The sequence below is a fragment of the Boleophthalmus pectinirostris genome, unplaced genomic scaffold, assembly GCF_026225935.1.
Source record: "Boleophthalmus pectinirostris isolate CB_2022bp ecotype Guang Dong unplaced genomic scaffold, ASM2622593v1 HiC_scaffold_1, whole genome shotgun sequence".
Lineage (NCBI taxonomy): Eukaryota > Metazoa > Chordata > Actinopteri > Gobiiformes > Gobiidae > Boleophthalmus > Boleophthalmus pectinirostris.
Window position 1 is genome coordinate 27,693,348 of NW_026570970.1, and position 60,948 is coordinate 27,754,295.

Below are 60,948 nucleotides of genomic sequence, written 5' to 3' on the forward strand. Positions count from 1 at the left end.
ACATGTGTGGAGTTTTATTTTCAGTATATCTTGAAAGTACTATATAGTTTACTAGCTTATTAGTAGTAATACTGATGGTATCTAAAATGTCTAAAAAAAAAAATAGCATTATTAGCATTTTGGTAGTGAATTACCTACTTTCCGGTGCACAGAGCTACATCAGCATTTTCAGGAATCCAGACAGTGCCGGATCAGATCAGTACTCAGATGAATTCTTGGGAACTGGCGGCACCAGATCGTTCCATTTCTGGAGCCGTTTTCAATCGGATTAGTGTGGACGAACACTGCATCTGCAACAAAAACGACTCGAATGCATACTAGTGTGGACGGGGCCTTAGTTCAAACGAAATTAAATGAACAGCTAAAAAATTGAAGACAGAACATTAAAGCTCCAAAAATACATTCTTGTGTCCGTTTACTCTCTGACCGGAGTATTGTTTGGATCAAGTGTCCCAGTATACATGTAGAGTCCGCCTAGAAATCTCCAATAGTTAATGAGAAATGACACTATCAAAACGTGAAATTGGGAACATTCTGGCTCAATCCTCTACAGCGTAAAGCACAATCTATGTATTGGCACTACAGTTTGTACAATTACCACATTGTTTTTGCACTGTCACAAGCTCAAATTCAAAGTAAAACACAAACCATTTTCATCTTGTTTTTTTGGAAAATACTCTATCCCACTGTTGTTGTTGTCTTACCAGATCAGCACTACGCACAGTACCTGAACAAGCTGCACAAACCCAAATTGACTACCTCAGTTGCCAGGGCCGATCCCAGTGGAAATATGCTTCATGCTATCCATCCTTCACTTGCAGATTTGCCAGCACCACTCCTCTCTCCTCATCTCTCCTCCTCATCCTCTTCTTCTTTGCTAGTGATTTCCATTTAGATGGGCAGGTCTCTGTTTGAGGAAAAAAGAAAAAAATAAGTGAATTAGCTATGTGCAGAGTGTCTTAGCGCTCACTGAACTATATGGCCATGTGAAAGACAGCCCTGATAAGTTGCATCAATCCAGAGCACACACCATTTACATATATTTAACAGAGAGGAAAGCCTGGCCTTTACAGCTTACGTCTTACTAGGTGACATCTGTGCTGAGTGAAGACAGAAGAGCCCCAAGCTAACTCTCCTCTCACCGGCCAGAAATGGGATCATTCAAAAGTTTAGCACTCAGGATGAAGTTTCCCTGCAAGATTTACAAGTTTAATACAAAGTGCTTTATTCAGATAAGAGTGAAAGAACAGCAATTTCAAACTTTTTTTTTTTTTTAAATAATACAACACTATTTGGCAGTTTGGATAAAATATGATGGAATATTGTACAGAGGAGAAGTTTCAGAATATACATTGTTAATATGTACTGTATTTTTCGGACTATAAGCCACTCCGAAGTATAAGTCGCACCAGCCAAAAAATAACAGACACTAGAAAAAACATATATAAGTATCACCGGATGGACTATAAGACATTTCATCTTGAAAGGCAATTTACAGTAATAATAATAAAGAACAACAGGCTGAATAGGCGTCTGGTGTGTTAACGTAACATATGAACAGTTATTCAGATAATTATAGCATAAACAACATAACATAAGTTTACCAAACTCACGATCTCACTCCAAATCACTAAATCCTTTGAATTTATTTTTATGTCACTTCTGAGCAACTCCCATAAAACTATAACAAATTATTATAGATCTATGGCAACTCTGCGACCTCCAGCGGTAAACAGTTCTAACAGTTCCAATTAGAATTATTCCAGCCTTTCTGAATCTCGACAGGATGGTTTCAGTTGTCACTGAAGTCCAGGCTTTGTCGATCCATCCAATGACTTCCAGGAAAGTTGCATGGAGCACCCTCCCGGTTGCCGTGAAGTTGTGTTCTCCATCCCCGCTTTCCACAAGTCCCTCTCAAGTTTCTTGCTCACTCCAAACTTTCTTTCTGCTGCTCGATTACCGTTTTCGGTTGCATATTTCACTATTTGCAGCAGGACAGCGGCTTTTTCTGCAGAAGACATGCACAGTACAATGAAGTGACAGTGGTACAGGAGTAAACTGAGTAACAGATACTGACACACAAGCCTAGAGCACCATCTCGCAGCTGTCAATGTGGAAAATTTTAATATACAAGTCGCACCAGAGTATAAGTTGCAGGACCACCCAAACTATGAAAAAAAGTGTGACTTATAGTCCGAAAAATACGGTATGTTTTTTTCTTCACTTATATCAGTTGTTATGTATTCTCATTATAATCATTGGAGGGGCAGCTTTGTTGGTAGAGAATTCACTAACTCAGTGGTTGCCGGTAAGATTCAAACTCCAACCATATTGCATGTTGCATATGCATATTACTGTTGTGTCCTTGGGCAAAACATTTTAACCAGCCATATTGTATGTGTAGATAAAGAGCTTTGACTATTCAGTGAAAATGCACCATATAAATTTAACTACTTGAAAATCTCAGAAACCGCTTAGTTAAAACATATTTGGCAGGCAGTACTTGCTTGTCTAATGCCATATATTTGGAACATTGCAGGCAAAGCAATAATACCACCATGGAGATAAGCAAGTAGCAGAACCCCCTGACACCCCAGTACACCACTGTAATAGTGTGGACTACATAGATGGCGGGTGTGATGCAGGTAACACAAGGTGAGTCTAAATCTGCATTCAGCTCTGTGCAGGAAGTGAGCTGGGGCACTTTTTATTGTGTTGTCATTATTTACACAGAGCGCTCAGTCCAGGTTAGATATGTAGGCTGCACAAATCACTGCCACCCATATGTACAGAATATTAATAGCCCCGCCACCCATAAATATGCTATAGACACTGGCGATGGAGACCACAGCTATATTGTACTGGAATGATATACCCAGGGGCAGATGAAAAGGTATAGTTGATTTTAAATTCTGTACCGTTTGAGATTTTAAATGATGCAGTACTGGAATGTTAATAAGATGAGAAAGGGGCATATGATTTGGTAATGCTGATGTAAAAGTAATAATATAATGGAATTTCACCAGAATAAACACATTGAATAGTTGCAAAATATTAAAGTCTAATCTATGTGCAACATTCTAGACAAAGCATTAGCATCTCCATTGAGGCAAAGTGGTGGACCCTCCACCGGAGAAGTTTATATAAACAACCTTAATGTGTCATTTGATTATGTAGAAGAAAATGTATTATAAAAATACAGTATGTTTCTGTTTGCACTGGTTTTATGAATCACCTTTCAAAACACCCAAAGGACTTTGCATTGCGTTATTTATTCACTCCATACTTGGTGTTGGTGTAAGTTATTGTAGGCCCAGCTGCCTTGGGGCAGACTGATAGCAGCTTTTTGTTTTGCTTCTGCTGTCCCACTGTGCACCTGGTATTACCACCGGTCTCCAATGCAAGTACTAACTGGCCCAATCCTGCTTAGCATCTGAGATCTGACCACATGAGTCTTTGACAGGTATGGTCACAGTTATGTGCCTAGCAGTAAAAACCTAAAAGTTGCCTTGCTCACGACCACAGCATCTTGGCACAGAAAGCTAATTGTACAATTGGGTAATTGGCCTAAGAACAACGTTTAAATGCATGGGACTTTTTCCTGGCTAATGATGCAAGAATCTACATCTGCAGCAGTGGGGCCATAAAGCACAGGATGAACAGAGTGCAGTGTTTGAATTGAAGTGAAAATACTTTTTAGGCACAAGTCCATAAACTGCAGATTTATGCAGATCTGAAACTTTATTTTTTACATTAAAACAATAATTGGGAGAGTGTTGCTTTAAAACAAAAAGACATTTTAAAAAACAAAAAAATAACCTTCATTTATTGTAGATGAAGGTATGAAATCCTCCCAGGCCTTTTATAATAAAAACACGTGACTTCTAAGAATACAATAAGACAGAACCCAAAAAGATTAAACTAACCTGTAGAATAACAACCAATATTCTATTAATTTATTCTAGAGTTCACACAATATTAAACTCCACGTGTGACTCAATTCAAACAGAAGCACCAAAGTAAGTTGAATAAAACTTGTGGCCATACATTACCTACAGAGAGCAGAGCCGAGCTGCTGAAGGTCATAGTGAACTCCAGAGTACATATTACCGCACTGGGCTCTCTGCTAATGGACTTACAGTAATAAATATTGACACAGTTGAATGATTGCGTTAGATCCGGAGTCTCATGGTGGACTGTGTGCTTGGTCAAGTTCATTTCTCCTGTTTCCCCTTCTCCACTTTCACACTCCATTACAGGACCTATCGGGGAGAGTGTTAGCTATGGCAAATCAATAAGCCCCTCCCCTTCGCGATACCTGCTGTGGTCGACCCCACATCCACTCGACTGCAATACATGTTAGTCATCACATTAGGTCTTATAACTGTGCTGGACACTTAAAGCAAAACAATGGGAAAGCCAATTCTCTGATGGGGGCAGTTCAGCGGTATCAGCAGCATGGGAGGTTTCTGGAAGCATGTTAGCGAAGCATGTTTTAAATGAGAAAGCATATGACATTACTTTTGTATGGATCATGGATTTTTTATCAATTAGTAAAACTTGAGTAAGTGTACTTTTTGTTATGTAAGTGTCTGTTGAGGAGCAAATTGATTTTACTGTGCCAAACAAACGTACTCAAATGTGACTAATAAGAATTCATGTTTTGTTTTTTTTGTGTTTTGACAGAACCATTAATGCTCTAAATATATTATTATTATATTACTATTGTATATTGTCTCATCTAATAAATCTCAGTGGGTATTTCAGTGCACCATTAGTTTCAGTCCAGGCACAGACAGTTAAATAATATGTGCAATGTAGATCAATTTATCAATTTTTCTCATTGGAATTACTGTAATTGATGTGATGGAAACCTCAAGAAATTAAATGTTTAAATACATATATTAATATATTATGTCACTTTAGGCTTTAAGTTAAATGAACACATATTTCAAGTCAAATTTTAATGATTTCTTTGGATTAACATCAAAATTTAAACATAGAAAAGGATAACATAATCATTATTGGGGGAAAAAAAAGTATTTATATAGCACATTTTACCAATACAAAGTCTCCAAAGTGCTGCACAGAGTAGGCACAAAATAAATTATCTCACTGCATAAAATATAGCATAAAAAATATCAAAAATAAATAATGAAAAACAGAAATTGAAATAAAAAATCTGTAAAAGTCAGTCAAAGGACCACAAAATTCTCATGCTCTTTTAAAGCCAGTGAGGAGAGATGTGTTTTTAACCAACACTTAAAAGCATCAACACAAGGGCCAGTCTTAATGTGATGGGAGGAGAGTGTTCCAAAAGGGTCGACCACAGCTTTTGAGTGTTGTTTTTAGGACGACAAGTTGGAGCTGGCCCTCAGACCTCAGAGGGCAGTTGGAGAAGTGAAGATTTTTAGATAGTATACTTGCATAATATACACATGTAACAATAACTAAGAAAACATATATAGCATCCAAATATTCTAATAATATTGAAAAACAGCATACATGCACTGAGTATACATATTCAGAATACTAATTTTGATTAACTGTATTCAGGTACAGTTACTTTTTCATTTGTTGGTATTAATAAAACAGTTACCATTCTAAAATCTAAGACATACAGGACTGTACTTCGTCACATACTTTAGGCTTCAAACCACACAATATTAGTGAGAGAAACAGAAAACTTAACATATGCATTCAGGATGTAACACTAACCGAAATATCATGATATTGTATCGTTAAAGTTCTCACAATAATATTGCGGACCATTAGAATATATCGAATTACAAGTCTCTTTGCTTAAAGTAAGAGTTGTGGTGCAGCGATAGCTAAAAAAGACAGCGGGAACTTCATAGACCATGATCCTTTGCTCCATTTCAGCGTAGACTACAAGAAGAAATAACAGTTCTAAGCACTTTTAAGTCTTAGTTCTCTGGATTGGGTTGGAGAGGAAAAAGTAGATTATTAGCCTCCACAAAATATCGTGATAAATATAGTACCTTGAGATGTGCATTGTGAAAATATTGTGAAAACCAAGAGATTTAGATATTGTTACATCCCTAATCGTGAGTCTCCCCACCATATCTTGAGCTTTCCCACGATATCACAATAAATATCATACTGTGAGGTTCACACTAGGGGTGTAAGAAAAAATCAATTCAGTGATATATCGTGATACTTCATCGCACAATTCTCGAATCACTTCAAAATGGATCTGAATCGATTTTTAAAAAATAATATTTTTCACCAAAATTCATTCGTTATATTCATTGTTCTCATGATTTTAGAAAGTTTCATACAATTGTGTTCTCGTGAAGGTGCAGTTGACTGTATTATTAGAAGTAATTATTGATAAATCGCAATATATCATCCATTGTTTTAGTATCGGGATATATCGTGATATAAGAACAAAAAATGTGGCTGTTTGCTGCAGGTGTTCCAATCAGTAGGAGCAGGTAGAGGGTGCTCTTGGAAAAAAGGATCAAAACTAAAACACAGTGTATTCCAGGCACTCCAAAAAAGTAGAAAAAGTAAAAAAAAAATCGTACAAGGAAAAATATAGTTAAAAGGCCAACATGTTTCGACCTTAACTGGTCTTCATCGGGGCTTAATTAAGCCTCGTGCGATTTTTTTACTTTTTCTACTTTTCTGGAGTGCCTTGAATCCATTGTGTTTTAGTTTATATCGTGATATACTGAATCGTGACATGCGAATTATATATGTATTGTATCATCAGACTCAAGGCAATGCACACCCCTAGTTCATACCATGACAATATCGTATCGTGAGACTTGGATATCGTAACACCTGTGATATGCATGTGTAATTTTTCCTTCTCTAGTCGTGATAGTGATGCATAACAAACAGTGAAACAAAATATAAAGCCGTATTAAGTATAAAGTATTCAGAATACAGTACTCTAATTGGCCCATATATCAAAATACATTTTTAAATACATTAATTAAAGTAGTCAGTATTCTGTAACTAAATACAGTTTCAAATATTCTTCCCATCACTTGCCACTATATATCATTGCAGCGGTGTTACTTTCTTAATAGTCTTAAAGATAATCCTTGCCTTTTAACATGAAATCCACAGTACGCCCATATAGTACCATTTAACAAGCACATTATCACATCACAAATAACAGCCCTTTAGTGCAATTAGCAGCAGAAAGCTTAACTCTAGTCTCAACGCGACAGTCCAATATAGCTCCATAACATTTATAGCTCATAACATCAAAGCATGAGGCTTCATTGATTAAGCCTGAGTAATGGACAAGGCTATGAACGCATTGTAAAACAGTACTATGATGCCGTGTCTCTAATTACCAGATGGCTTTAATTAAACCTCAGAGTCTTATTCTTTGACGGATCGCGGAGACGAAGAGTGAGTCGCTGTCTTAAAATGGCGGACTTTTAGCTCGCGTCAGCACTCTGGCTAATAGGAACGTAGGTTAGGGGCACTTAACGGGACTCATATGTTGGACGCATTGGGCACCCTGAGAGAGAGCATTCGTCACCGCCGCCATTACGCTGTGTCATGGAGCAGTTACAATGTGGGATAAATCAATACGCTCTCCTACGGCGGCTAATTGCAATTCATTTCTCAAATTAAGGATCACTTTATTGCACATTACCGATGGGCCATAATTCGCACGTAACATATGCACCGGTCGTAAATGCCTAAGAGGCGTCCACACTGTACCAAAGTGAATGTACTCACTTAAAGGTGTACGGCCATAAGTGAGGATGTTATGGGGAAGTGGGATTACCTTTGGATTTGGAACGGATTATTATATTGTCTTTGATCTTCTTTAGTTGATATGTTGTGTAATTTCAGCTAATTATGGAAAATGTTTCGGAAGCTTCTCTGCATTTTGAAAGTCCTTCACTAAACATTTTCATTCCAGAAGTCAAATTACTCGGTGAGGCACTAGAGCACACCATTTTTTTTTTTTTTTTTTTTTTTTTTTTTAAGATACTATATAGGCTGTTGGTCAGGTTGGTCTTGGTTGGTTTTGTAGATAGTTTAGGGCAGACATGGGGCCAAGTCATCGTTTTGCAAGTCTCAAGTAAGTCCGAGTCAAGTCCCAAGTCAAATACAGGCAAGTCCAAGTCGAGTCTTGAGTCACTGATCTGTAAGTCTAAGTCGTCTGCTTTGAGCCTCAAGTCATTTCAAATCTTCAAACCAAAGTGACTTTTATGATAAATTGTACTTAAAAAGTCATAGTATATTTATATATGAGTGTTTATAGAGTATGTAAGAGTTGTAGAAATTCCTTTTTAAATGTCTTGGAGTGAAACATTACAGTTAGAATAGATAGAATTCAGATTTTAAAGTGCTTCTCAAGTCTTCTCAAGTCACAGGCCTCAAGTCCAAATTAAGTCCCAAGTCTTGGTCCATTTTATCAAATCAAGTCTCAAGTCCTAAAAATAATGACTCAAGTCTGACTCGAGTCCAAGTCACGACTTGCAAGACCCCATCTCTGGTTTAGGGTAACAGGGGACTATGGACTAAATCTGATGCATTTTGATAAGTGTAAATAATGTAGATAAATGCCCATATTACACTTAGGGGTGTCAAATTATCGCGTTAATTGCGATTAATTAATTACAGTCATATTTAGCGCGTTATGTTTTTTAATCGCGTTAATCTCATTTTTAATCTCTAACTTTAGTGTTTCTGTATGTGAGTTGCTTTATTATAAAACCTGTTTTTATGTGTTGTTGGGACAACAACACACACACACGCACAAACAAAAAACACATTTATACATTTTTTTATTTCGGCAATTCCACTCATTGTCGGAAACCCGCACAAAACACGCGCAGTAAGAGCGACGTTTACGGCGTCAGTTGCACATATACGAGGTCGAAGAGCCAGTAGAACAGAGTCAGCAGTGCACAGGTAAAAACACATTCGTGTCTTGGAAATTATTCTCCCGATGTGAAATATAAAAGAAAATAACAAATATAATATCGCCTACAACTTAAATGTCACTGGTGAAAACAACCTGCATAGACTCATGATGTCTGCACTACTGTCCTATAGTGACCTGCCACATGAGGGGACACGCACACAAACACACACAAACACACACAAACACAAACACACACCTTCATCATCGTCATTACCCTGAGAACGCGCGGACCACGTTTCCTTCCGTAGACACTGCGCGGACACCGACGTGCTCCTGTGAAGCCGCGTGTGGATCGTGTTTTCTCGCGTACGCGGCGTAAACCGCGCTTCCTCTTGTGCGCCTCTAATCCAGAACTAACACCAAGACTAAAACCAGGACTAATTCAGTCCAGGACTAAACCAGGACTAAACCAGGTCTAAACCAGGACTAAACCAGAACTAAAACCAGAACTAAACCAGAACTAACACCAGGACTAAAACCAGGATTAATCCATTCCAGGACTAAACTAGGACTAAAGTAGGACTAAAGCAGGTCTAAACCAGGACTAAAACCAGGACTAAAACCAGTGATCTCATATATAAAGCATTTCTCTATCAATAATATTTTTAATATGGTTAAGGAAAGACTGGACTTTTTATTGTCTTTAAGTAGACAAAAGTTATTATGTTCAGATTTCCTCGTCTTTGCTACTTTACAGCAAACAGTTTCTTATTCATGGAGACTTGGGCTCAACAGCCAATTTGGAGAGATTTGTTAAACAATAAATGACTTTATAAAGTCACTTTTTAAAATCTATATCAGTCTTTTGATCTGCCACAATAATATAATAATGAATTTAAATGAAAATACCTCAAATTGAAGGCTTTTCTCAGCAATTTTTAGGTGAGATTAAAATTAGATTAATTAGATTAATTAATTACAGATCATAATTAATTAATCTCTCAATTTTTTTAATCGCATGACAGCACTAATTACACTATTTGCTGATCTGTGTTCTAATATGTTTTGTTCATCACAACTACACCTGGAGTTGTGTTTTGTTTCATTCACACTCTTTTAACACATAAATCCTGCATATTCAGGTTGAGATCTTTCTCTCAAACAGAAAACACTATGCTCCACTTTGTAATGTCTTCTGGTAATACAGGAAGTGCTCCGCTGTCTTTTTAAACTTCATGCACCTTCACTGGAATCATTTGGATAATTACAGCCCTAGAATTGCCAATCTCCACTAAGCAAAAGCGAAAAGGTAGCTGTTAACATGAAAACTACCACTTCATGACATCACAAGGTGGAACAGAGCATTTTGAGCATTGGAGATGTAGACAGAGTAATAATAAAGAGCTAGTCAAACATGTGTGAATGAAACAAAACACAACTCCAGGTTTGTAGCGTGGCTCACAAAGGACAATTTTGCGTAGTACAGGACCTTTAATTAATGTCCCTTCCAAATAAACAAATAAATAAATACCCAATGGACCAACACAATTAATTACATGTGTATATTGCTAATTTGGCCACCAGCAGTTTTTCAAATGAGGGAAGGAAAAAGGGGAAAGGAACAAAGTCATCTCAATATGCGATAGTCGTAGAATGAGAATCTAAAATCCAAATTGTTCGGGCATTAGAAGCAGCTCTATCGCACAAAGACGTTGAAGGCATCCAGTTATTATAGCTTTATTTACATAGATTTACACATTTTAATTTGTGTTTCAGACTGTGACAAAATGAACACACGGCTGTGCTTGCTTATTACACCCACTAACAAGAGTACATTATGCCTCCTTGATTTAATCTTCATCATTATAATGTCCTCCGAGAAAAGGCCTTTCTTCCTCAAGGTCTAGGTGCTAATGTGTTATTATTTATATATTTAGTAACCTTTAAAATGATGTCAGCTTTGTCACCGCGCGGCATAAAACCACAGCTGGTCTGGTGTAACCTTTAGAAAATTGCAGACTTAGGAGTAAAATCATTCACACGGCGGAGCACGGTGTGGCTATTATAACACATTTGTGCACCAGGACATGGGGTCACAGCTCCAAATGCAACAGAGCAAAATGTACAGTCCTTTATACAAGCCATTCACAAACGCAAGCGAGGAGAGGCGTAGTAATCTGTCATCCCCCAAACAAATAGTGCTGTGTTTTTGTTTTCCCCTGCACACCTTTCTGATTCTCAAGTGGTTTAAAGGTCCTGTATTACACAAAATGGATTCTCATGAGCTGTAGGTTATATTATAATGTTGTGTTAATATAATATAATGTTCCTGATTCCAAAAACATACTTGAAAGTTTTTTTTATTCCACACACACATTAGTGTTAAGCTCAAAATGCTCTGTTCAACCTTGTGATGTCATATAGTGGTAGTTGTTTAGATGTTTACAGCTGCCTTTTACCTTTTGTTCAGCAGAGGTGGGCAATTCCAGCTCTGACATTATTCAAATGATTATTTATTGAAGCTATGTGTTATGGGGAAAACTAGTTGTGTGGCTTAAAAGTGTTGTGACCGCCAGGGGTCATCGGGAAGAATGCACAATGAGAGATGATTTTGAAGTTTTATGACTTTTATTAAAAACGTTGAACTGGTATGGGAGTGTGTATGTGTGTGTGGTCCTGAAACAAACAAACAGAAGGAAAAAGTATAAATTATAATATACTCTATAAAATAGCTAAACAAACACGTCGGAAACAAGCGTTAATAGCTCTGTAATAATAGTGGGCCGCTAGCTAGCACTTAGCATCTAGCACTTAGCATTTCCTTGAAACATATAATTGGCCCTTGAACACATTTTCTATGATCATCTACTGCTAAGAACTTCAAAACACTCTGAAAACAGCTTGATGTATATGTGATTTTCTTTAAACCATTACTCACTTCTTTTATACGCACATGAGACTTCGCGCCCACGAGCTTCGCACGACGCACTGAAAACAACTAAAACACGTAGCACTGTCAACCAAACTTAAAACACGATAACATCTGATTGGTTACAATATCTGTCAATCAAACATCCAGCAGAAATATATTATGTCCTTCGACACAGTATGTATGGAGTTTAGAAATACTGTAGAGCTTTTAGCGTGTTACCCACTCTCATGCAAGAATATCAGTTAGGGATGTAACAGTAACCAAAATATCGTGGTATCGTATCATCACAAGTCTCACAATAATATCGTGGACCATCACAATATATCGAATTACAACGCTCTTTGCTTAAATTAAGCATTACAGTGCAGCAATAGCTTAAAAAAAGACAGAGGGAACTACATAGACCATGATTCTTTGCTCCATTTCAGTGTAGACTACAAGAAGAAATAACAGTTCTAAGCACTTTTAAGTATTAGTTCTTTGGATTGGATTAAGTCTTTTAAGAGGAAAAAGTAGCATATTAACAGTTTCATTGGCCTCCACAAAATATCGCAATAAATATCGTACCGTGAGATGTATATCGTGAAAATATTGTACTGAGAGATTTGGATATTGTCACATCCCTAATCGTGAGCTTTTCCATGATATCGCAATAAATATCGTACCGTTAGATTCATACCATGATGATATCATATTGTGAGACTTGAAAATCTTGGAAACTTGGAAAATTACACCCCTAATATCATTACTTTCATTATTGCTGGGTTTTATGTCACCATATTCTATAGTTCAGTAATATTTAATACCACAGGGGTCACTAAAATTGATATTGTTAAAATGCAGATTTTGTTCTAATACAGTGAGCTCTTTGGTCTAGTCACTAATAAAAAATGATCAGGTTCAACATTTGTGAATTAACCTTATGGATATATCATTACAAAGTACAATGTAATCAATAGGGAAATCTGGCTCTTGCCCCCCTTTCTGAAAGTATGACATCATCACATTGTAGAATCTAAAAATCACCAATAGAGTGGGTCGGTGGGGTCCTTCAGTTCTGTAGTTTTGAAGAATAAGTCAACAGATCTGCCTATTAAGCTGTTTTAGATCAACATTGCAGTTTACAATGAAGAAAGTAAAATATGTGTGGCACTTACATGGTGTATGGTAATAATGTGGTAATAAGTGTGTGATTACAGTGTCTATAGAATTACTTTAGTAATGATGATAATTATGATAACAGTGAAATCAAACACTGTGGTTTAAATTTCTTCCACATTAAATTAAATTCCACAATAGTAGTAATAATTAAAGAGACAAGGTTATTTTACAAAAAAATGGTTCCATTCTTGTTTATTTACTCTCAAACTTGTCTTCCACAAGGGCACTGAGAAAAAAAGATCTAAGAAGTTTGCCTGAACAACTGATCGTCAGCATATTCATTAAAAATGAAATGCTGTACTGTATTTTGATTGAGACACTTGGCCAAAAAGTATTGGTCTATGAAATATATTAATTGCTTATTTTGAATCCAATGAAGCTGTTTTCATAATTAAGTGGTTGGAAAAATAACAACGGAACAATATCCAATCATTTTAGAGGTTGTGTCAACAATTTAGCAGATGTCTCTTTTTTGCTTTTACTTTTGACCACTGGAGATTTTCTTTGCTCTAATTTGAATGTCTATTGAACATTTTTGGCAAAATAGATGTATTCCCCCTTTCACAGTGCGTTGCCAGATTGAACAAAGTTTGGCAAGGGTATTCATCTAAAACACTTTACCTCAATCTAACCTTGGATGCTTTTAAAGAATAACAGCAAAGAGGGAAAAAAAATGGGATGGAATAATCTGCCAATATCGCCGCATTAAAAAAAATAGAATTCTCCAAGGTAAAAGCGATTGAAATGATCTCGCCATCAGGCACCCTCTTGAGTGTTGTAAACCTCAAATTTCATATTCATCAAATAATACAATGAGTCATAATAGCTCAAGTATTGCTCACTGATCAGGAAATGGGTTCAATCATATAATTTTACCTTATTAGCAGCCACTTTCAATCAGCACACATCAACACTTAATAACTCTCAGTTTAACTCTATGGGCCGCTACAGGAAAGAGTTTTGCACCAAGAAGCATTTTCCATTTCAATGAATTACAAGATACTTTTAGTATCAGTTCAGGTTATGTGAGTACACGAAGCATTGACTACCGAAGGAAGGTTGCTATGCGAGTGAAGTTAAAATGCAATCAATGTAAAGTCAGACATTCATGTATTTCATATTACAGGTCCTATATTACACAAATTGACTCTTGAGAGCTGGAAGCCATGTTATAATGTTGTTAAATCCTCAAAAACATACATGGAGTTATGTTTTGTTTCATTCACACGTTTGAGTAATTATTTATTATTAGTCTGTCTACATCTCCAAAGCTCAAAATGCTCTGTTGCACCTTGTGATGTCATGTAGTGGTAGTTTTCAAGTTAACGGCTTCTATTTATATCTCTATATTTCTATATTTTATTTGTACTTGTACCTAGACATTTGTATAACTATGCCTTATTTGACTAGGCAGGCTAGCGCCACCTAGTGCCTCCACTCAGTTTCATTTTTCTCCAGCGACTAGGTCATGAATCAGAATGCACTAGACGATTCGCAAAAACCCTGGAAGTGTAAGTCCGGGCACCAGCCAATCAGCGAAGAGCCGTACATTCTGTGTTGGCAACGATTCCTGAGATTGAGGATTTAAAACTAGAACAAAGAGAATGTAAGAAGAATGCTTCTTCCTACAGGATTTGGGAAAAGCTTAATATACCAGTTAGCCCCGTTAGCGGCGCATTACATACATCACGACCAAATAGCAGTGATTGGTTAAATTAAAAAAGTACCTGTCTGTCGTCAAGTGAATGAATCCTAATGCTGCGAGGTCAGATGGTTTCCATGAAGTGAAACTGGCTAATGAATCAGGCTATTATTTGAAACATTTTTTTTTTTCTATTTTTGCTACTTATTTTGCATTTACTATTACCATTTATATATATTTTTTGTCTTTTCATTTTTAGTCTATTTTTAGTATTTTGTTATAATATTATTCACAACGTTATAATGTTTGTTATAATGTGATATAACTTATAACTTATGCCCAAGTTTACCTTTATTTCAGTAGAGATTGGCAGTTCCAGGGCTGATAGCATCAAAATGATTCTGCTGAAGGTGTACGAAGTCTAAAAACACAGTGGAGCACTTCCTGTATTACCACATGACACAATGTGCCACTGAGTGTTTTCTGTTTTAGAGAAGATCACAGCCTAAATATGCAGGGTTTGTGTGTTAAACATGCGAATGAAACAAAACACAACTCCAGGTCTGTTTGCGATGAGGAAACAAGATTATACAGAACAACAGATAAGAGCATAATCTGGGCCCTTTAATACTTCAAGGTCTAGTCCGGTTTAGCATAATGTGCATGTATACTTCTTCTGTTAAAATGTAAATAGAATGAATGAAATATTAAAATGAAAATGGAATACTAATCACCCTTAAAACATCTCATTGCCTCTCTGTTTTCTTTTTATTTTTCACTTGTGGATGTGAAAATCATTATGAAAACTAGGCATATGTGAACAAATTGAAACATTTTCTTACATGTCTTGTGGGCATAACTAATTAAAAGTACTTCATAAATGATAATGACATTGCATTTACAACTTAATGATATACCAAGCGTCTCTGAGTGTCCAGAAAAGCGCTATATGAAACTGATGCGTTATTATTATTATTATTAAATGTTACGTAAAATGAGGAATAATTTTTCACATTCTGGAACAAGTGGAGTAAAACTCGACAAACATGAAGCTTAAAGGTGCTGTAAATGCAAAATTGACTCTTGGGAACTTTTAGCCATGTTGTAACTGGAATTGTGTTAGTCTGTCTACATCTCCGAAGCTCAAAATGCTCTGTTACACCTTGTGATGTCATGAAGCAGTAGTTTTTTATTTAACATCTACATTTTACCTTATTTTAGTTTTGAGGAGATTCGAAATTCCAGGACTAAACTTAACCAAATGATTCTAATGAGAAACACGACAGATCACTTCCTGTATTACCACATGACATCACAAGGTGGAGTATTTTCTGTTTAAGAGAAGAACTCAGCCTAAGTATGCAGCGCTTGCCTATAAAACGTGTGAATGAAGCAAAACACAACTCCAGGTATGTTTTGGTGGTGTAACAACATTATAAAACAAACCAAAAAATAGCATAAGGGCCCTTTAACACGATATCTCCAACTCAAACCTGTATTCTGTCCACAACTCCTACTAAGGCCAGAGTACAGCTCCTGAGGTGGTGAATCTCTCTGCTCCTTTTTGGACTCTAGCCAAAATCTGCACTGTCCACCAGCTGTTACACTCTGTACTAGCTGTTTATGTTTGGATCTAACTTCATAATCACTAACAGAAAATGTACCCGACACACAAACTTAAAACCAGACTTTAGAAAATAACTAACTGACCTCCTGAAACCTCCTCTGACTTACATTATGCAACAATATTTGGGTTATTATTTCAATGGATTATGTAAGATGTGGGATTTATAATAGTACCTATACAGATATTCAAAATATTGTTCACTCTCCATACTTGTAGTATTTATTTGAGTATTTCTTACTTTGTTTAATTTCTTGTTAAATCGAAGTTTCTGAAGTTTCTGATTCAAGGCTAAGAGAGACGCTGCAGACAGGGTGCAAATTTTGTCAAACAAAAAATGCTTGATGATTTTTCATTTTTTGCTTTATCAAGGATATTCTGCATTCATAAAAGTACCGTAAAATACCAAATAATAGGCGTTTTCAATTAACCGCCAGGTCCCCTTTAAATGCCGGGTGCCAGTGTGTATTTTGATAAATAACTGCCAGTTCCAAATAAACGCCGAGTCTGCCTGCTCCCCACTTGCTGCATCTGTCATTTGTTTTAACTTGCTCAAGAAATGTCTGCACGTTGAGGGAGGTTTTAATTAGTTTCTGTAATTCAGGAGTCGCTTTCAAATGTGGGGAAACTACTCGCTCCTTAGATATTTTGTTGTAGCATTTCAAATTAAGTAGCCTACATCTGCAAAGAAAGTAGCATATGCTGACACCCCCAGTAGTCGTTGTGGCTGCTGCCGAGGAGACTGCTCAAACTCCCATTTCCCGTTTTTTGTGCTTTATTTAACCAAGATACCATGATTAGTGCAGCGACACCACAGGGAGCATGATGTTTACAGCCTGCAGTTTGACTTCAGTTCAGTCCTGCCTTTAACAGACTGGTTGTGTGACTGAATGGACAGGCTATATTCACCATCACATTCACTGAAAAAGTCGCAGAACAGATGACGTTGCTGTGAAATCCCTGTTTCGAAGTGACATAAAAAAGAAAGATGGCCCAACGTAGCGGGCAGGAAATGGAAGCAGTTTTTAAGAGTTTTAGTAATATTATTTCAGTTTGGCAACTCGGAGGAAGCAACTATGTCATCGTAGCTGCTGTGGCGTAAGAGGAAAGTTGTGGTAGTGGGGCGAGGAAAGGCAGGGGACGAGGCGGATCGAAATGCTGACAAGGTACGTAAAGTAGTCGCCAAGCCATTGTATAACAACTGTAAATTATAGTCATACTGGTTAAGAGAATTTGAGTACCATATTTTCCCAGTTTTGCTGAGAAAGATTATTGTGAGGACGGAATTAATCACCTGCCCCAAATTGCCGCCTGATCTCAAATAAATGACTGGTCTGTTAAGTGACTGAAACAAATAAACGCCTCGACTATTATTTGGTATTACAGTAAAAGTCATTGCATGATTTTGTAACTCTGAGCTGTCACTGATTTGCCTGGAATGTTCTGCAGTATGGCATTATAATGATCTTTCCCCTTGGAGGCAGGGAGGCGGCCACTAAGCTAAGTTACAAGTCAGAACTGCGGAGAGGCGACCCCACTCATGAGAACAATACATGTATTTTAAGATATTTTTTAACAGCCTGTGGTAAAATGTAGACACATTTAATGCCATACTGAAAAGATCATCATGGTGACAGGCAAAAAGGCTGACACCTCCACCAAAAAAGTTACACAGTGCACCTTTAATTTCCTATACCTCTCCACATTTTCATTATGGCCTGTCCAGTTTCTCTCATCAGTCCCTGCCTGACCACTCACTCATGCAGTGTTATCAGTGACTCTCCCTGGCGACCTCTCTTCTCTCTCTCCCTCTTTCTCTCGTTCTGTCTCTCTCCCCCTTTATCTCTCGTCCTCTGTCTCTCCCTCTTTCTCTCACACTCTCTCTCTCTCTCTCCTCTTGGCTGCTCCGTTGGCCTTATCATCCCTTTTTATCTCCCCTTCACTTACCTGGTCAAAATCTTTCTCCATGCAGCCTTTATTGGAAGATTTCTCACACTTTTTGTCCATGGCCTCTCCTGGCTTACCCCGCTCACCTACACAAGATTAGCCCTCTGTATTGCCAGCTACTTTCACATGATTTTTCCCATGATTCCTCTTGACTGTGTATTTTATATTTTTCTGAGATAACACTGTTTGGTTTCATGATAAGCCAAAACTGCCTTAGGGCCGTAAACTACCAAGAGTGAGGTTGGTAATCTCACCTCTCCTACCGCTATGAATCATGCACTCGAACCTCACAGTCAAACGTGGGAGTGTCTTGCTCAGTGACACAACAACAGCCACGTATTCTCAGTTATTTCTGTATTTATAAGCTACAATGGCTTTTTTGCAAATAAAAAATGTGTCGTATTACTCAGTTCTGTTTAGTCCACCCAAGACACAGTTACAGGGAATTACAAACTATAAACAAAATACCAAAGTCATCAATCTGCCGCTATTTAATCCCCTGTACTTTAATACTCATTCTGTTTTGACTTGACCTTAACATTGTGATCAATACATTTTTCTTGCTTGCCACATGAATACTCTTAACCTTATCTGTCTGGTTACCACGGTTACCCCCGTACACCAGAGAGCGAGACAAGTGAGATCTGGAGCGCGCTGTATATTATCTCATTTCAGCCCGAAGCCACTGTCTTTGAACTTGCTCAAGCCCTGAAGGCACACAAGAGTAGATCAGTAGACAAGTAATTTTAAAGGTGCACTATGCAACTTTTCTCCTTGGGGGTTGACCACCTTCTTGTCTGCATAGAAATGTTACTGCTTTGCCTGAAATCTTCCATATTAAACCAAACTCATCTAGAAGAAAAGGTGTATACATTCAGCATTACAGTTCAGTTTAAAGTGTATTTTTAACACAATTATCTACTGACTGAAAATGACTTCTGGATAAGAATTAGAATATCTCCATTTCAAAAACAAACTTTTGTTTTTAATGGATCACTCCTGAACAAACTTTTTTTCTTTTTTTTTTCTTAAACATAATTTGAAAAGCATGCAGTCGAATTGTGAGCAGGGTCAGCTGTCTACAGATCTCACCTGTACATTGGCTTGGAACATGGCGATAGACAAGATTAGTACTGTGAAACATTTTATCTCCAATGGGATAACCAGGTGACAGATCCTACATCAGAAATATTACCTAGTATACTTTAAACCATATTATGCAAAAATGACTTTTTGAACAATATGGTCACGTTACACTGACCAGGCTGGGGCCACCTAGTGCCTATGTTCAATTTAATTTCTCTCCAGCGACTAGGTCAGGAATCAGAATACACTAGACGGTTTGCAAGAACCCTGGAAGTTGTAGACTGTGCACCGACCAATCAGCGAAGAGCTGTGAAGCCATGATGTCAAACTCAAGCGTCTGTCTGGGTCCCTTTTGTGGTACAGCACAACAGTAAACAAAGCAGTCGAGATGGATGTAGACGAAGACAGACATTCTGTGCTGGCAACGATTCCCGAGATCGAGGATTTAAAGAGAATGTTTGGGGAATTTTATCAAGGGGATTTGGCACATCACATATGTCACAACCAAATAGCAGCGATTGGTTAAATAAAAAAGGACCTGTCTACCGTCAAGTGAATGAATCCTAATGATGCGAGGTCAGGTGATTTCCAAGAAGTAAAACCGGCTGATGAATCAGGCTAATGTTACACAATGTAACCATGTTGTATTATTGTCCCATGTCAAAAACATATATGGAGTTGTATTTTTACATCACACTTATTTTATTAATGCATTAATCCAATGGTGCCTTCTCTGAGAACTTAAAAATGTTCAGTTCGCATTTTGATAGTTTTGTTATGCCATAAGTAAAAATCTGGACTTTTTTAAGCCCAACCATAAACCCATTAGCAGCAGATAAGGACCTCATTTGTTTACTTTCACATTGTTCATTAGCCGATGAAGCTCCAGTGTCTAAATGCCTCACTGGAAAAGAGGGTGAAGTTTATGAAAGTATATTTAGCAATTTTAAGTTTTATTTCAAGTTAGAAAATGTGAAATACTTATCCCAATGTGACGAAAAGCAGATTCAAAAGGGAATTAAAACAACAACCACAAAGTCTCAATTACCTCTTGGCAACATTACATATACGTTGAAGCTACACACAGCTTGAAAAGAGAAAAGTTATCTGGTAGTCTCAATCTTGATGGACTGTTGGAGATATTGATTTTAAGCCGCTAAGACTCAATGAGAAATGTCTACTGTTAAAATCTGACCACAAACCCCTACTGCTTGACATTTACATGGTCAGTAACTCTTTGAAACCTTCCCCATAGAGAAGCTACCGATCAATAGAACAGACTTTGAAGGATATGTCAAACTACTGTCTTTCGGATGCACAAAAGTTAATTACATTTAGCAACAAGCCGGAGAACGGTGCATGGGGAAAACTTTCAAGTAGAAATTGTTTGTTCAAGGCTGTGTATTTCATTGTTGTATAATTCAGAGTAACAACTCAGACCAGAAATCTATCTATATCCATCTAGGGACACGAAATGCAAGCAAAAATACAACCAGAATGTCAAGCAATGACCCTGTATGGTTGTATGGACTTGATAAATAACACAATACAAACTTTTTTTTTCATCATAATTATCAGAATGCAATTTAAAGCCACAGTATGTCACGTTTTGGTCAAAAACAGACTGCAATTAAAGGTCCTGTATTACAAAATTGATTCTTGTGAGCTTTGTGATGTCATGTAGTGGTATTTTTCAAGTTAGCAGCTACTTTTTAACTTTAGTTCAATAGAGATTGGCTATTCCAGGGCTGAATTTATCCAAATGATTCAAGTGAAGGTGTGTGGAGTTTAAAAACACAGTTTGTTTTCGCAGACTGTTTTCTGTTTGAGAGAACAGCAGGGTTTGTGTGTGTTGTGGCAAATATTATATATCTTTTGATGATATATAATTTAATCCATTTGCGAAGCTCAATGAGTTTTTGGAATACAGACAAAGGTTTATTCTTGGTACAGCAGATATGGACCGAGCCTAGACCTGCCCTGGCCACAGACAAACAGCCTCTCCTCACCAGCAGAATGTCCCTACTCCATTTGACCCTGATTGTTACAAAGCACCAGGTTTATATAGGCTGAGAGGACTTGAGGATATACATTTCAAACTGAGAAGGTGACGACTCCTACTGAGGTGTGGCCAGATGTGCTTGGGCTGATCCATATTCACGTGCATTTGTCACTTCCTCGCAAGATCAGCAAGCAAAAGGGAACAGAAGTGTTTACATTGAAGGGTCTTTCTAACACTGTCTTTAACTACCAAACCAAATGTGTTTCTAAAAGATAAACAAATCACTATTTTAATGTAATCAATCATAATCAATATTTTCCTGTGGGGGTCTGGTCTTGGGTATAAATCACATTCATTCACACAAAGACAGACTGAGAGAAATCTTTCCACAATATAAATTTCCATCACCGTGTGTCAAACGTGTGAATGAAATGAAACAAAACACAACACACGACAGGTCTGTTTTTGATGAGGAAACAACATTATAACATAGATCAGAAAATAGTGCATCCTTATTATGAGATGGCTTGCACCTCCATAAACCTGACTCTTATTTGGCCTAAAGATTTTGAATGATAAGTAATAATTGGGATTATTAAAATTATGAAATAGAGACAACACATGCCTTTTTAGGTGTATAATAATTGTATAAAGAAACTCAACAGGATTTCCATACAGTAAATGAAGAATAAAATAAAAACTTAACCTTGGTAGATGATAATGATTCTAATTGTAGTAACATATAATAATGCATATCTAAAGTGTGGTAATCATAAACATAAGAAGTAAAGACTCCAAATGTCCGCAGATCCGGTCGTGTCGATGCCCCCGCCGTCGACATGTCTCCCAGATACTGGCTACTGTTCAAAACTGGCCCCAATATTATCGTCTTTGCGGGTGAATGGGCAGAAGTCCTCAAATTAACAGGAAGTTGAAACAGAAATGTAGAAATGAAGTATTATCCTACTATTACAACTTCAGTGTGAAAGTTACATTCAAGTTTACACTGGAGATCCTTTATGACCCGCTTCTGTTCTCTATAAATCCCTATTTTTGGACATGCCCTGTAGTTGCTTTGCACATGTCCGAAGAGAAAGTTCAAGTTGTTTTGGCTGGTTTTAAAATGTAAGCGACTTTTACATATATTCTATAGCTCAACTACTTAGATATTCATTCAGTTTTTTTTCCCTGATAAATGCATGGCTACAGGCAGATTTTAAGGAGACCAAGCACAGAGTTGAACCAGCATACAGAGCATGCACTGTATAATACATATGTGAACATGTAAATGGAATAACACTACCTGACCAGAAATTATAACAGAGTGAATTAAATAACAGTGTGAATAACTTTTAGTGCAGAGAAGTAGTGCAGGATTCACTTAAGAAACGTTTTTGTCCGAGGTGCATTTACTCTGCTTGGAATGTAATGTTTCAAAGTATGGTATTAAGTATGCAAATAAGTTCAGATGTACTGGCAAAAACATGTCTTGGCACCTGTTTGTCTCTATGGAGATAGATCAGACCCGTGCCAGGCACTGGAGCATCTCCAAGACTCCAAGTTATGTAGTACGGTAAGAATGTAAGTGTTTCAAGAGATTTCATTAACAGTCAGAACATCAGTAATTGAAGAAAAGCAGGATATTATGGAACATTCAAGCTAAGAAGTAAACTTTGAAGACTAGCAGGTGAACAAACTCTCCACCAGAAAAGTTTAATAGTGCACCTTTAAGTAGAAAATCACAATTCTTTTACTCTAGCACAAACTCTGAGTACTTCTCCAACTCTCCAATACTGCACTACATCATTGAACCGAATTATGTGTCATTGCTATATTTATCTAACATAGTGAAGTGACAAAATCACTTTAGGTTTGTGGTTAAATGACTTTTATCTGCACATCAGTGACACCTGTGCTCCGGGTAAATAATATGAGTTTGGCCGCGCGTCAGTCCACTGCAGACGGGCTAAATCAGAGCTACAAACACCAGCCATCACCGCTCTGTCACGCTCCATAAGCCTGATGCATCCTCCATTTTCCTGTCAAAGTCCAGAGGGATTTACAGGTGAGGACCTCATTCAAAATGTCTTTGAGCCGTGCAGACCGGACACACTTTGCACACTATATTTATGTTAGCATGCCCCATTTCTGAAAAACACATTCTACAAGCTGGACAATATTCATATATATGTCATTTTCAATAGCAATTGCATTTTATAGAGCAGATTTTTTTTTATGAAAAAGGTTCTAGTTCAAGTGGACTTCTGTTCGTACTGAATTATAGTGATATTTGAATATATAATCGTCATCATCATCATCATTATTGCATTTATATAGCGCCTTTCAAGATACCCAAAGACTTTTACAGTTCATTATTCATTCACTCAACACTCGGTAAGCTGCTACTGTAGTCATAGCTGCCCCGGGACAGACTGACAGAAGTGAGGCTGCCAATCTGCGCCATGGGCCCCTCCGACACATTTTGGTGGAGGATGCACCTCCTGCTTGTCTCCATGGAGTTGTTATTGTTTTGCCTGGATTTGTCTGTAGTGTGGGATTATAGTTGTATATCTCCGTGGAGACAATACGGTGACACCACCGGGACAAGTTACAGGTCCAATCTGTGGAAAGGTGACCCCATTCGTAGTATGGCTGTATTACCTAAAAATAAATACACCTGTAGCTGAATAAATGCAAACAGTTTAATGTTATACTGTGGAACATTCCAGGTAAAGCCATAAAATTTCAATGAAGCCAATAGGTGACACCCCAGACTCCATTTTAACTCATGTTTTTCATCTCTAGGAGTCATTCAATCAGATGTACAAGCTTTCACAACTGTCTTCTCACAGTGTAGTGGAGCAGCAGCTCTACTCTAAGCTCCTACAAATTTTCAAAGCTTTTCTCAGTTTTTTGGCATGTAGCAATGATAATCCTATCTCACCTGACCAATCCATGGCTTTCTGAGTGATGACCATCATTGCCATAACATTTCAAAACTAAATATTCTTATTCAGTATCTTTTGAATGGTGAAAAGTGCTAAAAATATCACCCATAAACAGTGGGCTGAACTAGTGAATTGCTAACCAAAGATTAAACTGAAACTGAAAAGAAAAAAAAATATATATATATATGTATTATTTTAAAAAAAACATATTTTCCAACATGATTGCATTATTTTTATTGGGAGTTGGACTCACAAAATCTACTCTGAGTGTGGACCGTGCTCCAGTCTGTAACATCAATAATGTATGCCTCTCGGACTGCTATTAAAATGACAAGAAGTGAGTGTGACAGGCAGCCAAGTACCTCAAAAACTTTAATGATCTGTTGTTCACTAGGCCATACACACATTCAGTCTGTACACATATACAGTGCAAGTGTGCTAATTATTAAACATATAAAATCTCTTCTCCCATCTGTTCTCATCATAAAAACATTCAACTGTCGACTAATAGGTCCCAGCAGTCAGCTATCAATCACAGTGGAGGGATTACACAAGATTTAGAGCTGATTTCCATACGCTGGGTGGCCATACTGCGCCTGTGATACGGACAAAACAAGGCTTTCCTGGGGCCACAAGGGGGATTTATGCAGAGCCAAACACCAGTTATCTGTGCACTCGGGTTTAAAAGTGAACCTAGAAAGTTAGAGCAGAGTTTGAAAATATCTGTGTAACTTGGTAGTAATTCACTGGTAGCACTTGGTTGCACTGCATTGGTTTATTCAGTGAGTCTTACAGAGGATTACTTGTACTGTATTTTTTGGACTATAAGGCGCACTTAAAATCTCAAAAATCGACCGTGTGCCTTATGTATTAATTCTGGTTGTGCTTACTGACCTCGATCCGTTATATGTGGTACACAGCGCTCAAAAATCTGTTGAAATGCTTTAGTACGTGTGAGGGAGTTGGCCCGACGTGGTCAAAGTAGGAGACAGACGACAACAAAAAAGTGTTTTTGACTAGACAAATTTACTTTAAAACAGACTTCTAAAGTTAAAGAAAAAGAAATGACAAACAAACAGAAAATAAGTAACTCAAATCAAATGCACCAAACAATCTGCACAGAAGTCTTCCTCAGTTGATGACACTTGCTTTTCTTTTATACCCCACACAGCAGGAAATGCCTCCCCCAAGTGAGTATCATTTCCAGGTCACTCTTCAAAGCAAAGTGAGTATTTCTTTTCAAGTCCCAAGTCCCCTTTTAAAATCAAAATGCTTAACATAAACTAAACAGTGTGTTGAAAATATATACAATCTATAAAAAACAAACACACAAAAACATGAAACAGAACTTAAGCCAGTTCTCCCCTCCACATGGTTCAGCCCACGACCTCCTCCAAGCTTTTAAAAATGTCTGACATGAAGCACGCCACCTCTTGTCTGGACCATGTGGAGCTGCGTGAGGAATGGAAACTGAAATGAATTAACAAATAAAGTATATTTACTTGAACAATGTCTAATGTGATAAATTAACCAAAACTAAGAATTATATGTAACTGTAATTGTAGTACATTGCTAAATTAATAAAATGTAAAATTACACTAATGTGAGTTTAAAACCAGGACAAAGGCCCACTTTGTCTCAGTACGACACAGAAAGAACAAATATTCCACTGAGTTGTGTCCTTTATTACTTATTACTCAAAGTATATTTGAGTCCTCCTCATAGGAAATAAAACAAAGTTAAATTATCCACCCACATTCACGTTCATAATGCACATTCACCAAGACAGGGAGGCAACTCCGGGTGAATTACACCACTATCTAACAATGGATCGGATGGGCTAAGGGATCAGTCTCATGTGTTATCCGTTTGTTTCCCTTAATGAGCCTTATAATCTGGTACGATTTATGTATGAAAATAGACAAGAGAATTCAACATTATTGATATTGCTCCTTATAATCTGGTGCACTTTATAATCCCCAAAATGCAGTATTTAAAACACAAAAATACATTCATGTATGTTGCAATTTTCAACCTTAAAACATAAAATAAATGTCTGGACTTTCAAAACAAACACATGAACCTCACGCATTACTTTTTAATTATTTATTTATTTTTTTAATCAGAGAAATGCAGACAAAATTGGTCATTTTCCTATATAAAATACATGTAAAATCAATGTTATGTCAAGTCAGATCCATTTTTATTACATCAGTGCCGTGTGTAAGTCTTACAGTACAATGTGTCCAGAATTGGAAAAGAAATGCACATGACATTTTTTAAACATATATTTTTGTATTTTATGTTATTTTACCAAAAGTATGAAATTTATAACTTGCTTTGAACTTCTGGGCCACTGTACATAACCTGAAAAAGGATTCAGTCAATAGTGTTTTTTTTCTGATCCTGAGATGCTTAAAATATTTTTTCTTCCCTCTCTCAGGACTTTTTTTGCAACTTTCTACTCACTAATGACTAGACATAGTGGTTCCCGGTAACTTTTCTTCCACCTTCCTTCTTTCCTTTTTCAGTTTAAAACAATTGCATACACCATGAATAGCGAGTGCTCTTAACTCAGTAATTATAGTTTCAAAGATTTAAAAATACATCGAGCCACGCTGATTTCTGAGGCGATGCTTTCAGTCACATGGTCAAGTAAGACGATACTCTAACTATAGCACTTTTCAGGGACATGTTACAATTCTTTAGACAATAATAAACTGTGGCAAAGGGTTGTATGAGGCCAAGACAGGATTAGTAAGCGGTCAATAAACAAGTCTGCCTCTCATAAGGAAGCACAATGAGATCCACGGTTGCATCGATTTAGTCATTTATATCATAATTGTTTTCACTTCTACCCTGCAGTTTCTTTGTCAAGTGTCTCTTGGACCTGGTCATTTCTGTGCCATTATCTGTTAACATTTTGTCTTTCTTGTCCTCTCTCTGTTGTATAACTTCCCCAATAGAGTATAATATGATGAAAACTGATGGTACTTATTTCAGTATTTTATTCAATAGACATACTAGTTTTTAAAGGTGCATTGTGCATTTAAAGGTGCAACTTTTCTGGTGAAGGGCCCATCAAATACTTTTCTCCATAGATGTTATTGCTTTGTCTGGAATGATTCACAGTACAGCATTAAATCTTTCCATCTTCATGAGATCAAACCAGGTTAGATCTGTAGAAAGGCAACTTTATTCACAATCAGAATGCCCATTTTTGAGCAATAAAATAATCTGCAGTTGAATAAATGTAAGGTAGAGCTGTTTAATGTCATACTGTGGAACATTCCACCCAGAGCAATGACTTATCCATAGAAACAAGCAGCTGAACAAAACATGGCTGCAAATATTTCTTGGTGTAAAAGAAAATTTTGTGATTTAACTATAGAAATCTGACATTTACTTTCCTACCTTTTTGTACTTTGGAATACTGTTGAAGTCACAAGCAGAATTGAGACTAAACTTGAACTAAACCTAACCTAGAACTTAACAGACCAAGACTAAACCAGGACTAGAAAAGGACCAAATCAAGTCTACAGGACTAAAAGTAGAAGAGGTTTTTCCCTGGTAGCACAGCAGGATTAACCTGGGGTCAAACCAGGAAAAGTGTAAACGCACGCTTATTGCTTTTTGAGTTTTCCTTTGTTACAAATCAATCTCCACAGACAATTCAGCACTGCAACAACAACAGCTACACACAATAAAGTCACCACTATCAGAAACACTATCACATCTATGCAGTGATATTGGAGAAAGGAGAGTTTGTATGATTCGCTTCTCAAATGTTTCGCTCCTTTGTGCTTCATGACAAACTCAACCCAGAAAACTGCAGTGTCCAGTGGATTCAGTGGAGTATCTCTGTGTATTTTGGAGAGGATCTTCATCTTCTCTCTGTAGGAGGGGTTGTATAAAACCTCTTGGAGAGCTTGGAGGAAGTTGTCTCTATTCAACGTTGCGATGTCCAAAACTTTAGCCACCCCTCTCACTTCCATTCTCCCAAAATTGTCCCGTTGATCATGCATAAGAGGTAAACCAACAAGAGGAACGCCATGGTAAATCGCTTCTTGGATTCCGTTCGTTCCTCCGTGCCCCACAAACACTTTTGTTTTCGGATGTCCAAGAAGATCGCTCTGAGGAAGCCAGTCCGAAAGCAAAGTATTATTACCAAGATTGACAGGTCTCTTGCCTTTATGCCTCCAGATAACTTTTTGTGGTAGCTTTGAAAATGCAGCAGCAATTTCTTCAACAACATGATCAGGAAGTTGAGCTACCAAAGTTCCTAAAGACATAATGACAACTCCATGTTCCCCCGAGCTTTGCACAAAGTCTTCCAGGTTGTGAGGTAGAGGTTTGGGGGGTTTGCATGGGTATCCAGCGATGTAAACAATATTAGGCATTGTGGGACGGGGGAATTCAAAGGTAAAGTCTATCCTCATGAGCCAAATATCGGCAGCTTGGACCAACTCTGAGTATTGTATATCAGATCCAAAGTAGTGCTGGACTATGGGATTATAATTTGAGTCAAGGACATTTAAAATTTGTAAATTAATCAGGAAATATTGCAACATATTTTTGACTCTTTCTGAAAAGGTCATTTTATCAGTAAATATGGATGGCATCGGTATATAGGATAAAAGGGAAGGTGCAATTAAAGAATGCCCATCTCCTGCCATAGTCCACCTGGCCACTAGCACCAGAGGTAACTCCAAGCGGTGGGCCATAAGAACCCCAGACAGAACTGCCGGATCGGTCAAAACTAGATCAAATTTCGCCTCTCTCAGTTCCTGCATAAAAGTATTATTCTCAAACATTTCCCTAACCACATTTACTACACTTTGATGTTTTTGGTAAAAGTAATTTAAAACCTCAGATACTCTGTTGATGTATTCCCATACAGAAAATGGTTCGAGGCTCATCTTAGTCATTTTAGCAGCAAAATCGGTCATGATCTTCTCATTGGAGCTCATTGCCGGTATGTTAATAGTTGTATAATTCGGTGATTCCTTGATGAACCAGCTGTCTACTGGGCGAAGCACGGTGATGTTGTGGCCTTTAGAGGAAAGTGCTTCAACAAGGACTTTCATTTGGATCCAGTGGCTTCCATCCACTGGGAAAACTAGGACTTTTCCTCCAGAAACCACAGAAGAGCAGAGGAGAGTGAGCACAGCTGGGAGAAGATGGAGTGACATGTTTCATAGAGATTCTGTGGAAGGAAGAAAAAAAGATACTAGTAAGTGTCCTTTTAAAAGTGATCTATTGGGCTAAAGTCTGATTGATAAACATGTTTTATCAGTCATGGAAACAAATCAGTGCTCATGGAGTTAAACATGTTTTACTGTATTATTTGATTATATTATCTGTGACAGTCCTATGCAAATAACCAACAAGTACATTACATTTTGGATTAATTACATATGCAGTTTTCCACACAAAAATATGTGCAAGAATCTGTATACATTTTGAACTTTTTCTGAGCAAAAAACTACCCACTGCCTATGTTTCATAAGATTAGAGTAGAGTATAGAAGAGGGAGAAAGTGAAAAATAGAGAAGCATAAAACATTTATTTCCTCTGATAACTAACCAATCAAACTCCTTTTGGCACGTGCATGAGCAAGCTTGAATCTGCGTGTTTGCAAAGCACACGATGTCTGCCTTAAGTTAATAAAGTACTGCAAGAATATCTCAACTAAACAAAACTACTCCTGTTTTAAACGGTCCTACCTGTTCTCTTCTCAGAGGCCTTGTGTCCTTAGCTCTTTTCTTTCCTTATAAAGTTCATAAGTTAGTGTTGAAGGAAGTTGAATGCAACAGTCCAGAGTCCTGTTATATAATTGGGAGAGGGGCTCCATTATATTGCTGCTGCAGTGCACCATGGGAACTTTTGTAACAGATTTTGGATGCCTAAACACTTTCCCCTGAGGCCCATATTTGGTCGGTACCAATAAATAATTAAATATAAAAAAATCAAACATTTCTTTCCTCAGATTAATTAACCGGTCTAAACAACACTAGTCCAGTTTAAAATGGTCCTACCTGTTCTGCTCTCAAAGTCCTTGTGTCTTCAGCTCATTTTATTCTTTATAAATGGTCATATTTTTCTATAGCACTTTTCTACCTTCAAGGCACTCAAAGCACTTTACAACAAGGAACCACTCACCCATTCACACACACATTCACACATTCACACACCAGTGTACGCAGACACTGTGGGCAAGGTGGGTTAAGTGTCTTTCCCAAGGACACAATGACAGCATTCATCTGTGGGAGCTGGAATCACATCAGCCAACCTGTGGCTCAGTGGATCTGACCACTCAACCTGTGATGTTTTATGTCGAGAACCAGATTCAAACCACCAACCTTCAGATCAGTGGGTAAATGCTCTACCAAGTGAGCTACTGCCGCCCGTTACTGTTGAATGAAGACACTTTATTACGGCAACACTCCATAGTGCTGTTACAAATGTGAGGGAGGGGGTACATTATACTGCTGCTGCAGTGCATCATGGGAATGTCCATAATAGGATTTAGAAGCCAAAAAACTTTCCCCTGAGGTCTACAGTTGATCTGTACTGTATGGACTAGATTCTGTTTCTCAATAATATTTGATCTTTAAATGAACTTTGCTCTGCACAGGTCACTCTGCACCATCAGTGAGGACTGTAAACAAAGAAATCATTAGTCCAATCCACTGATCACATTGTGTGATGAGAAAACTTTGGCCCATGACTGCAAAGTTTATTGTTCAGGTATTATATTCAGTCTTCTCTTACATCCTTGTGTTGTATTATATGTTTGTCCTTTTTGTAGGGTGATCCTAACTCCTGGTTGATAAAAAGCATACACAAACTAAAAACTCAAGTTCATGCAGCGGTGACAATATTACACACGCAGAAACGATTGGACCTTAAAGAAGACTTTCTTTGTTTTTGTTTTTTTGTTTGTTTTGTTTTTTTGTACTTAAACCTGTATTAATTAATCAATCAATATACTACTTCAAGCAAGGCTATGAAGAGGGGAAAACAAAATCAAACTTTTAAAGCTCAATTTGATGTAGCATAATAACATACAACAAAACATACTTGGAGTTTTGTTTCATTCACATGTTTAACACACAATTCCTGCATATTTAGGCTTTGTTCTTTTCTCACACGGAAAGCATTGTTTCACCTTGTGATGTAATGTGGTAATACAATAAGTGCTCCACTGTGTTTTTAAACTCTACACACCTTCACTGGTATCATTTGAATAATTTCAGCACTGAAATTATTTTACTTTTAGTTCAATCTCTACCAAACTAAAGGTAACTTGAAAACTACAACCATATGACAACGTAACGTGCAAGAGAGCATTATGAGCTTGTAGGCAGACAATAACACTAAGGCTTACTCAAACATGTGTGAATGAAATAAAGCACAACTCCAGGTGTATTTTTGATGATGTATCAGCATTATAACATGGTTTAAAGCTCACAAGAAATCATTTTGTGTAATAAAGGACCTTTAGGAATGATCAAATTCTTGAATATCTTGAATTATTCGTTGAGGCTTCAGTGTGAATTTCCAACTGCATGGGGTCTTTATTGACTAATCAACAGCAGTCTAAAGGGGCTCTAGTATTTGATGAAGTACTGTGGAAGAAATCAGACACACCTGGGCCCTCTGCTCTTCAGACATGACTCAAGTCGAAGCCTTTTTGTACATTTCAAACAGTGCACCGCGGGAGGCTCAGAAGTGAATGACGCTTCTCTGTTAAATCCCTATACAATACACTAAAGCACAGGTACAGATCCCAGGTGAGTCCCGTTGACTGTGTGAAGCTAATAGAGAATGAACTGAGAGAAATAAAATGTGTTGACAAAAGCCCTGTCTGATACATATGGATTAAAGATGAGATAGATAGTGCTGTAGTCCCAAAATACTCTTGCAACTTTTATCACATTTAACAGGAGTGCACTGGGCCACAGTTTGCCTAATCAATTTTAGCATTTTTAAAAATAAACCATTGGCAAAATCCATCATCTTGCTGAAATGCAAACAATAAGAGCTGAATACTATTACCACGGTCAGTGAGAATTCCAATGGCCAACTGTTCTATGTAATGAAAAATTAATGCACAGCGGTTAGCCATTTGTAGGCCAGCAACAGCTAAATCACATTCCACATGGTGTTCTACGACTCCATGTTGTGTGTTAAAACTGCATAATGCGTAGCTCCTCATTGTTTAATGCGCCTTGGGACACTCAAAGATGCTTTACAGTGCATTGTTAATTCGCTGTTATTTCTGTAGCCACAGCTGCCCCGGTGGTGGACTGAGGGTAGAAGTGAGGCTGCCAGTCTGCACCATCAGCCATTTTCACCACCACCAACCACTCAAATACACATCGCATTCATACTAGACAAACTGGGTGTTTGGGCTAAAGACACAATGACAGTATAAGATGGTTCAGTGGAAAATCATTTGTATTTCTGTTATTAGGTTCTTTTTTCAGACCGAGTTTGTTTTCCTACCTGACAGTTTCGAGTGCTCACGAGCGGTCTTCCTCAGAGTGATCACGTGATGTTGCTGTGACGTGTCTGCTCAGCTGATTTAAACAAGTTTTGGCTCTGTCTTCCTACCAGTGGAGGCAGGACGACGGCTCCATCTGCAGTTCGACTTCCTCAGGACAGTATCCGAGGTGTGTGAGAATAAAAAAGCCCCCTCGTCCCGGTTTATCGTCCCGTGGGCACGTTTCTGCTATTCAATTGCCTCTTTAGTCCAGCGACGGTGTTTGTTTTAGTCTGTCCCAATGATGTTTGCTCCGTCCCGGTCCATAATGTGGTTCTCTCTTTTACAGTGGTTACAAATGGCCGGTTTGAGTTGTTCTTGTTCTGCTTTGTGTTTCGTCTTCACTGTTTCCTTCTCACATTCTGTTCTATGTTCCTTTTTCATGTATTGAACGCCCTCCTTGTTTCCCCGATGTGTGTTTTATTGCAGGATATGCAGGGTATTTCATATGTGATGTTACATTTATGCTCCGGTGGTATTTTATCTTTTTGGTGGAGGAGTAGTTGCCTGAGTTTCCTGTACAGTTTCACTGGTTTGTTAATATTGTGTTTTCTCATTGCCCTCTGCACTTTTTCTATTATGTCCCTGATGTGTGGTAATGTTCTCATGCCTGTGCTCTTTTTTTCAGTTTTATTTTTGTTTTTCTGGTTCTGTTTTTCTTTCTCTCTAACCTGTTGTTTTCCTTTGTTTATTGCCCATCTTGGGTATTGGCATTGCTTCAGAGTATTGTGAATGTGTCTGTCTTTGTCTTTGTCAGCTGACCGGACACATCACAGGATCATCACGTGACCACTTGGAGGAAGATTGTAAGTGAGCAGTCGAAACTGTCAGGTATGAAAACAAACTCTTGGTCTGAAAAAACAATCTAATAACAGAAATTATTGGAAGGTCAAATGAACCTCATTGGGCCAATCCTTTGTAATGGCCAAACAGAACAGGAAAACAAACTAAACAACAACAAACTATACACTGCCGCCTTATTTCTTCTCTCTTAAAATTAACTTGCTTAATTTTATTTAAAAAGACATCTAGACATCTAATACAAAATATGTTATATTTTCTTATAGGGCCAGCGGCTTAACACTGAGTCTTTTTCTCTGGTTAATTACTTGAGTGTCCAAAACATTTGCAGAGCTGCTTTAATTGGAGACCGTCAAGCCTTTTTGGCTAATGATGCATAGTTTGTGCCTAGTCCACTGTAAAACATCCTACAGAAATGCCCCGAAGCTCACTGCATGACGCCATTTTGTTTGGCAGAGAAACTTTTCAGTAGTTTGTGATTTTTGTTCTTGTTCTGCATGAACCATACATTTGAAGAGTGAGAACAAATGAGATCTGTTTGTTTAAATAATGCTGCACAAATGTAGTATGCTCAAACCTATTTTTTAGTATGTGTTTTGGGAAGATTAAAATGTTTTATGGTGTAAAAAAAAGTACATGCATACATACATAACATACATACATACAACTGGATGTAGCTTTAATTACTTGACCAGCAAGTCCCTTTTACGTTGGAACAGGACAATAGAAAATCATCCGTCCTAATTTAATCCAACCACAGCCGCTAATTTGTAGCATCAAATGTGTTCATCAAAGGCAGAAGACATCTCCTCTCTCAACATTCAGAACAAAATAGTGAACTTCTTTTACCTGAGATAAATAATAGTTTGTGCTTCGATAGTTGATTCTCTAAAAATCAGTCACGTTTGTTTTGGATGCTTCTTTCTAATGGCTTGAGCCACCTGTCAGTCACGCCCTGTGAAATCGGGGAGACGGCTCCAGATCCACTCATCTTTGTAAAGTATTGTCAAAGCGTGGGGTTCTGGCAGGGCAACAGACTCAACTGTGTTTACGACAAATATGCATTTCATCCACAAACCCAGTGCGGGCATAATAGTCACAAGAAGATAGCCATTTACACTTGTTCTCATATAATTGGAGCAAACTGTGAGTATAAATCAAATTCAAATGGAGAGTCAGGTTTTTACACTCCAAACCCTTTCTCCACAATAAATGTAAAATCAGTCTCAAAAGCTACACCCTCTCTGCTCACATACTGTAGTTAGACTTTCCTGGCTAATCACCTGTGAAAAGCACCGAGCGTATCCTCCACGTATATGGCATTTACCGGAAGGAAAAAGCTGAAAATGTAAATTGGCTTGAACCTGGAGTGAATTTTGCACAACGTTGAAGGATAAGTACTACTTTTGGGAGAACAATAGTTGGGATGCGTGGGTGTCTCTTCATGTTGAGGCTGCAACAATCGCAAGCAAATGAGGTGAGCAGGGACTTTACCTTGTGTTTGTGCTCTTCTGAACCCGACCTCCTTTCACGCTCCTCTCCCCACGTATGATTAGCAACATTATTTCTCGGAAAATGTGAACCTAGAATTATAGTTTTTGTGTTTGAAGTACCAACTGCAAGGTAGAAGGTCTGTAATTCCTTTTCTGGCGGAGGTTTGGCCACCTGCTTGTCCGTGGAGATGCTATTTTTTCACATGGATTACAAGTCCGACCTGTGGAGAGGTGACCCTGCTCCTGAGAGGGGGTCTTTTTAGCCATTTAAAAACACCTGTAGATAGTAAAATGCCATATTTGGGAACATTTCAGTGAAAGCTCTATCATATCCATGGAGACAAACAGATGGATCTCGATAATAATAATGCATTGAATTTATATAGTGCTTTTCAACGTACCCAAAGCTCTTTACGTCCCATCATTCATTCACTCCATCAATCACACACCAGATTCATAATAGGCAATGTGAGTGAAGAGTCTTGCCTAAAGACACAACACCAGTTTGCATTACAGCCACTGCTACCCCACTGTGGCGCTTTGTATTCCCAGTGGTCTCCCATCCACGTACTAACCAGACTATAACAGCGGTATTATGCAACGTGAACATGAAACTATGGCTCAACATAACGCATGGACTTCAAACATGCGGCAGCCGTAAGTCGGTATGATTGATTTGTGAATGAAACATGAGCCTATTCTCCTCATGAAATATTAATGGACAGAGTAACGTTTTAACATTCGATTTATGGGCTGCTTTGTTAGATTTAAGTAAGTCTCATTTTTTAACATTAATTTATAAGAGCAATATCCAGAATTAAAATTAGTTTGGGCCCAATTAAAATGTAAAAATGGCTCTGGTTTGGAGTGGCTTTGATCAAGATGGATATTTGCTGTAATTGTGATGAATTCGTGTACCATTTGTTCATTAGTTTTGTTCAAAAATAAGAAGAAAAAAAAATGAAAAAATGGATAACGATTAGTTTTTTCAGTTTGCGATTTTATGTTTAAATGGATAATGGAAAAAAACGGATAATGGCTATTTCTTTTCTTTGCTTCCGTGACTTTGAAGTACTGCGCTTTCGTCTAACATTTTCAGGCTCATGTTAACAAAATAAATGCTATTTCCCAAAACAAATTAATAACAAATTATATAAAAAGTGTATATGTCATCATGCTAATGCTTTGACTGACAGTTTGAAACAAAAAAAAAATCCTCCATACAACGCGCTTGTCTAACATTTTAGGCTCATGTTAACAAAATAATGTATTGTGTATGTATTGCATGACAGTAGAGGAGAGCAGTTTCCAGTTCTGCGTCTGATACATGTATGGGGTAAAAAAGCTTTCAGAAAAATTTGTGTGCATAGAATAGAAATCTGTGCATATCTGGCTGTAGTTGAGCTTAAAATAAATATTCGTAAACTCTCAAATGAGTCCAATCGTGCAAAAGAAGTATTGCGTGTATTTTATCCATCAGAATACGAATTGAAAAGTTACGACATCAAGAATTACAATCACGAAATGAAAAATTTATGATTACACTTTCTTCAGTACGAACATAAATTCACAGACGCGACTTTACTGTCAAAAATACATCATCACTTCACAGGCATTATTTATTGAGCAGAAAAAAACATCAATCGAGATGCCGGACTTTTGCGCCACATACGGACTAAACGAGGACTGAACCAGAACTGAACCAGGAAGATTAAACCAGGACTGAACCAGGACTAAAACAGGACTAAAGCAGGAGGTGCGCCCGCGTAGACTGTCGGGTGACCGCGGGCGAAAGGACCTGTGCAGAGCTTCGCGCCCTATGGGGCTAAGCGCAGCCGTCGTTCCGATCGCTCTTTGCAGACACCCTGCTCCATGGGCTCAGGGTTCTCCTTCTCTCTCAAGTCCAACGTTAGTCCTGGTTTAGACCTGGTTTAGACCTGCTTTTGTCCTGGTTTAGTCCTGGTTTAGACCTGGTTTAGTCCTGGTTTAGACCTGCTTTTGTCCTGGTTTATTCCTGGTTTAGACCTAGTTTAGTCCTGGTTTAGACCTGGTTTATTCCTGGTTTAGACCTAGTTTAGTCCTGGTTCAGTTCTTATTTAGTCCTAGTTTAGACCTGGTTTCGTTCTGGTGTAGTCCTGTTTTAGTCCTGGTTTAGTCCTCCTGTTTTACTCCTGGTTCAGTCCGGCATCACAGTTTAAGTCACGCAAATGGGAAACGTCTATTATCCGTTTTTTCCATTACTCATTTAAACACAAAATCGAAAGCAGAAAAAACAAATCATTATCCATTTTTTCATTTTGGTTATGGAGACAAATAATAAAGAAAATAGTTGTTTTTTTGTTTTCTTATTTTTGGTTTTATTTTGAAAAACAAATGAACGAATGATTCTCAGATTGCGATGGAATGTGATTTAATATTAAGCAGATTCCTCTCCCTCACAAAAACAAACAGTTTTGTCGAGGGTTTTTCATGTCTTTTCGATGCTGTCTGAATCCCCCGAGTCGCTGGTGCATAAACGGCAAAAGAAAGCTGAGCGCTGCAAACAGGCCTCTCCCCTCTCTCCCCTCTCTCTCTCTTCTCCTCCCTCTCTCTCTTCTCTCTCCTCCCCCCATCACCAACACCAGGCGCAGTTACAGTCATTATATTCACTCCGGGGAGACTCGTTAAAAACATTGCGGAGATACGAACTTTCATTCCATTTGCAGCGTATCAGTCGGTTTGTTTCAGCCAAAGTGTTATGATGTAGCTGTGGTATTCCCATGGGAGACTGTGAGAGTGCCAGCCGCCATCGCCTGCTTATAACCATCTCCTAAACCTCATACTGTACATGGGAGACGCACACCTCCAGCGACGACCTGCTAAACAAAGTGACAGTCATTAGCTATAAATCTTTAATGAGCAACATGGCTGTGGCTTGTAGCATCGCAATAGTTCCAATTTATTTTATCCATTCATCTTCCGCTCATCGTCATCCCGTAACAAGACGAAGTCTAACTAAACAATGGGCCTTAGGTGGATGCAGTCTGTGAAATGACATCTGAGAGACATGGGGTTATTTTTGGGCATGTGCTGATCCAATACTGGTATCAGATATTGACGGCGTTTCTGAACAAATTTGCTGAATCGAATATTGGCTTCCAAAGTGTTCAGCTGATGGTTGGGCATATAACTTAAATAAGAATCATCACTGGTCGTAGTTGGCCCAGAAAGTCTCTGAATGTTTGAACTTTTACTTACAAAAAAGCTCTTCTGCAGTTACTTGTGGGATACAAAACAGCTCCACACCACATTCATATCACTTTTGTCTTATGCCATTTTTGTTTTTCAGAAATAAATGCTAATTTCAGTCTCTGCACTGCTCAGTTAATATCTGGTATTGGCAGATACTTAAAGCCATAGTATCGGAATCAGAACTGAATTGATGCATCCACTATTTTGAAATGTCAGTTACTTTTCAGTGTGCATATGTAAGTGACATCATAAATAAATATTAACAGTCAGTATTCTGCTTTACATGGTCCTGTATTCATTTTATTATGCCCCACCCACTTTTGTTTCTAAATGCTTCTAAACCGCACATTTCTGTGGTGGCACTTTCAGTTAAACGGGAATTTCATTCATGTCACTGGAGAATTTGAAAAAAGTTTTGCCGATTAAATATGATATAAAATGTGTGTACAATGTTTTCATGCACATCACACTGCACTGATTCTCTGGGGGACTTTAAAGTGGGGCTTTTATAGTCCATCTGAACTTGAACTTATATGCGGTCAGGATCGGCAGTTCCGTACAAAATAACACAATCTGAATGATGATGGCGACGTCCACGGCAACTTCCGGAATGAGGTGGATAGCTGAAGAAGCAAGTTCAGGTGAATAAACTCATCAAGTGAAGTTCTTTTTTGTCATTATACATGCACATTGTATAACAGCATTATGTAGATCGTACTGAGGGTTAGTCATGAGCCGTGGCAATTGTGTGTGTGTGTCACTACTGTAGTCTAACCTGTTCTGAAGGAAACAGAGGAACCCAGATGAATTCTGCACAGACACAGCGAGAAAATGCAAATAAATCCTGCAGATACATGGCCCTTGCAAACAGTACAAACTACTATCTTAAGAAACAAATTCTCAACAAAAAATGGTCATATGGTTATTTTAAAAACAAAGAGAGAGAACATGAATTTGGGATTTAAAAATGTACCATCATCACTTAGTTTTAATCATTTGGTTCCATTGAACGCTCATTTCTGGACCAGTAAGTGAAAAAGTAAATCCTATAGAAACCTTTCCTTCCATTAAAGCAGCTCATGTGCTTTTCATCTCCTGGTGCCCACTGCAGCTGAAAAAGAGAGAAAAGGGCGTATTGTATAGACATAGTAATGATGTTTGTGATAAGCCCGCTGTTGACTCAAGTTCAGCCTTTAAATCCTTGGACACCTACAGCCAGGCCATTAGACCCTCAGCATGGACCCTCAGAGCAGGAACAAAGCACTGTGGTACAGATAGGAATTATAATGGAGGCTACAGTGACCAGATTGCTCAATTCAACTCCAAAACTGAAGTGAATTTGAGGAAAAATGTATACATAAATAGAAATGATCTGTCAATAATAATAATGTAATCAGTGTATTAGCTTCTCATTTAGACTTAAAGCTGCCATCTGTAAATCTATTAGATTTTTTTAACCAGTAGATTATGTGAAACCTGCCCCCTTCTCACCTGACCTTTATTCAGACTCTCTGGTCTCTTCTAAAGCTTGCAGATGATCAGACAGCACTGATATAGATAGCACCTAGTGGTGATAAGTAAGAATACAACTGAGCCAAATACAACAACTAATTGCAAATGGGTATACAGTATTTATTTCTCTCATCCGTGTTTGTAGCTACAAGGTAAACATGTTCAAATTGTATCAGCAATTGTAATATTGACTTATTCTTAATTACAAAAATGTGTATGATTGCTAAGTTCTTCATATTTTGTACCTTTGCCCAATCATAAAGCCGTATGAGCTAATCTCTTTTGGTTATCAGATCCTACAACTAAAACAGATGTAACTAAACCTAAAAATATCAGTATATTCACTTATACAAATGCAGTTAATCATGAATCAGTGCTAGTGCAGCCTCTGCCACTCAGTGAGAGAATTCTGGAAATTCTAAGCTTTCATATGAGGCATGATCTTTCCATATACTGAAAATGAGGAAAAAAAACTTGTGTGTGTCCTTTAGTCCTATGCAGGTTAGAATTTGGTCACATTCACAAAGAAACAACAGTAAACTATGTGAATATGGAATGAAATGCCAATCTAGAAGTTTGTTTGTTGGTATTTTATAGGATTTGAACAAAAAGGGTCAGTCAGTAACTATTCAACTGAGGTGGTTATTTTCCACAAGTTTAGTAAACAGAAATTGTATTTGCCAACGTGTATAGTCAAATTTAATAGCAGCAATAAGCCTGGAACAGAATCCAGGAGGAAAAAGAAATAACAGTTGTAAGCAATGCATTTACTTCAGTTCCTGCATGACACAATTCTGTCCTGCAAGTCTATTAGCATTTTGACATTTTTATAGTGATTTAATGGTAATTATGTATATTTTTGACTCCGATGACCAGAAGGTACTAAATAGCTTTCTGACAGACCGTTGTTATGACACTACCAGTGCATAGCTTTTATAAATAGGACATTTACACATTGTCATGGTTACGGTTAAGTGCAGTTCAAAATGAGCCCCTCTCATTCTGAATCACTGCTGAACACCGCACACTTTTGGAGTTTTTGGAGTGAGCGTTGACAGCACTTGGGGATAATTAATACGTGGCCCAGAGTAGATAGCTCGCAGTGTAAGAGGTGAAACAAACAGCCTATTGAAAATATGCATGGTATAACACTTCAATCAATCTGAGCACATCTGAATGAAGAGCTTGGTTGCATAAAACAGAAAAGCAGTGGTATGGAGCACTATAGATAGACCCTGTACACAGTAGGAGGTGAAAGACAATGAAACAGCTATGTGATGTAAATATAGTCACACAGGTATCTTAGGTTTAATACGTTGATATTAAAAGGGCATTCTGTAACTTTTCTGGTGGAGGTTGCTTGTCGTTTTTATCCATGAAGATGTTATTAGAGTATAGCAATAAACTTGGCAAAAGACATGGCTGGACACTAAGGCTGGCTGCTACAGATGTGGTAACTGTACCTATTGTGAACACGTACAACAGACTATCTCGTTCATGGACGTTACATCAGGTCAAAGTTTTGATATTAGAACATTCATTAATTGCAACACCACTTATGTAGTATACAGACTCGAATGTCCATGTGGTCGTATTTACATAGGCCGAACAAAACTGAAAAACAGACTGGCTGAGCACAAACAGGATATAAGGAACTGTAACCCCCTGTAGCCTAAAAATCAGTGCAATTGAACATATTAAAGAAACAATAAGAGGAGGAGATAGACTGAAAAAAACTACTACAGAGAGAGTCCGACTGGATCTACACTCTCAAGTCTACCCAGTTCTCAGGACTCAATGTAGAGCTAGATTTCTCCCCCTTCCTACAAGCTTTAAATATACAATCTATTCTTATTTTTTTACATCTTCTTCTTCATTAAACTCAAGACTAGTTCTCTAATATATTATACAAATTATACATGTCATATCTGTAGCACTTTTGAATTTTTGCACTATATATTTTTATACTATGTATTTTTTATGTATTGGTTGTTGGGATTTGTACTATTTATATCTTGTACTATATTTTATCTTAAATGGCTTGCAACTAAAATCTGTTCAGCCTACATGTCCCATCATGCACCAGGGGACTATGAGCTAGCCCACTGTGGACACGTGACCTACACCTATTACTTTAAATCTGCACTGTGATATCCATCTCGAGTTTGCCCTAACGAAGGCCGAAGGGTCAAAAAGCGTTGGTGTGATTTTAACTTTATCTGCCACGTAGTATTAAAGGCTTTTAATTATTTTGTACTTTTTGAGTGCCTCAGTTTTTTCGATTTTGTATTTGAGACTGGTCCCTGCACTGAAGAGCACCAAAAGGACAATTCTGCCTCAAAAATCCACAATTCTACTTAAAATTTTTTCCCATAGACTTCAAAATATTCAAATATTAAGAGCTCAAAGGCATTGTGGAGGCTAAACAGCTATGTGGACGATAGTAATATCCACAGTGTAATAGTTTTAAGTCCAATAAGCACAACAAAAACAAAAGATTTGATGAAATGCTTTAAGCAGTTTATAAAGTTTCAGAGACAGATTTGAAATAAAATTATGAGTCTTGTGGCCATTAGTTACCGTGTATCTGATTAGCCCTGAGCAAACTTTCAAACTTTTAATATTCATTTTCTTCTGAAAGTCTATGGGAAAAATTAATGAGAAATTTCGTTCCGGAACTGGAGCTCCATAGAGAGTTCTTAAGCAGACATTTAATACTTAAAAATACTGAACGTTAAGTATCGGCTAGTAGTGGCTTTTATCCAATGTCCAAAAGCCAGAATACTAGTCTCTTTCCCATTTGTAAGCTGTTTTAAATGAGCACAATCACTGAAGAATCTTTGAATTGGTGTAAATTAATCCACGTTTCATAATATCATGAATAACCTGCTCCTGTGAAGTCTTTTATTAAGAGAATATGAATAGGTATTAAACCAAGAACAAATGAGGACGCACACATGGCAGTCAGTGAAAGCCCAAATCTCCCATGATCCTCTTGGTTTTCGGGGCTTAGCGGGCCTGCCCTGCCACATAGGTGCTCTCAATGGAGTCCAGGACACAGGAACAGTGAGGAGGCCGCACTGCTCTGAGCTTGTTTGGCGAATTCTCTGATCCGCGGACAAAGCCATGGCATTTAGTGAGTCAACATGTTGATCCTAATTTGCATATTTCACCTCGGTGCTAAGCCAGGCATCAGAGTGGTCTTCCAGAACACAATGGCATCCCTGCATAAACAGACTGCCCAAACAAACAAGGATCATTCGCACGATTTCAACAAGAAGACGAGATAATGCACATTTGAGGATATTAGGGATTTTGACAGGGAGGTGGGAAAATGGTCCATTGAAGTAAACATATGTACTATTGATTCTATTAGCGCATTGTTTTGGTGTTGTATTCATAGTAGTGCTGCTAGTGATTAGAGTTTAAAGTAACAGAAGTAGTAATTATGGAGTATCAGTTCTATCATTAGGGATAGAAGTAACCCCAATGACCTCAGTAAAGTAAACCTATAATAGTACGTTACAGAACTTAAAACCCTGCCGTTAAAATGACTTGGCATTAAATCAAATCAAATCAAACTTTATTTATAAAGCGCTTTTCATACAAAACTGTAACACAAAGTGCTTTACAGTGATTAAAAACAATCCCACATTTCCATCCACCCACCCACCAACCCAACCCCCACACCTGCCCGACCCCACACAACCAGACAACCCAAACACACACACACACACACACACACACACACACACACACACTCACGCACACGCACACACACAAACATGGTAAAATACATAAAACGACACATAGTAAGATGTGAGGCTGAATACAGGCGGACCAGTTGAGAAAGCAATTAAGAAGATGTTATACTGATTTGAGTAAAGTTCACATCACAAGTAAAATTATCTACCAATGTAGTCTTTTTGCAATAGGAAAAGACACCAAGTTCCTTTAAAGATAATAAAACAACACCTCTTTGTACTTAAAATTAAAAAAATAAACTGTATGTTGTTTGAATTTAAAAAAAAGTTCTCAAATCAAGTTAAATCTTCTTAATTTGAGTAATTTCATCTTACTTAGATATTACTTTTTGCAGTGTAGCTTATCAAGATACCCAAAGACACTTAAAAATATGTGTAGTAGAAGTAGTAGGCTTGTAGTTGCAGAGGTGGGACTTGCAAGTTGTGACTTGGACCAAATCAGACTTGAGTCACTTTTTAGGACTTGAGACGTGACTTGATTTTGACTTGAAGGTCAGTGACTTGGGACTTGAGCCCTGTGACTTGAAAAGACTTGATGCTTCTCCTAAAAAAAATATGTTTTTAGAAAATACTTTTCTCTTTACAGTTGATAAATGTGGTGCTTAATTTTACAGAAACAAACTGGAACATGTCCCTCCCACTTCTCTGTTTGTTACTTTGGATGTAACTGAAGTACTGTGATGTGGTATCCTCAGATATACTACAGTAATATACAGCACATTAAAGTAAAACAGTGGGAACTGCATAGAACGTGATCCTTCCATTTCAATGCAGACTACATCACATAATAACTGTTATTAAGGACTTTTCAATCTTAATCATTTCTATTCTGAATGTAATAATTCACACTCTTGGCAAGACATTTAAAACGGAAACATTAGCACTTCTAAAATTATATAAATACTTTTTAAGTACAATTTAGTTTAAAAGTCAGAAATAGCAACAATCTAAGCTATATTTGGTACTTTTTTGGTTTAAAGACTTGAAATGACTTGAAGCTCAAAGTGGATGACTTGGACTTGACTTGGACTTATGGGCCAGTGACTTGAGACTCGACCTGGACTTGCCTGTATTTGACTTTGGACTTGACTTCAGAGACTTGAGGTCAAAGACTTGAGACTTACTTGAGACTTGCAAAATAACAGCTTGGCCCCACCTCTCTGTAGTTGTAACAGTAGGGAAACAGCAGTAGTCGTTGTGGCAGATAGGGTAATAGTGAGGTTAGCAGAAACAGACTTGTAAACACATATCTTTTTATTTTAGTAAACTGTCCTCATCAAAATAGAGACTCAAAGTAGAGCCCAAGTCATGAAGTAGTTGTAGTTAGCAGTTAGCAGTCTTCACTGGCAGCAATAGCTCTGACAGTTTTAGTACTAGAAGTTGCAGCAATAAAGGTCATGTGATTGGCAGTGAGCTGGAGACATTTATCACAGTGAGGGACAGGACGACACTGGACGAACTGCTGTCCATCGTGAACACTCCAGCTCACCCACTGCACCAGACTATAGAGCGACAGATAATACTCCCTACAACTGTACAGCAACTCACCCACTGCACCAGACTATGGAGGGACAGACGAGCTCATTCTCCAATGGGCTCCTACAGCTCCACTCAAACAGTGAGAGATACAAGACTACATTCATACTATAATACTCCCTACAACTGTACAACAACTCACCTTTATGTAACAGATAATACTCCCTACAACTGTACAACAACTCACCCACTGCACAAGACTATAGAGGGACAGAGAAGCTCATTCTCCAACAGGTTCTTACAGCTTCACTCAAACAGTGAGAGATACAGGACTACATTCATACTATAATACTCCCTACAACTATACAACAACTCACCTTTATGTAACAGATAATACTCCTTACAACTGTACAACAACTCACCCACTGCACAAGACTACAGAGGGACAGAGGAGCTCATTCTCCAACAGGCTCCTGCGGCTTCGCTCAAACAGTGAGAGATACAGAACTACATTCATACTATAATACTCCCTACAACTATACAACAACTCATCTTTATGTAACACTCCGTACAACTGTAAAACAACTCACTCTTATGTAACAGATAAGCCTGTGTCCTGTCAATCATCATATCGTTGTTGCACTTTGAACTCTTGTATAAAGCTGTGATTTTATATTTTATTATTTATCTTTTATTTTATTTTGACTTGTACATTTACATGTATATAATTATGTCTTACTTGACACCTGTTTCTTGCTCTCATTTTTTTTATTTAGAATTTATTATTACCATTTATATTTTCACTCTTTCTTATTATATTATGATGTATGAGCTACTGTGTCCAAATAATTTCCTTAGTGGATCAATAAAGTTTGTCCAAGTCTAAGTCTAAAAATAGCAACAATAGTAGCAGGGGGTTAGACCAAGTTGGACCAACACCAAAAACACGAGCACAAATAAACATTGAATCCAAGCACACAATTTGAACATTTCTTCCAATTGTTTTTTTTTTTTATTCAAAGAAACTCTCGGCCTCTTCTCTGTGACAGCATTATTCAGATGAGTTGCATTTCACTGAGTTGTGTTTACTGACCAAAAGGCTCGGTGTGAAATCCACAATAATTGCTCTTCACTGCTCCCCGGGCGTCCCCTGCTCCACTGCTGCACCCTCTCTACTCTACGCAAACCCTGCTTTAAGTGGGAGAGAGCGTCCAAATCACCATGTATACAGGCAATGCTAGCACTCCGCGGCTATTTACTCTGCCCAAGCCTCACCACATGAACTGTCATACCAAATACACACTAAAGAGGAGTGAGGGAGGAGAGGGAGAAAATGGCCGCCAGCGATAACTTGGTTTCTCTGCCTTTAAAGAAAAAAAAAAAGTTTGGGTTTCTAAGTGCTAAGTTTTACCCTGTGGCAATGCTGCTCGATTGGTAAGGTACTATGAACTGGACAAAAGAAAAGTGAGCAGAATTTTGACATTTATATAGTAATGAAATATAAATTATAGAAAGGTGATAATTAGCATAGTATAATTTTGTTACATATTGTCAGTTTATTATGCATTTATATGTAATTTTTTGGAGTTTGATAGTGTTTTACCCTGTGGCAGTAATCTTCAAAAGGTGGATTGGACTCACCTGAAAGTTGAGAGAACAGACTTTAGCCAACAAAAGACGAAAGATAGTTTGTCCCTGAGGCTATTTAAATAAATAAAAAATAATGAAGTAACATGCTCTTTTGAGTTTGTATTCTTGAAACATTATATTTAACCTGGATAAGGCTTTGAAAAAGTAGAAAATGGCCATAAATTACAGAAAAAATCATCACACACACACAAAAAAGCCTGATGATTTCAGAAGGGTCCAGTCTCAAAAATAACAGGTTTATCTGTTGTGCTCTGACTTGCCTGGACAGCCTTCAGGCTTTGCTACAAAAAGGATATTTCAAAACATGGCAAAAAACCCAGAAATGAAGGAATGACTTAGTGAACAGTTCAAGAGGCAGCCAGTCCCTCACAAGAAGGTCCAGAGCAAGAGGCCAGTTCGGATCAACCAACAGGATTTGGGACTAAACACATTTGCAATAGCGCTGCTAAACTGGGCAGTACCTTGAGGAGTAAAGAAAAGAGTGAGAGGGAGGAGGGAGGAGGTCTGGAGGTATGAGGAACAGTGTGATTGGTCTGACAGGTATCCACACTTCAAACTTCACCCCTGCAGTCAGGTGTTTGTATCAGAAACACCTGGAAAGTAATCACGGCATTCCTGTGTGATGTCATCGACTACTTGAAATAGCAGTGGAGCCAGCACACCTCTGCTCATTTTCATTCCTCTCCAGTGACTAGGTCAGGAATTGGAATACACCAGACGGTTTGCAAGAACCCCGGAAGTGCGAGTCAGGGCAACAGCCAATCAGCGAAGAGCCATACATTCTGTGTTGTCAACGATTCCCAAGATCAAGGATTTAAAGCCGGAACAAAGAGAATGTTTGGTGAATTTTATCAAGGGGAAAGACATTATTCCCCTTCTTCCTACAGGATTTGGGAAAAGCTTAATATACCAGTTAACCCTGTTAGTTACATACGTCATGACCAAATAGCAGCGGTTACATGGTTGGTTAAATAAAGAAAAAGTACCTGCCTAACATCGAACAAACGAATTCTAATGCTGCAAGGTCAGACAGTTTCCACAAAGTGAAACCAGCTCATGAATCAGGCAAGCACACACATACTTTGCACAAAAATGTCCAAAACATGACTAGAAACAAAGATAATGTATAGATAATACTAGTAGCAAATAAAGTGCATTTAGTATTTAGTTGCACTTTACTGTCAACCTTCAGGAAGCCCAGTAAAGTGGTCAGGATCCAACCCACTGTAGTGCACCACTTAAAAGAGGGTTATAATAAAAACCTATAAAATATGATTCACCCTTGAAGATTATGGTCAATATTGTCCATTCTAGACTATTGTAACAGGTCCAAGAGCACATAAACTGAAAGCAGCAATCTTTTCTGCTCAAATTAAAAGAAGACTGAATACAAAGCATTGTAAATCTTGAAACTGTTTTTCAATTTGCTATTTTACCTCAAGACAATGTTGTAATCCAGTCTAATCTGTAAAGAATAGAGGCAACAGTTGTTCAGACTGTTTACAAATGGTGTTTCAAATCCTGCTAAACCAGTATTACATTCTGTGGTTGTATACTTTGCTTTTACCTAATGGCAAATGCATTAATATTACAAAATAAGACAAATCCAGGACTAAACTCAGACCAGGTAGTGCTCTGAACAACCCAAACAAAATGCGATGGTATAATAAGGCTAAAAGGAGGACAAAAAGCAGAAGAACTACTACTCCAGACTGGTGTATATATGGTCTTGTATATCTGGAGCACGCACATTCAATTGCACACAGCTCTCCTAGAAGCACTTTTATTTTCCCCTGGTGACATGTCAGTCTCCTAAATTGTTCCGTGTTCTTTAGAGCGACTAAATAAAGCCAAAAAGCAAATACATCCCCACGGAAGAGAGGTGAAAAAAACACACTTGTGTCACAGGTTTGTCATCTACCTGTGTCTAATACTTTCTAGTCCTCCTTCCTTCAAAATGGCACTTTTCATTTGAGCACGACTCCAAAATCTCTGAGAGGCATTGGGTGTAGTGGGGAGTGTGACTAAAGGGTTTACTGCCATCTGTTGGCGACAAGCTGAACTGATTAAATATTCATGATGGATCCTCAGCCGCTGTAGTGAGCACAGTATTATCAGTACGAGACATGACCTAAGAAGGGATTAGCCACTGTGCAGCATTACTGTACATAAAGGAGCGGAGCATAGGAGCAGGTTTTTCTGCTGACTTCTAAGGAATGGAGTTTGTGTTGTCTCCTCCCTTTACATGTGTTTTTTATTTATCATTTGTAGATAGTTTTTTGCTTAGAAACTATATCTATACTCAGATGGCGATACAGTCCAGTTTAGCCTTGTAAATACAGAAGGAAAAAAGGGAAAAAAATGTTAACATGTTATAATCGTGTAGGTTCAAGATTAAAGGTGCATTGTGTAATTTTTCTGCTGGAGGGTCACCTGCTTTTCTCCATGGAGATGTTATTGCTTTGCCTGGAATGTTTCACAGTATAGTATTAAACCTTTTTATATTCAAGGACACCAAACCAAGCCAAGTTACAAGTAAGATCTGTGGAATGGCAATCTTGCTTTTTGTAGATATTTTAGATCAATAAGACTATCTGTAATTTAACAAATGTAAGGTAGACCTGTTTAATGTTATACTGTGGAACATTCAAAGCGGAGCAATGACGTTTCCGTAGAAACAAGAAAGTAACCGACCTGATATTGAGAAGTTACAAAAGTTACACAGTGGACCTTTAAAGGGCTCATATTCCGTAATTATCTGATCGATGCTATAATGCTGTTTCCTCATCACAAACATACCTGAAATTATAGCAGGTGCTCCCCTGTGTTTTTAAACTCCATACACCTTCACTGGAATAGTTTGGATAATTTCAGGAAAGAATTGCCTATCTCTACTTAAGGTAAAAGGTAACTGTTAATTTGAAAACTAACCCTTCATGACATCACTAAGGTGGAACCGCATTTTGAGCTTTGGGGATGTAGCTTGAGTATCCCTTTATTATTAGTCTGACATGGGTGAATGGAACAAAACACAACTACAGGTAAAAAGAGGTAATTTGGGCACTTTAAAGCTGCACTACGTAACTTTTCTGGTAGAGGCCACACCACTTGGTTGTCCCCAAAAAGATGTTAAAGCTTTGCCTGGAATGTTTCACTTGATTGAATTACAGGTGTTTTAATTTCTAAAAAAATGTGTTAGAGAACATTGATTCTTCCTATGAGCAGGGTCACCTCTCCACAGATCTGACCAGTAACTTGCCATGATGACATTACTCACTGTAGCTAGACAAGTTTAAGTGATTACTTTGGTACATTTTAAGCAAAGCAATAGATGCTGAACTGTCTACTAGAAATGCTACATATTGCACCTTTAAAGTTTTTATTCATGCACTTATTTACTTCACTATCATATTATTCATGTAGTTTGATTCGCACACACAGCTAAGTATGTGAAATATTTCTTCCTTTCTTTCTTGTGTGTGTGAAAAGTGATAAAAGGCATAAAATGGTCATCAGAAGGCATTGCTTTGGAAGTAATCTTGCATGTGGCATTTGGTAGTAGATCAAATACAATTCATAACGTTAAATTTTTTTTTTTTTCAAACGGTAACTTTCAAGGGTATTCATTTTCAGATATTCAGTCACACTTCAACTTGAGACCAAATTATTTTTACGTCCTAATATTAAATAATCCCTTCATAGACATTTTGTGTCTTCAGTTCACCTTAAAACACCTTGAAGAAGCTGTTAAATATTCTGTGTGTGTCTGGTGCAGTGCTAACCACCACAGGCTGTTTGTTACTTTGTAAAATGCCTGGTCCTAATGACTGTGCATGGCCCTTTGTTTGGCTAACATCTCGAATCACCAGCTCACTCTTGTTTATGCATGCTTGACTGCGCCATAATTACCATTTAAAGTGGGCTCCAAGTGAAGTGAATGAGATTGGGGGCGCACCTCCGGGTCGCTGTCTTCTGTGATTACTTGATTAGACCGGGCTGGACGAGATAAATCGTCGGGACATATTTAAGAATCAAGAGGAAGTGTGACCGAAAGGCATTTCCCCAAAATTATGCAACCTTTTGGAAACAATTACCTCTGACAGTGAAGTATTGTTTGGTTTGCAGTGTTGTGAGTCAGCAGCAGAAACAAACATTTGGATTTTAAAAATGGCCAGCATTGTGGGTGGTAGGAATGAATTAATATACACCACTTGTTTTAGTGTTCTTTTATTTTTGTTTTTAATTAGGAAAATTATAACTTTTAAACTCAATTTTCATAACTTTACACTTGCAAGATAGAAACGAATGCCCCTCCTTCACATTCTACTTCAAAATGACATCTAAATGAACATCTGGCTTTTCCTGGAATATTCCAGAGTTGGGAATGAAACACAATTAGCCATTGCGCATTTATTCAGTAATTATCTGACCTGCTTGTTTCCATGGACGGAGATATGTTAAATGCTACACTGAGACATTACAGGGAAACAAATACTGTATCTCCTTGGAGACAGTTACACTGTGTGTCTTTAATGGTGTTAAAAAAAACAAAACAAAACTGTTTAACCTGTTGTTTAAGTCATGAACACACTTTGTGAATTTTTTAAAACTGTGTATTTTAATTCCATTTCTGTATTCTATCAGTCTATGGAAGTTTGTTTAAACTGCTGACTGTCACATTTCATATTCACACAATAAACTGAAAAATCTGGGAAAGCAGTGTCTTTATTTTAAAAACCTCATGGTACAGAAAATTAAAAACTACAGCTCTAACATGGTTCTGTTACAAATGTAATTCAATTCACGGGGTCTTGCCACTTTGACACTACCATAGTTTCAAAATGGCAACCAATACCAATGATAGACAACCTTAAAAATCTGCCATAATAATACAAGTCGGACAAAGTTGGTACAAATGTAATTGGTATTGGTAAATCAGTAAACAGGATTACCATCGAGAGGTGCTGGGTGAGCACCTCAAGCAAACAAGAAATCCAAGAAGGCCAACAACATTTCAAAGTATGCCACTAATGGCTTCTTTCGTAAGGAACAATCTTTGGGGAAAAAAAAAAAAAGAAGTTCCTCAGTTGATGAAAGGGAGTTTTTGATCAATTAAACTTATTGTGGCACTATCCAGTTCAGCTCACAAGTACAAAGACAAGAGTATTGATTTGGGAAAGTGTTGGCATCTAAAATAAACCAGTATTAAAGCCCTTACAAGTTGAACTAGATATGAGGAGGTAGAAGAGACAAGAAAACAGAATCCCCCAAAATACCTGTTACAAAACTCGGCACTGCATTTGGTGCTGTGTTAATGTAAAAAATACTAAATCGCAAAAACGGCAGTCGGCACCAAGCCTTCTCAGTCGGCTTCCTCCTCCTCCGATTCAGACTCTGGAAAAGAAAAAAAAAAAAAGCACATTTAAGTTTGCTGTGAAGTGGGAGAAGGTAATTAAAGTCACAATATAAATCATAATTGACCAGATATAAATAAAAATATGTAAAGAGTTTCACACTGCAGATTGAAAAAGTAGGTATTTAAATCTTTAACCTGTACCAATTTCTCTTTTTGGCACATTGATAAAATACATATGCATTCATTTTCTTATTGTGATGACTTTTCCTGAAAATATATTGTCTACTATACTGAAAATATATCCCTAGTAGTAATCCATAGGGGAACTGTCTTTTAAAAACACTTTCCTGCACGTTACCCAGCACTATAAAGTCTACAGTTATAACACATGGCAGAGAGATGTGGCCAAAGTGCTTACCTTCTTCAGCGTTCTTGAGCCACTCCACAAACGCTTTCATTTGTTCAAGGAAAACGCTCTTCCCTTTGGCCAGGTGGGCTTCATTGTACCACCTCAAAATGGCTCCTTCGCTCAAGACGTCGGCTAAAAAACAAAGACACATACAGTAAACGTTTTGCCAAATGCACAGATGCATCAGCAGGTGCTTGAAAAACAATGTTGCCAGGCAGGTTGACACCATCAATCAAGACAAATTTTTGGCTATAATCTCCAGCCATCTGGCATGACCGTGCTATAACTAGTGAGCTTCCACAAACTTAGCCACCAGAAAAGGAGACAAAACAGACACTGAAAAGAGTTCTAAAGAAAATAACTTACCTTTGTAAAGCAGCACAACAATTTTCTGAAAGGCTTTCATGAAGTGGATGTTGTCGTAACAGTATTCCTGGATCTTGAGCAGAAGAGTGACTTCGGAAGAGCCCTGGCTGGTAAAAGCGCTCAACAATGCGCTGTATTGCTGCAAAGGGAGATGCCAATTAGTGAGTTGAGCACATTGAAAAGTGGCCTCAAAAACATTTTGTACAGTTGAACAAAAATTCAAGGTTACAGAGGTTATAAAACACTGAAAGCCTGGATGGAAATCTCTCTACCCTCCCTTTAGTATTACTCTGGGCATAAAAGATGAAATTAAAGTGTCAATACTGAATACACTGAGCTCCATGGTATAAAAATGGTGTTCTGAAGGAAACATTACACACCAAACTTGCAAGTCATCACCTTGAAACTCACATTTTAAAACCATTTAAAAATCAATACATTTTGACAATGCTGGTACAAAATTTAAAAAGCCATTACGAAATTCAACATCATGTTCGTCTTTGAAAGGAGAAATACAAACCAGGTAAAATTTATGGGTCAATTTTACTTTTTCCTAACAGTTTAGTTTCAGGACTGGCTTGCACGATATGAGAAAGATACAATATTCAATAGCTATGTTTTGAATTGCAATGATTCTATTATTGTGCCAAAAAGTACAGAAATAATAGCTATAAGTGAATTTATTTAAGTTTTTATTTTAACCCTGCTAGTAAATGAAAGCATGTGCATTTCAACCTATTTCATATTAAAGAACAGATACCTAATAACTTTAAAAAGCTTTTTTCTGTTCTGATAAAACTCAAGATGAATCTAGAACTTATCTATCTTATAGATACCTTATGGATTTTCTTCATTTTCAATACTTTCTTAAACTTTTGACAACCTTACTCCCAAACTAAATCTTAGTACCTTCAGATGTTTTATGGCTTGTTCCGTGACCAGCTCCTCCTTCTTGTTCCACTCCACGGTGCTCATTAAACTGGCCCAAATCAGACCGATCATCGTCTGCTCAGAAATATTGTTCTTCTTTAGTTCCTCTCTGGAGTAGGCAATAATCTGTAAAACCCCAAAACACAAAGGAATCAGTGATGAGAAGAAATACATTTATCGGCAGTCTTCTAGCAGTTATTCAATGTTTCAACCAACTTAGAGACTTCAAATGTCTGCCCATATATATAGATTTACACGTATTCCATGTTCATTGTTAAACTCATTTTAATTAAAATTGCATATTATAATTCACCTCCCAGCAATTTAGCCAATTTATAACTATGCTCAATCTGGTTTGTATAGATTCCTTTATTAATGAGTTTCAACTTCCTGTTTATGGGCTCCATAAACAGAAGTTGAGATCTTTCACTAATCAAAAAGATATTTTAGTTACAACTGTGACATTTTTAATACATTGGAAACTGAGGGATAAGTGGAAAATATGAATGTTGAAGTTGCAGCTGCACCTTGGTACCACTCAAAAGCCAGAACTAAAAAGTTAAAACAGACTTGCCCATGTACCTTTACACAGACAAAAGAGTGACCTCAAGTCTTACATCTCTGATGGGCTCCTCGCGCAGCATCTGCTCCTGTAGCTCCTTCTGAAGCTCTTTGCGCGCGCCGATGGACTGCTGGTTTCTGACGAAGTCCGAGAGCTCTTTGAGTCCGGCGTCAGTGAAGTACTTGCAGAAGTGTTCACAGCTGCGTTTGTTGGCTGGGAACAGCTCCTGGAAAATGAGAAAATAATCAGATGAGACAAAAATCTAATCAAGGGTCTTTAGCTGCTCATTTGTCGTTTTTCTTCCGTTTTAAATTTGGAGAGCTACCTAGTAAACATTTTAACTACAGTTCAGGTATTCTGATAAGCACACAGACAAACACTAAAGATGTTATAGAAAAACATTAAGAAAAAGATGGCTCCATAGATGTAGGAATTTATGGGAATTTCAAAAAGATTCAAAAACAATACATCAATTCATCAATGCAGTTGACAGTGGGACTGGGAGATCTGGCAAAAGAAAAATGTATTCACATTTTTGTCCTAGTATTGGATGTATTATGATTTGATTTCAAATAATTTTTTTAATAAACATGGTGGTTCATATTCTAAAAACATACAACATTTTAAGTGGTAAATTACTATAACTACTCTAAACCTTTACTGACAGAATTGGCTATAGACCTCAGAATTAAAAATTGACTCTTCAATGACTAAGTTTGGCATTTATTTGATTTGGATTCACGGAATGGCCCTGATTTTGGTTCCAGCCAGTAGAAACCAGTTCAAGAGTTTTATCCATATTCAATATTCCGTTAGAGAATAAACATCATTTTAGTCCAGATTCTGAAGGGAACTGAAGATATACAATTCAACTGACTGATGAACTGCAAGCAGTAATCATGTTTAGGGACAATTTTTTCTTTCACTTCTTTGCAGCATTACATCTTGAGTGTAGAGGCCCTAAACCTCCACTTTCGCTTTTTACAAAGCTGCCAGCCCTGCAACCACCTATAATCCAATCTCCACTCTTGCTACACCTTTAACACCAGTTTTATGCACAGTGCTCTTACCAGGAGTCTGTTGTCCATGCCAACTTTCCTCAGATTCGCAGCCACTGAGTTTATGTCCTTTTCGGAGAGCCAGGATTTGAAAAGTTTCACAGCGAAGGAGGCCGAGACACCTGAACAAATGCAGAAAAGCGCGTGTCAGCTGTTGTTTGTGTGCAGACCTTGTGGGATAAAGCTAGGTGTGAGTAATGCGACGGTAAACAGCTCTGCGGGAGGCACTTAGACAGCGCTCTATGTGGAACAGCAGCTCAGTGAGAAGGCCTGGGTCTAGACTCTCAGAAGCAGCAGAGTGAGGGCATAAAAGCGATATTAACAGAAGAGGGTTAGATGCAGACACACAGGTTTGCCCGGGCATTATACGTAGAAAAGGGGCAAAAGTTCAGCATGGTGTTACAACATAGGGGGCTAAAGGGGAAACCAATTCTTTTAGTGTCTACTAGAAACACATGAGCAGTTTCTACAGAATTTAATACGGCCTAGAATCAATTTTTTTTTTTTAATGCTCTGCCCTATAGGTTGAATTATAAAAAAACATCGAGCCCTCCTGAGGTCCTTCACTATATATTAAACCAAATTTTGGGTTGGCATTTAAAAACAAAAAAGTGCAAAACTACAAACTATTAATAATCTGTTTAAAATCAACACAAACATACTCATTTCTAACTCTTACTCATTATTCATGCTATACAACTTGAAATACCAAGGTTAAAACAAACTATGTATCAATAACTTTAAAATCAACAAACTTTACCTAGAAAATACTCTAGGGCTCAGTATAACCGAAATATCCATAGCTTTTCGCACCTTCATTTAAGTGTGCATGTTTTTAACAGCACAAGTATTATAAATATAACTTAAGCCAGAGGTGTCAAAACACTTAGTTTCATTTTGTGCAAGAATGCATACGTCGCCAACAGAGTAAATACAATGAGCACAAATTGACCACAAAAGGAACAAATCTCCTGGACAGGACATACCAAAGCAAAGCCTTTGCAGACTAGCTAAAATGCATAAAATGAACTCAAAAGTATGCAATAACTTTAAGAATTCTTGTGTTACACCATATCCAACCAGCTTGTACCTTCTTTGACCAGGTTCTCGTTGAACAGGCTGTTGAGAATGGAGGCCGAAATGTTGCCGTTGGCCAGTAAAATCCCTGTGAGCATGGCCAACTTGTTACGCTCCGACTCGGTGAAGCCTTTAAGGAAGAGCAGCAGCTGAAAATATGGGGAAAATGTACCATTATAGCATCACACCAAATCCTGCACACTGAAAGGTAAAAGTATACGGGCAGACGGTTATGGATTATGTAAACTATAAAAGAAGAACTCACTTTCTTAATCTCCTCCTCAAACCCTTTCTCCAAATACTTGTAACGCCGGATCAGCTTGTTGAAGACCTAAAGAAAACAAGTCATGTCATTTAGAGTCAAAAGCAAAATGGGAGCCTGACAGAGTTGAAAGATAGAAGGCCTGTCAAGATAATTACCATATCTACTTGCATGATAGATGGAAAAATTGTTTTGGTGAGTAAATATTGTGGGTACTTTATTCCTTGTACTACTGGGGAACTTTGTTGTTTTTCTGTTCCACCTTTAGGTTTGAGCTGTAGAGGGTTGAATACATGACTTCTATTACTCATTATGTATCATTATGTTTTATTTGTTGCATTTGCATTTATTGCTCATGTTCATCAACAAAGTAAGACTATGTAGATTTTTGTTCAGGGCTTCTTTTGGGTTATGCGTCAATGGCACCCAATATTACTGTCTGTTTTCTTCAGCAGCATATCTTACTTCAATTTTCAAAATTGTAACAGTCATATAATAGTCATCATTTCTGTGCAGTGGTTAGCACTTGGCGATTATTACAAACTGGATTTAGCTGTAGGATTTAGCGACACAAAGTGAGGACCTCATTGTGCTTTCTGATTGAATAATCTTCTTGAGAATAGGAGTGGGTGATTATGACAAAACACAATATCTCACCAACTTTGCAGTTCAAATATCACTCAGAAAGTGAAAGGACTAACATTTAACACAATTGTGTAGAAATCACTTCATACTGCTATTTTGAAAGATTACACAAGTTTCTGTTCTTGTCATCTTTAATCATCTTATTTGCAAGTTATTCCAATTTTCATTAGATATTATGATCTATATTTAAATTTTGCATACTTCTAAAACAATTTTAAAATTTTCAATACATCTCCACTTCTATTTACCTACCAACTTCTTTTTTTTAATTTTTTTATTAGATAAACATAAAAATTGGATTAAGTTCAATTTTAATATGAGCTTACGTATGACGTATGTTCTTGATTACAATGTATAAAGCTTATGAGCATCCATGTTTATCTGATTTAAGTTAAAAAAAAAATATTACACATATTCCAATATATACTATCCAAGTATAATCTACTTGATGGGTCTACTCACCTGAGCATAAGCCTGCATTGTCTCCATGTCTTCTTGTGCTTTAAAAAGACAGAACTCAGTGCTGGTCATGTCATCGGAGAGAGTTCCTCCTGGGGCTGAAAAACCAAACCACTTTATTTGAGAAACTTGTTCAGTACGAAAGAAAGCTTGCTCTTTGGTCAGATAAAGCCAAATCCTTGAAAAAATATCACTTCTCTGCAGTAATAAAATGTACTACGTTTGATTTGTTCGTAAAGGTTGACAGAAGCTACTTACCCAGCATTCCCCCGGCCACCAGGATGTCAAACAGGGTCTCAGCATAGCGCCGGTAGTCGAGTTTGGCACCAGAGGCATCTAGGAACTTCGCAACCGCTTCCAAATCAGTGCCAGATTGGTTCAGACCTTGTACGATAGTTTCCTGGAATTGTGTAGGGTCAAACCTCTCCTTTTCATCTGACAAGAAGAAAAACATGCTTTATTTGTGACACAATTTAAAACTTGAATCTAGATTACAGGCACTACTTTACAACATTTCTTAGTTGTGGTGGGATGATGAATGGGATTTTTTCACATTTTTATTTGGTTTAGATTTTCGTTGCCATAAATTTGTCATGACAAGTTACGGCAGGTTGTCTGCTGAAAAAGCTGGCATGCCTTGTCAAGAATATAGGCTATGCTAGGCCTTTATTAGATACAACCTACATTACTGTCCTTACACATTTTCCCTCCTTAAAAACACAGCCAAGATACAACACAAATTCATGGTATAAAACAATGAAAGCATTCATCAGAACCAGAGATATAGCATGAAATTAAATGCATCAATAAAAATATAGGCCTGCAATAGTAATCAGTCAAAAAGGAGAAGGAGAGAGAACCTGTCTGGGTGGCAAACTTTTTAACTTCACAGGAAATATGGTAGGCCTAAATTTACAAAAATCTAAGAAGAAAAAATGTCAAAAAGGTGAGATTTTTCTCTACGCTTTCAATTTGTCTGATTGCTAATATATAGATATACAAAAACCTATTAAAAATATATATATCATAAAGACAGTCTACAACAAACAGGAAACTAAATACGTAGTAAAACGACAATCATTCGCTGCTAAGCGTTACAACACCTTTCTGTCCAAACCAGCCATTTCAACATGTCCAAACGCGTAAAGCAGTAAAAACTCTTACCTCTTTTGCGAGTTTTGAAGCGCTGGCCTGTTAGCGTAGGCTTCTGCTGCCTTTGATTACTCATAAAAGACTCTCTAAAAAAGAACAAAGACAAAAGATATCAACATTAGCATTGACAATAACAGCCACGACAATCCCCATTTTGTGTAGGCCGTGTACAAGTGTTAGCTGCTCAAATCAATCTGGCTAATTTGCAGCAAACTCTTTCCTCAACTTTCCAGAGGATCAAAAGAGAATATCAACAGGATTAAACTCGTCATTTGATGCTAGATTACACGTAAATAAGGCCAGTACGTCGAATTAGGCCCAGACTGGACATTGTCGTTTAATCTAATTACCTCAAACTAGTTAACTAGTTCCTGTAGCCGACTGCTAAACCACGTAGTAGTAATTTAAGGCGGAAAACATTGATATTTTAGCTTGATTGTTCGGTTTATTGGTAGAATCGGCGCCCAGCTATTGTTTTCGCAATACACGGTGTACAATGCGATCACATTTTAAAAACCACAGACCAGCGTCTCGTGTTTTAGCGACACCTGTATAGCGCACGGCAGTTCTGTCCTTTTGCCAAATCTTACACGAATATGAAAAGGTAAACTCACAAACAAACCAAGAATCGACTCACCGAAATACTATTGGGGTACAAAAACAGTCCGTGAAACAAAAAGTGATTCGTTGCTGGACTCCCAACACGCGTACTCCCAGAAAAGGGGAAATTATGGACGCCACGGCGCATGCGTCGTACTGTTAAATCACATTGGGTCACTGCACTTACAAAGGAGGGGAGGACAGTTTGAAAAGTAGAATAAAACGTACTTAATTTGTACCTTTAGCAAAGGAAAGTAGACAAATGTGTACGAATTACAGTAGCTTTTTAGGTGTATTTGTATTGCATTTATATCCGTAACGTTTGTGCGAAATTTCCAAACGCCACGACCTAATCATCCCCCCTACAATTAACTTCAGGCATTTAACTAGCTCACAAATTAATTAAAAAATTAAGAGAAGCGCAATGTTGGAAGAAAGGTAGATTTATGAAGCATGACATAAATGTGAAGCAATTATGGATCTAAACTGAGTTAGGATAGGCTATGCGTAAACGTGCTTTGACAGGTAGGCCTAGTTGCTATGTAGAATTAAGACACAGGAGGGGGGTATTGTCCTGCCGGGCGCGGAGAGGCAGCAGCCTGCTGGTGGGATAGAGGGAAAAGTGAAGTGGTGCGTTGAGATTCACTGCGTAAAAGAAGCGTTTGTTGGTATTTTTATGAGTTGAAGTTACACTTCTCTGTGCTTATAATTTTTATTTATTTAGCCGATTAGAGTCATGTAAAGTATTAAGGCTACGTATGATGTTATATTGAAGGAGTTTCTTAAGGTGATTTTAACTTAGCGCTATCAATCCAAACTATCTAAAGAAGACAAGCAAATACAAAGAAAGCAAAATAGAATATAAACTTTACTATCACCTCTCATAGTATTATTATTATTATTAAATTGTTTTTAACGTTATCTTTGGTTTTCAGAGTGGCCCGCTAAAGTTCCTACGCTACGTGAATCTATCGTCACACATCCCCACGCCACGTCCCTCCCCCCTGCGTGTGCCGGGCTGGAGGTGATTAAGGGACGCTGAACTACGGGCTAGAAGCGCCTCTACTCTCCAGCCACTCCCAACGCCCCGGCGGTGGACCCTGCACTCTCCACCACCAAATCCCATTCAGAGCAGCTCTGGAGCGGGCTGAGTTTCGGATGCGTCCTGCCTCTCCATCCATCCGAGTTAACGGGCTGAGTGCGCACAAAGAAACGAGTTTGAAGGCAATAAGCAAAGCGCCAAAGCAGCAGCGAGTGGGCAGAGGGACTTCAGGAGTTAGTTACTTGGAGAATCCCTGCTTTGATCCTACTTTTGTCCAAGGAGGATTTACAACGTGAGGGAGCGACTCTTGCACAGATAAAGAGGCAAGTTTGACGCACTCACACTTC

The 60,948-nt window shown here is 37.8% G+C and overlaps 2 protein-coding genes across 2 annotated transcripts; both read right to left on the reverse strand.

Moving 5' to 3' along the window:
* Positions 1 to 27,831: 27,831 nt before the first annotated feature.
* On the reverse strand, positions 27,832 to 29,310 carry LOC110156109 (UDP-glucuronosyltransferase 2A2-like). The gene has a single exon (XM_055150060.1). It carries the CDS (start codon positions 29,293 to 29,295, stop codon positions 27,832 to 27,834), a length of 1,464 nt encoding a protein of 487 aa, XP_055006035.1. The 5' UTR covers positions 29,296 to 29,310.
* A 22,080-nt stretch (positions 29,311 to 51,390) lies between these two features.
* LOC110156138 (eIF5-mimic protein 2-A-like) lies at positions 51,391 to 59,702 on the reverse strand. Its single transcript, XM_055152499.1, has 12 exons — positions 59,597 to 59,702; positions 58,972 to 59,045; positions 58,066 to 58,242; positions 57,811 to 57,905; positions 56,707 to 56,772; positions 56,455 to 56,590; positions 55,377 to 55,486; positions 54,362 to 54,532; positions 53,724 to 53,870; positions 52,815 to 52,953; positions 52,458 to 52,580; positions 51,391 to 52,077 (listed from the first exon to the last, which is right to left on the reverse strand). The coding sequence occupies exons 2-12, from the start codon at positions 59,033 to 59,035 to the stop codon at positions 52,046 to 52,048; spliced, it is 1,260 nt and encodes a 419-aa protein (XP_055008474.1). The 5' UTR covers positions 59,036 to 59,045; positions 59,597 to 59,702; the 3' UTR covers positions 51,391 to 52,045.
* Positions 59,703 to 60,948: the final 1,246 nt, after the last annotated feature.

Coding starts and splice junctions, on each gene's coding strand:
- LOC110156138 (XM_055152499.1), bottom strand. CDS start 59,035: ATGAGTAATCAAAGGCAGCAGAAGCCTACGCTAACAGGCCAGCGCTTC. Junction 54,533..55,376: donor GCATGGACAACAGACTCCTG/GTAAGAGCACTG, acceptor CTCATTTTCCAG/GAGCTGTTCCCAGCCAACAA. Junction 52,581..52,814: donor TGTTGTGCTGCTTTACAAAG/GTAAGTTATTTT, acceptor TTTGTTTTTTAG/CCGACGTCTTGAGCGAAGGA.
- LOC110156109 (XM_055150060.1), bottom strand. CDS start 29,295: ATGAAAGTCCTTGTTGAAGCACTTTCCTCTAAAGGCCACAACATCACC.